This window comes from Oncorhynchus masou, chromosome 1, assembly GCF_036934945.1.
Source record: "Oncorhynchus masou masou isolate Uvic2021 chromosome 1, UVic_Omas_1.1, whole genome shotgun sequence".
In the NCBI taxonomy this organism is placed as follows: domain Eukaryota; kingdom Metazoa; phylum Chordata; class Actinopteri; order Salmoniformes; family Salmonidae; genus Oncorhynchus; species Oncorhynchus masou.
In genome coordinates this window covers 33626690-33698778 of record NC_088212.1, presented here as the reverse complement: position 1 = coordinate 33698778, position 72089 = coordinate 33626690, and the positions used below count along the sequence as shown (strand labels likewise).

At 46.1% G+C, this 72089-nt stretch overlaps 2 protein-coding genes across 2 annotated transcripts; both read left to right on the top strand.

Annotated features, from left to right (window-relative positions):
* Positions 1-30498: 30498 nt before the first annotated feature.
* LOC135551973 (protein limb expression 1 homolog) lies at positions 30499-38948 on the top strand. Its single transcript, XM_064983333.1, has 6 exons — positions 30499-30697; positions 32067-32272; positions 33649-33789; positions 37264-37359; positions 37863-37940; positions 38245-38948. The coding sequence occupies exons 1-6, from the start codon at positions 30613-30615 to the stop codon at positions 38542-38544; spliced, it is 906 nt and encodes a 301-aa protein (XP_064839405.1). The 5' UTR covers positions 30499-30612; the 3' UTR covers positions 38545-38948.
* Positions 38949-41412: 2464 nt separating this feature from the next.
* epg5 (ectopic P-granules autophagy protein 5 homolog (C. elegans)) lies at positions 41413-65159 on the top strand. The gene is given in 48 exon segments (XM_064969602.1): positions 41413-41488; positions 41887-41985; positions 42162-42260; positions 42409-43113; positions 43241-43501; positions 43627-43825; positions 43960-44096; positions 44212-44319; positions 44512-44585; positions 44770-44878; positions 44984-45098; positions 46373-46523; positions 46599-46748; positions 46896-47053; positions 47240-47391; positions 47497-47637; positions 47860-48021; positions 48104-48226; positions 48312-48574; positions 49155-49295; positions 49494-49638; positions 49788-49985; positions 50184-50291; positions 50467-50589; positions 50737-50903; positions 51387-51614; positions 51692-51815; positions 54914-55058; positions 55630-55801; positions 55895-56060; positions 57524-57666; positions 57790-57904; positions 57907-57987; positions 58521-58715; positions 58862-59075; positions 59162-59337; positions 59438-59645; positions 59771-59846; positions 60035-60138; positions 60221-60396; positions 60589-60792; positions 60901-61110; positions 61270-61414; positions 61492-61734; positions 61925-62138; positions 62221-62433; positions 64023-64137; positions 64218-65159. Coding segments are annotated over 46 exon segments (7788 nt in total). The 5' UTR covers positions 41413-41488; positions 41887-41985; positions 42162-42212; the 3' UTR covers positions 64401-65159.
* The last annotated feature ends 6930 nt before the right edge of the window (positions 65160-72089 follow it).

The window sequence follows — 72089 nt, the reverse complement described above, 5'->3', positions numbered from 1 at the left end:
TACCACATGAGGGAGAAGGATGTCTTCCCTGTAATGCACAGCATTGAGATTGCCTGCAATGACAACAAGCTCAGTCCGATGATGCTGTGACACACCGCCCCAGACCATGACGGACCCTCCACCTACAAATTGATCCCGCTCCTGAGTACAGGCCTCGGTGTAACGCTCATTCCTTCAACGATAAACTCGAATCCGACCATCACGCCTGGTGAGACACAACCGCGAGTCATCAGTGAAGAGTACTTTTTGCCAGTCCTGTCTGGTCCAGCGACGGTGGGTTTGTGCCCATAGGCGACATTGTTGCTGGTGATGTCTGGTGAGGACCTGCCTTACAACAGGCCTACAAGCCCTCAGTCCAGCCTCTCTCAGCCTATTGCTGACAGTCTGAGCACTTATGAAGGGATTGTGCGTTTGTATCTCGGGCAGTTGTTGTTGCCATCCTATACCTGTCCCGAAGGTGTGATGTTCAGATGTACCGATCCTGTGCAGGTGTTGTTACACATGGTCTGCCACTGCAAGGACAATCAGCTGTCCATCCCGTCTCCCTGTAACGCTGTCTTAGGTGTCTCACAGTACGGACATTGTAATTTATTGCCCTGGCCACATTTGCAGTCTTCTTGCCTCCTTGCAGCATGCAGAAGGCACATTCACGCAGATGAGCAGATGAGCAGGGACCCTGGGAATCTTTCTTTTGGTGTTTTTCAGAGTCAGTAGAAAGGCCTCTTTAGTGTCCTAAGTTTTCATAACTGTGACCATAGTTGCCTACCGTCTGTAAGCTGTTAGTGTATTAACGACCATTCCACAGGTGCATGTTCATTAATTGTTTATAGTTCATTGAACAAGCATGGGAAACAGTGTTTAAACCCTTTACAATGAAGATCTGTGAAGTTGGATTTTTACAAATGACCTTTGAAAGACAGGGTCCTGAAAAAGGGACATTTCTTTTTTTGCTGAGTTTATATGGGCTTTTTCTTTAATCAAACGAAACAGAAACAAGCAATTGCTACAGGGAAATAACTTAAATGTTTCTAAATACCTTTGTCACTGGATGGTCTCCCGACCCCCCCTGTCTCTGTCTCTAGTATTTATGCTGCAACAGTTTATGTGTCGGGGACCTAGGGTCAGTCTGTTATATCTGGAGTATTTATCCTGTCTTATCCGGTGTCCTGTGTGAATTTAAGTATGCTCTCTCTAATTCTCTCTCTCTTTCTTTCTCTTTATCTCTTTTTTTCTTTCTCTCTCTTGGAGGACCTGAGCCCTAGGACCATGCCTCAGGACTACCTGCCCTGATGACTCCTTGCTGTCCCCAGTCCACGTGCTGCTGCTCCAGTTTCAACTGTTCTGCCTGTGGCTATGGAACCCTGACCTGTTCACTGGACGTGCTACCTGTCCCAGACATGCTGTTTTCAACTCTCTAGACACAGCAGGAGCGGTAGAGATACTCTGAATGATCGGCTATGAAAAGCCAACTGACATTTACTCCTGAGGTGCTGACCTGTTGCACCCTCGACAACCACTGTGATTATTATTACATGACCCTGCTGGTCATCTATGAACATTTGAACATCTTGGCCATGTTCTGTTATAATCTCCACACGGCACAGCCAGAAGAGGACTGGCCACCCCTTATAGCCTGGTTCCTCTCTAGGTTCTTCTTAAGTTCTGGCCTTTCTAGGGACTTTTTCCTAGTGCTTCCGTGCTTCTACACCTGCATTGCTTGCTGTTTGGGGTTTGGGGTTTTAGGCTGTGTTTCTGTACAGCACTTTGTGACATCAGTTGATGTAAGAAGGGCTTTATAAATACATGTTATTTGACCCTTTGTTCCGTGATGGTGATATAGACTAAATGGCGGGGTTTGGCTAATATAATGAACAATAGCAAAGGGGGGGGGGGGGGGGTTGTCCTCTCACTGTTTTGCTTCTCCCAAACTTGATATTTTAATACTGCTTTGGTGATTCAAGATGTATTTCAAAGCGGTCTCACTAGCAAAACCCTTTATCAATAGCCTTGACTACTTGGCAACATTGGGCAGGACAAATGAAAACAGCCTTCATTGAGAGGAGCGGAGGCTATGCTCGGTTTTTATCAAAAGAAACTAAATGGGAAAAAATGCATTTGTTTTTATGTTTCTATATGAGGTTCACGGCCACAAAACTCCATATGCATATGGGCACTGTGTGTCACGCCTGGAAAAAAACTGAGCTTCCATTGTCAAAATCCAATCCATAACCAAATACCCTGCCAGCGCGGCCTGAAATTGGAACTTTGGCGCACGTTTTTAAGGACACACCTCTGATATTGCCACCCCTGCCACCTCAGCGCAAGGAGCTCATATAAGACAGGTAAATTGCCAATCCTGGCACAATGGGTTAAAAATAGAAGGGCGCCGGCTTTTACAGGTCGAAAATAGCAAATGAGCGTGCGTTTGACATTTGCGCTGGCTTCACGGCAGCCGAAAATAGAACCTTAGGTATGTTCAGAATTTCAGATGGGTGAAGCGTTCAGAATGTCACTCAGCCATTCATGTCTATGGCTTCTCTCTCTGCTCTTGTCCCATTCAGCCCTGACACTACGTTGTTATGGGGATTTACTTAGTCCTCCATCCATTGATCATGGTGACCAAATGCTAATGATGCTATGTTATATTGAACACCAGATTGATGAAAACTACTCCACATTTTCTGAATGCTAAATAGTCTACATAGATTTTCAGAAATGACAATGGGCCAAAACAAAGCCTCAAGTCCCCTCGTACAGTGTGTGGTACGGTATGTCACAGCGCCATCTAGGAGACAGATATGATACTGCAGCTGGAGTCCATTAGGCATTATGTTTTTTAAAGCTCTATAAATAGGCTACCTGTGAAAAGCTATGCATGACGAGCACATGCGCACACACACACAATCTTACCATCACATAGGCCAACACACATGCCTAAGCTGTCAACACATCATGTGTGCCATGACATGTATGATGCAGAGTGGTGCACACTCTCACAGACACACAGACACAAACACCTAGTCAACAAATAGACAACTGATACATGATAGATGTTACACAATAAACAACACTGCAGTGAGAGGTCTAACTTTAGCACATCAGCTGACAGGTAAAGGAAAGCAAACTAAATACTTAAAGGCCTGGCTGGGATGTTAATGCACATTAACACACACACACACACAGAGACAAGCAAAGACACACACACAGAGAGACAAACACACGCACTGACACATAGAAATACACATATGGTCAATGCATGCCTTGCTCCTCTTGGACAGCCACTTGCTGAACCGCAGAATGTTAAATAAACCGGTGGAGGAATTCTACTAAGTCAACACATCCTGGGGATGAGAGCTCTCTGTGTGTGCATCTGTCTGTCTGTCTGTCTGTCTGTCTGTCTGTCTGTCTGTCTGTCTGTCTGTCTGTCTGTCTGTCTGTCTGTCTGTCTGTCTGTCTGTCTGTCTGTCTGTCTGTCTGTCTGCCTGCCTGTCTGTCTGCCTGCCTGCCTGCCTGTCTGTCTGTCTGTCTGTCTGTCTGTCTGTCTGTGTCTGTGTGAAACTGAGAACAGAGCTGTGCTTGTAGCAGGGCAGTGAGGTAAACACACACACACACACACAAGCTCTGTTTAGATTCTACCTCCCTCGCACACTCTCTCTCCATCTCCCTGACACACACACATGGCTGCCTCTGTTTAGATCCTACCTGCCCATGGAATGCTCAGAATCCCATGGCCATGGCAACATAACACAGCCAGTAAATCTCTGTTTAACACACACAGGAGATATGCCTTCAGAATATATTCACACCCCTTGACTTTTTACACATTTTGTTATGTTACATAGTGGGATTCAAATGTATTTTATTGTTTTTTTTGTCAATGATCCACATGCAATACTCTGTAATGTCAAAGTGGAAGAAAAATGTCAAGATTTGTTTTTATTAATGAAAAATAAAACAATAATATACTGTATCTTTATTAGTTAAGTATTCAACCCCCTACTCAATACATTTTAGAATCACCTTTGGCAGTGATTACAGCTGTGAGTGTTTTTGGATAAGTCTCTAAGAGCTTTGCACACCTGGATTGTACAAAATTTGCCCATTATTTATTTTTTTATTCTTCAAGCTCTGTCAAGTTGGGTGTTGATCATTGCTAGACAGACATTTTCAAGTCTTGCCATTTAAGTCAAAACTGTAATGAGACCATTCAGGAACATTCAATGTCATCTTGGTAAGCAACCCCAGTGTACAATTTTTCTCCCAGTGTCTGTTGGAATGCAGACTGAACCAGATTTTCCTCTAGGATTTTACATGTGGTTAGCTCTATTCCATTTCTTTTTAAACTAAAAAACTCCCGAGTCCTTGCCAATGACAAGCATACCCATAACATGATGCAGCCAACATTCTTGAAAATATGAAGAGTGGTACTCAGTGATGTGTTGTGTTGGATTTGCCCCAAATATAAAGCTGAGTATTCAGGACAAAAATGTAATTTCTTTGACACATTTTTTGCAGTAGTACTTTAGTGCCTAATTGCAATTAAGAGAAAATCGTGCCACTTTGTTTTGGGCCAGCTGCAGCTTAACTAGGTATTTTCTTGCCTCACTGGAGCACATGGACAATAACAATATAATAATGACTGGACAATAATCAAGATTAGACAAAACTAGAGGATGGTGTATAATACACCCAGTCATTATAAAGATACCAGCGTTCTTCCTAACTCTGTTGCCGGAGAGGAAGGAAACCACTCAGAGATTTCACCATGAGGCCAATGGTGATTTTAAAACAGTTACAGAGTTTAATGGCTGTGATAGGAGAAAACTGAGGATGGATCAACAACATTGTAGTTGCTCCACAACACTAACTTAAATGACAGAGCGAAAAGATTTAAGCCTGTAAAAAATAAACATATTCCAAAACATGCATCCTGTTTGCAATCAGAGGGCTGATATAAATACTATGCTGCCAGTCTCTCTTGGCTAAGAGTTGAGGAGAGACTGACTGCATCACTTCTTTTTATAAGAAACATTCATGTGTTGAAAATCCCAAATTGTTCACATAGTCAACTTACACACAGCTCTGACACACACTTATCCCACCAGACATGCCACCAGGGGTCTTTTCACAGTCCCCAAATCCAGAACAAATTCAAGAAAGCGTACAGTATTATATAGAGCCCTAATTGCAGGGAACTTCCTTCCATCTCATATTGCTCAAATAAACAGCAAACCTGGTTTAAAAAAAAAAACAGATAAAGCAGCATCTCGCGGCACAACGGCTCTCCCCTATTTGACCTAGATAGCTTGTGTGTATGCATTGATATGTAGGCTACGTGTGGCATTTTTTTATTTTAATTATGTAGTTCTGTCTTTGAGATTTTCTTGTCTATTGATGTTCTGTATTATGTCATTCTGTATTATGTTTCATGTATTGTGTGGACCCCAGGAAGAGTAGCTGCTGCTTCTGCAACAGTTAATGGGGATCCTAATAAAATAACAAAAGAAATACCAAACTTCACCATGCTCAAAGGGATATTCAATCTCAGCCTTTTATGTTATTTCTACTCATCTACCAATAGGTGCCCTATTTGCAAGGCATTGGAAAACCTCCCTGGTCTTTGTGGTTGAATCTGTGCTTGAAATGTACTTCTCAACTGAGGGACCTCAAACTAGGGACAGATCATTATATGTGTGCCACAGAGATGAGGTCGTCATTCAGAAATCATGTAAACCACTATGATGACAAACAGAGTGAGTCCATGCAACTTATTATGTGACTTGTTAAGCAAATTTGTACTCCTGTTCTTATTTAGACTTCACATAACAAAGGGGTTGAATGCTGTATTGACTAAAGGCATTTCAGTTTTTAATTTATTATTGATTTGTAAACATTTCTAAAAAACATAATTCCACGTTGACATTATGGAGTATTGTGTGTAAATCAGTGACACACAATCTAAATGTAATACATTTTAAATTCAGGCTATAACTCAAGAAAATGTGGAAAAAGTGAAGGGGCGTGAATATTTTCTGAAGGCACTGTAAGTGATTTTGGAAGGGAATGTGTGTCAATGCTAGAGATCAACCGACTATGGTTTTTCAACGCCGATACCGATTATTGGAGGACCAAAAAAAGCCGATACTGATTAATCAGACGATTTTTTTTACTTTATTTGTAATAATGACAATTACATCAATACTGAATGAACACTTACTTAAACTTCATATAATACATCAATAAAATCAATTTAGCCTCAAATAACAAAACATGTTCAATTTGGTTTAAATAATGCAAAAACAAAGTGATTTGGAGAAGAAAGTATTGTGCTTTTTGTCCTTGTGTGCATTATTTATGTGCCATGTAAAAAAGCACCCTGCTAGTGTTCTGTGTGCTCTTTAAGTTCTTGTGGTATTCTGTTTTTTGTTTTTGTTTATTTTTTGATCAGAACATTTGAGAACTTTATTAAATGAAGTAGCTGTGTCTGCCTCATGGTTCTGCTGTTTAAGTTGGTTAATGACTGTTTCTCACTCCGGAGACCCTTCAAAACACAGAGCCAAAGATGAACCCAGAGGCAGCCAGTTCCCAGGTTTTCACGCTGTCCCACCACCGAGACTGTCCACTGGCCGAAGCAAGAGGCCTTATTTTGTGTTTCCCTTCATTTATTTGGTCAGAACCTCGTCTTCCACCTCCCCAACGGTTCTCAGGTGTGGCATGGATTTTTGTAGCTGCAACCCTGGTTTTGTCTAAGTTCGCATATTGTCACCCTTGTCGGAAAAAGCCTGGCCTGGGCTTGTGGGATGCCCATAGTTCCTGCTGTTACTCTGCCTTTGCTGAGGTGGGCCCAAGCAGTGTTCTTCAGCCAAACAGCTCCTGACTCTCCATCTGGCGATAAGTCTGGAATGCTCACGGTGTGCTTTCTGAAAGGCCTTTCCGACACTATCCAAGATGAACTGGCCACTCGGGAACCACCGGACAATCTCGAGTCCCTGTTGGCCTCACGCATTGACCAGCGTCTCAGAGGCAGATGTTTAGCTCCTATCAGTCCCAGCTCCGAGTCTCACTGGCTGATTGGGAACCATGCAGATTGGACGCATCTCCCAGGCTGAGAGAGACAGCCATAGGGAGCGACGCTGTCTATATTGCGGCAACCGGGCCATTTCCGTTCCACGTTTCCAGGGAACGTCCTTATTGAAACATAACCTCCTATCCGTTGTCTGCTATTCCAGTCACCCTCTCCTGGGACAACCACAAGCTTCACCTTTTGTACACTCTGGAGCCGCAGGTAATTCATGGATGGTGTCTGGGCGAAGGAGAAGCGTTTTGAACTTTAAGTGACCCCATGAGGGTTATACATTGGATGGTTTTTGTCACTCATGTCACTAGTGTTTGTCACAACACCAGGAATTGATGAATTTTCATTTGATCTCCTGTTCGAGTTCCCTCTCGTCCTGGATACCCCTGGCTTCACAGCCATAACCCTCACATCGACTGGTCTGTTTATTAGTGGGGTCCACGTGCCAAGCTACTTGTATTTTCCAGAATTCCCGAGTTCTACTCCGAGTCTTTAGAATCCATCGACCTGACCCGAGTTCCCGAGTGTTACCATGACCTCAAACTGGTGTTTAGCAAACAGAGGGCCACCATGCTACCACCCCATAGATCTTACGATTGCCCCATCGACCTTCCGGGCACTTGCCCCCCAGGGGTCGGATCTTTTCCCTATCTCCACCCAACAGCTATGGATACCTACATCAAGGACTCTCTGGAAGCAGGCCTCATGCGTCCCGGCGGGAGCAGGGTTTTTCTTTGTGGCCATGGTGGGTTAGCATCGACAGGACAAGCGGTTACCCGCTTATGGCCACACAGCTGCTCCAGGAAGCAGTTGTTTTCAAAGTTGAGGACGCATACCATCTTGTGCGGATCAGACCTTGGCAGTGGAAGACCGCTTTCAACACGCCTACTGGTCACTATGAATGTGGTGCGGCCCTTCGGCCTGACCAACGCCCCAGCGGTGTTCCAAGCGCTCATAAACGATGTGCTTAGGGATATGATTTGTGCGTTTACTTGGATGACATCCTCAGAGCTCCCTTCAAGAACACACTAAGCATGTCAGACAAGTACTCAAACGCCTCCTGGACAGCCATCTGTCGTTAAGCCGGAAAAATGGATTCCATTCATCCCAGTACAATTCCTGGGATTTGTAGGGTTCGAATCCAAATGGACCCTAGGAAGGTGGAGTTGGCCCAGAATCCAGGATGTTCAGCGTTTCCTGGGCTTCACAAACTTTTACCGCAAGTTCATCAAGAACTTCAGCAACTCCTCTCTCAGCTTTAACCAAAGGTGGCAATGCAAGGTTTTTTGGGGAAGAGAAGCTGAGACGGCCTTCCAACGACTCAAGCAGCGCATCCTATCTGCTCCCATCCTGATACTACCGACTACGGATGAACCATTTGTGGTGGAGGTAGACGGAGGTTGGTGTTGGAGCTGTCCTGTCTCAGATGGTGAAGACAAGAAGCCATCCACGCAGGACCCCTGTGGGGGATCGTGAACTCCTAGCGGTTAAGATGGCATTGAAGGAATGCACGTTTCAAGTGCTACGGTGTATAGCGATTGCTCTAGACAAGCTAGATGGTCTCTTTTCTTCAATCGATTCCAGTTTATCCTCACCTATCGGCCCGGGTCGAAGAATCTCAAACCGGATGCCCTGTCCCGAGTCTACGCTCCTGCCATTCGAGATGACACGGACATGCCTGTCCTTCCTGCTGCTAAGATTGTGGCTCCATCCTGGCAAGTGGAGGATACCACGTGCTCAAGCTAGCGAACCGGACCCTAAAGGAGGCCCTGCCATCGGTTGTTTGTCCCCCAGTGAGGACTCAGGTCCTTCTGTGGGGGGCCTCAGTCATCGGGCGTAGGTCGCACCTTGGAGCATCCAGCGGTTCTGGTGGCCTACCATAAGAGAAGACTGTCGTCAATGCCTGCCCCGTGTGCTGCCAGGGCAAATCTTCTCACCTCCGCCCTCAAGGACTCCTTCATCCTTTACCTGTTCCCCACAGACCCTGGTCCCATATCTCCTTTATTACTGGACTTCCTCCATCCCAGGCAATACTACTATCCTAGTCATAATCGACAGGTTTTGCGGCCAGGTTCGTCCCTCCTAAGTTACCTTCTGCCAAGGAAACGGCTGAGTTGGTAATTAATCATGTGTTCCGAGTCCATTCCTCAAGATGTGGTTTCTGACAGAGGTCCCCAGTTCGCCTCAAGGTTTTGGAAGGCCTTCTGCCAACTCATGGGAGCTTCTGCCAGTCTATCTTCAGGGTACCATCCGGAGTCCAACGGCCAAACTCAAGAGCTGGAAACCACCCTCCGATGTATGACTCGTGACAACCCGCATGGTCATCCTTTATTGTTTGGGCCGAATACGCGCACAACACCTTGCGCTCCTCCTCCACTGGTATGTCCCCGCACGAGTGTCAGTTTGGCTATGCTCCTCCATTGTTCCCGGACCAGGAGGCAGAAGTCAGAGTGCCTTCAGCCTTGAGGTCTCCCGCCTGTCTTAATCTGCGCTGTTCCTCACAGAGGTATCAACAACAAGCCAACAGACTTCCGTCCGGGCCTACCCTGCGCCCCGGCCAGAGAGTCTGGCTCCACAAGAGACTTACCTCTACGGGTGGAGTCTGCCTGTCCCAAAATACATCGGTCCCTTCAAGGCTGCCAGGAGAGTTAACCCAGTTTCTTATCGCCTACCTTACCCAGATCCCTTAAGATTAATCCCACATTTCATGTGTCTTTGTTAAAACCTGTTGCTTGTCCCCAGACAGCCCCTCCGCCTCGTGTCATTGGAGCCCTGTCCACCATGGAGCCGGGTGCAGCGGTCCTGGCAGTATCTGGTGGACTGGGAAGCCAGAGCTGCTGCCAAAGACATCCTGGACCCTGCATTCGTGTTCAGGGTCCTCCAGCCAGAGCTGTCAGGAGCCGTTCCTAGGGGGGATTCTGTCATGGAGCAGCCAGATGCCCCCATTGTGCTTTTTGTCCTTATGTTTTTCCCTTGCATTTGGTGTCTCGTTTCCCCTGAGTGTATTTAAACCCTTAGTTTCCCTCTGTTCTGTGCTCTTAGCAGTCTGCCCATGGAGCAGCCAGAGCTGTGAGTTTCTTTTGAGTTCTTTTGTGTCTGCATGTCTTAAGTACTGCTGTGCAGCCAGGGCTGTCCAGTGGCTGCATGGAGCAGCTAACGTTTAAGTTCCTTGATCAGAACATGAGAACATATGAAAGTTGGTGGTTCCTTTTAACATGAGTCTTCAATATTCCCAGGTTTTCACGCTGGTTATTTTGTGTTTTTCTTCATTTATTTGGTCAGGCCAGGGTGTGGCATGGGTTTTTGTATGTGGTGTGTTTTGTATTGGATTGTAGCTTAGTGGGGTGTTCTAGATAAGTCTATGGCTGTCTGAAGTAGTTCTCAATCAGAGCAGATGTTTATCGTTGTCTCTGATTGGGCATGGAGCAGCCAGAGTGCGTGGGTGATTGTCCTATTGTCCTTATGTCCTTAGTGTCCGTTGTGTATTAGTTTGCACGAGTATTAGGCTGTTTCGGTTTTCGTTATGTTTATTGTTTTTGTAGTGTTTGTATTTGGCTGTGGCTTCAGTAAACATGGATCGCACACGCCGCATTTTGGTCCAACTCTCCTTCACACCTAGAAAACCCAGAATCACCCACCACAACAGGACCAAGCGGCGTGTCAACAGGCAGGAGCAGCAGGACAAGCAACAGCGGCAGCAGGAGCAAAGTTTGCCTTGGGAGGAAATAGACAGGTGGCGGTCGACCCAGGGAGAGTGCCAGAGCCCGCCTGGGATTCGCTGGAACAGTGCGAAAAGGGTTATAGGAGAATGGAGTTGGAGAGACAAGCAAGGCGGCGCGGAAGGAAGCCCGAGAGTCAGCCCCAAAAATTTAGGGGGCTCAGGGAGAGTGTGGTAGAGCCAGTCAGCCTGAGCCAACTCTCCCTGTTTATCGTGAGGAGCCAGGAGGAGACCAGAACCAGAGCCAGTGTTGGAGGTGAGCGAAGCAGAGACTGTGAAGGAGTTAATGGGGAAATTGGAGCAGAGGGAAATGAGGGAGTTGCTGTGTTGGTGCTTTCAGAATTCGCATGGAGCGGAGCGTGTCGGGGAGATGGCACCTGGGTCAGCGTCCATACTCGTCCTGAGGTGCGTGTTAGTCGGCTGGTGAAGATGGTGCCAGCCTCCGCACCAGGCCTCCTGTGCACCTCCCTAGCCTTGCACGTCCTGTGCCAGCCCTGCTCTCAAGATCTCCAGCTTCACGGTCTAGCCCAGTGCCACCTCCACACCAGCCCTCCGGTGGCAGCGCACCAGGCTTCCTGTGCGTGTCCTCGGCCCAGTACCACCAGTGCCAGCACCACGCACCAGCCAGATGCGCCGCCTGTTCAGCGCTGCCAGAGGCCTCCTGCGCTGCTGGAGCCAGCTGTCCAGCTGCATGGAGCAGCCAGAGCCTTCCTGCATGGAGCAGCCCTGCAGAGCAGCCCGCCTGCATGGAGCAGCCAGAGCAGCTGCCAGAGCCTTCCTCCTCTCAGCACTGCAGAGTCTCTGCCTGTTCAGCGCAGCCAGAGCTGCCAGCCAGAGCCAGAGCTTCCAGATCTGCCAGAGCTGCCAGTCTGCATGGAGCAGTCTGCATGGAGCAGCCAGAGTCAGTCAGTATGGAGCAGCCAGTGCCGCCAGTCAGCATGGAGCAGCCAGAGCCGCCAGTCAGCATGGAGCAGCCAGAGCCGCCAGTCAGCATGGAGCAGCCAGAGCCGCCAGTCAGCATGGAGCAGCCAGATCCGTCAGTTGCCAGGATCTGCCAGTCAGCCAGACTCTTCCAGATCCGCCAGTCAGCCAAACTCTTCCAGATCTGCCAGTCAGCCAGACTCTTCCAGATCTGCCAGTCAGCCAGACTCTTCCAGATCTGCCAGTCAGCCAGACTCTTCCAGATCCGCCAGTCAGCCAGACTCTTCCAGATCCGCCAGTCAGCCAGGATCCGCCAGTCAGCCAGACTCTTCCAGATCTGCCAGTCAGCCAGACCCTTCCAGATCCGCCAGTCAGCCAGACCCTTCCAGATCCGCCAGTCAGCCAGACTCTTCCAGATCCGCCAGTCAGCCAGACTCTTCCAGATCCGCCAGTCAGCCAGGATCCGCCAGTCAGCCAGACTCTTCCAGATCTGCCAGTCAGCCAGACTCTTCCAGAACTGCCAGTCAGCCAGACTCTTCCAGATCCACCAGTCAGCCAGACCCTTCCAGATCCGCCAGTCAGCCAGACCCTTCCAGATCCACCAGTCAGCCAGGATCTGCCAGAACCGCCAGCCAGCCAAGATCTGCCAGATCCAACTACCTGCCTGAGCTTCCTCTCAGTGCTGAGCTTCCTCTCAGTGCTGAGCTTCCTCTCAGTGCTGAGCTACCCCTCAGTCCCGAGCTACCCCTCAGTCCCGAGCTGCCCCTCAGTCCCGAGCTGCCCCTCAGTCCCGAGCTGCCCCTCAGTCCAGTGGGGTTCTGGGTGAGGACTGCTAGGTCATGGTCGGCGGCGAGGGTGGACTATCTAAGGACGCGAGGAGGAGGGACTAAGACTTTGATAGAATGGGGTCCACGTCCCGCGCCTGAGCCGCCACCATGGACAGACGCCCACCCGGACCCTCCCCTATGGTTTTTGGTGCGCGTCCGGGAGTCCACACCTTGGGGGGGGGGGGGGGGGGGTTCTGTCATGCCCTGGTCGAAGTATTTTGTGTTTTTCTTCATTTATTTGGTCAAGCCAGGGTGTGGCATGGGTTTTTGTATGTGGTGTGTTTTGTATTGGGATTGTAGCTTAGTGGGGTGTTCTAGATAAGTATATGGCTGTCTGAAGTGGTGTTTAGGCAGTGTTTATCGTTGTCTCTGATTGGGAACCATATTTAGGCAGCCATATTCTTTGAGTGTTTCGTGGGTGATTGTCCTATTGTCCTTATGTCCTTAGTGTCCGTTGTGTATTTGTTTGCACGAGTATTAGGCTGTTTTGGTTTTCGTTACGTTTATTGTTTTTGTAGTGTTTGTATTTGGATTCGTGTTGCTTCAGTTTATTAAACATGGATCGCAATCTACACGCTGCATTTTGGCCCAACTCTCCTTCACACCTAGAAAACCGTAACACAGGTAAGAAGTTTTAGGTTGTAGTTATTATAGGAATTATAGGACTATTTCTATCTATACCATTTGTATTTCATATACCTTTGACTATTGGATGTTCTTATAGGCACTTTAGTATTGCCAGTGTAACAGTATAGCTTCTGTCCCTCTCCTTGCCCCTACCTGGGCTCGAACCAGGAACACATTGACAACAGCCACCCTAGAAGCATCGTTACCCATTGCTCCACAAAAGCTGCGGCCCTTGCAGAGCAAGGGGAACAACTACTCAGAGTCTCAGAGCGAGTGACGTTTGAAACGCTATTAGCGCACACCCCACTAAGTAGCTAGCCATTTCACATCAGTTACACCAGCTTAATCTTGGGAGTTGATAGGCTTGAAGTCATAAACAGCTCAATGCTTGAAGCACAGCGAAGAGCTGCTGGCAAACGCACGAAAGTGCTGTTTGAATGAATGCTTACGAGCCTGCTGCTGCCTACCATTGCTCAGTCAAACTGCTCTATCAAATATCAAATCATAGACTTAATTATAACATAATAACACACAGAACTACGAAACTTTGGTCATTAATATGGTTAAATCCGGAAACAATCACTTCGAAAACAAAACATTTATTCTTTCAGTGAAATACGGAACCGTTCCGTATTTTATCTAACGGATGGCATCCCTAAGTCTAAATAAATACATTGTACAACCTTCAATGTTATGTAACACGCTAGATAACTAGTAATATCATCAACCATGTGTAGTTAACTAGTGATTATGTTAAGATTGATTGTTTTTTATAAGATATGTTTAATGCTAGCTAGCAACTTACCTTGGCTTCTTGCTGTCCTCGCGTAACAGGTAGTCAGCCTGCCACGCAGGCTCCTCGTGGAGTGCAATGTAAGGCAGGTGGTTAGAGCGTTGGACTAGTAACCAGAAGGTTGCAAAAATAAATCCCAGAGCTTCCATGGTAAAAATCTGTCATTCTGCCCCTGAACAAGGCAGTTAACCCACCGTTCCTAGGCCATCATTGAAAATAAGAATGTGTTCTTTTACTGACTTGCCTAGTTAAATCAAGGTGTACAAAAATTATTATAATAAAAACAAAAACAAATAAATCCGCCACAATCGGTGTCCAAAAATACTGATTACCGATTGTTATGAAAACCTGAAATCGGCCATTCCGAATAATCGGTCGACCTCTAGTCAATGCCCAGTAAAAACTCTTTCTCAGCCCAATGTTCTGATTTTCACATTAGTGTTTCACTGTACGTATTCACCATTGAGAGATATCATAATAAACACAATTTATTAGGGCAGATCAAAAGCAGAAAAAGCTTATTCGCACCACTGCCCTAACTTCACCCTAGTTATGCTAGCTAGACTGATGTGAGATTATTGCATGTTAATATGTCTACCGTGTAATCCGTGTTGGGATAGAGTCAAAGCCTGCAGTGCAATCCCCGAATGGGTATCCAGGACATACTGATATTTACACAGAGATTGGAGAAGTCAAAATTGGTGGTTTGTGCCACAGACTCGGTTTGTGCCCATGATGAGTAGCTACAATTACTGACTTTGAGCACTAGACAGCAGTAGATAGCAATGAAAGTTGTGGCAAAAAGACTGTGGAAGTTTACCTGTTCTCTGAAGCTTTGGTTGTAGCATGAAAAACATTGTGAATGCCAACAAGCCTGGTTAACTAGCTACCAGTATAGCAAATCTATTACTATGTAAAACTGGGGTTAAAGAGATTCTCCCTGTTTATTTGTGTGATACTGACAGTAGCCTACTGAGATTGAGAACCCTAGTTATAATAGCTAGCTATTCTAGCCTACTAATGTTGCTTACCTTTGTCGAATGCCTGATAGTATTCATGGGGTACTTTACGGGTAATTGTATAACTACTAGCAGTAACTGTTACTGTAAATCAAATTTGGCGGGAGAGCTCATCGAGTAACTGAAATATCTATTATTTTTTGGTTTTCAAACAAATAACTGACCGACACCAGTTCAATTGCATTTGTTTTGGGCTTTTTCTGTGAGCTCAATGTGCACATTGCTCAGTTTCTCTAGAGATAAATCAGATCAAGACCGAACTGTGTGATGTTGTAGTGAGTTGTAGTTTCCAACAGACCAAAATGCTGCATAGTTTGTTGCAGAAAACGTGATAATTAACTATAATGACCATAATCCGTTGCGCGCCTTCTGCGTTTTCTTTACACCCGCTGTGTTAGGTTAGCGTGGGACAGACATTGAGAGCTCGAGAAGAGACAGAAGAATGCGCGATCACACATCCGCACACAGTTTCTTCCAAGGTATTTCCACCAGAAAATACATTAACTAAGTGATTGGTTGGTATTCTGCAGTCATAAAAGTATGCCTTGAAGAATTTACTTTGAAGAACTTCTAAAATAAGATTTTGTCAGACAGCATAGTCAGTGGTCTACAGCGATGAAATTATGACTTTGAATGAAATTATGTCATCAAATTAAACAAATGTAATTTACACATCAACTGAAATATTGTAGTAAAGTAATGTGAATAAATGATGGGCAGTGACTTACATCATGGGACTTTTATTAATTGTTTTATTCTGTTTTGTTACAGCATTCAATCCACATATGCATACCGCATTTAATAAACGAAACCTAAATGAACCTACCTCAAAAATCACTACTCGCTCAGCACTACTTTCTCTCTTCACAGTTTTGCAACAACCAACAACTGTGTTGCAAAAGTGTGTCGCTGGGGTGTATTCATTAAGCCAATTCTGTTACAAAACGTTTCGTCTGTTGCAAAACCTTTCACGTCACTAGTACCACAGCCACAAAGTCATAGACCCTGCATATTTCTACAATTTCTCTTCATAAAATGTGATTTTAAACCTAACACTTTACCGTAACCCTAACCATACTGCTAACCTTATGACTAACCTTAAATAATGACTAAAAAGCACATTTTTGTTATTATGAATTCATACGATATAGCCATGTTTGACTTTGTGGCTGTGGTAACGTTTACTACAAACAGAAAACGTTTTGCAACGAAAACGAAAGTTTCTAGCGGACCATTTCAGGTAGGTTCGATAGAGATGGATAGAGGACTTATCGTGGATATAACCCTTTTTATACTGAACAAAAATATGAATGCAACATACAACAATTTCAATGATTTTACTGAGTTACAGTTCATATAAGGAAATCAGTCAATTGAAATAAATTCATTAGGCCCTAATCTATGGATTTCACATGATTGGGCAGGGGTGCAGTTTTTCTCCACAAAAGGGCATTATTACAGACAGAAATTTTGCTCAGTTTCATCAGCTGTCCGGGTGGCTGGTCTCAGACGATCCCGCAGGTGAAGAAGCCGGAGGGGCTGGCATGGTTACACGTGGTCTACGGTTGTGAGGCCTGTTGGACGTACTGGCAAATTCTCTAAAACGACGTTGGAGGCAGAAAAATGGTAGAGAAATTAACATTCAATTATCTGGTAACAGCTCTGGTGGACATTCCTGCAGTCAGCATGCCAATTGCACGCTACCTCAAAACTGCACATTTTAGAGTGGCCTTTTATTGGCCCCAGCACAAGGAGCACCTATGTAATGATCATGCTGTTAAATCAGCTTCTTGATATGCCACACCTGTCAGGTGGATGGATTATCTTGGCAAAGGAGAAATGCAAACACATTTTTGCTAAACATTTGAGAGAAATACGCTTTTTGTGCGTATGGAAAATTTCTTGGATCTTTTATTTCAGCTTATGAAACATGGGACCAACACTTTACCAACACAGTGGCGTTTATATTTTTGTTCAGTGTAACATGAACATTACCCTTGAAGGCGCCGCCATTTTAAAGTAGTCAACTGGGTGGAGATTCCTATGAGTTGGGAACAATCAGCCAAGGAAGAAGAAAATGTACTACTTTAAAATAGAGATAGCCTCAATGGCGCTGCCCATGCTGTCACAGACACTGTAATGGCACAGATACAAAGCTGTGTCCTCTATCTATCTCTATGGTAGGTCCCTCCCTGTTGTGTTCCGTTTGCTCTGTTTGCTTCCGTTTGGTTCTTAAACGGTAAACGATGTCCGCTGCAAGACTTAATTAACACCCCTGCTAATATACTACAGATATTCAGTTAATAGGATGCTGGACAATGTTGACTCCAATGCTTCCCACAGTTGTGTCAAGTTGGCTGGATGTCCTTTGGGTAGTGGACCATTCTTGATACACACTGGAAACTGTTAAGTGTTAAAAACTCAGCAGCGTTGCAGTTCTTGACACACTCAAACCGGTGCACCTGGCACCTATTACCATACACCGTTCAAAGACACTTAAATCTTTTGTCTTGCCCCTTCACCCTCTGAATGGCAAACATACAAAATCCATGTCTCAATTGTCTCAAGGCTTAAGAAGGTGACATCAATAAGGGATCATAGCTTTCCCCTGGATTCACCTGGTCAGTCTATGTCTGGGAAAGAGAAGGTGTTCCTAATGTTTTGTAAACTCAGTGTCAAAACACTACAACACATTCTCACAACTTATTTGCAGGCGAGGAACTGCAATTATTCTAACATGAATAACAAGGTATAAGTGACTAGAGCATTTCAATATTATTTTTTAAAAGCAATGCGTCTTGTTTTTATGTTGCTCCTGTAAAAAAAAAAACATTTAAAAAGCTTTAACAACTAGTAGGCCCTGACGTCATCATGGGGTTAGCGCCCCCGGAGAAGACACGTTTCCTAGGTGAGCAGGATGATTGTGAGACAGAGTTACATCGATGCCACCGGGCCGGGGAGCGGGGAGAAGAGGAATATTGGGACAGAGTGAGATGTCTGCCTCACCAAGCTCTGGAGGTGAAATGAAAGTGAACGAGGGATATTTCAGAGCTCGAGACTTATGATAAAGATGAGTTTGGTCCAGTGGGAGTTAGATTCTTGGAGAAAGTGGATCCAGGCTTTTTGGCTGATCCGTATGTGGTATCAGGTTGGGTGGAAAAGACATGGGGTATTGTTAAATCGGTGAAGGTAACCCAAAGTGTTTCTTCCACCCAGAGGGAGTGGGCACTCCGTGTCACGCAACTCGGATCAAGATCTATTTCTTGCTTTGCTCCTAGTAACATTGGAATTAGTTATTTATGTGGTAGTGTTAAGTGTGGAGGTGTAGTAATTGAAGTTAAAGATTCCTGTTGTTGGTGACTCCCGTCGTTTGGTGCCACGTTTATGGTCATGTTGCAGCAGTGTGTAGGAGGGAGATTTCAAGATGCAGGAAATGTGCAGGAGGCCATTGGACAGAGGATTACGTAGTTTCGGTGGATAAAATTGTGGGTCAACTGTAGGGGTACCCATTTTGCTGGGGATCGGAAGTGTCCGGTGCGAAAGAGGCCAGTTGAGGTTTCCAGAGTCAGTAGTGCAGAAGGTGTCGTATGCTGAGGCATACTTAACCAGGCAAGTTAGTTAAGAACAAATTCTTATTTACAATGACGGCCTACCAAGAGGCAAAAGGCCTCCTGTGGGGATGGGGGCTGGGATTAAAAATATAGGACAAAACACACATCACGACAAGAGAGACACCACAAAACTACATAAAGAGAGACCTTAGACAACAACATAGCATGGCAGCAACACATGACAACACAGCATGGTTACAACGCCACATGGCAACAACATGGTAGCACCACAAGATAGCAGCAGTACAACATTGTAGCAGCACACAACATGGTAAAAACATTATTGGGCACAGACAACAGCAAAAAGGCAAGAAGGTATAGACAACAATCCTTAATGCGAAGAAGCCACAACTGTCAGTAAGAGTGTCCATGATTGAGTCTTTGAATGAGGTCCAGTTTGAGTGTTTGTTGCAGCTCGTTCCAGTCGCTAGCTGCAGCGAACTGAAAAGAGGAGCGACCCAGGGATGCGTGTGCTTTGGGGACTTTTAACAGAATGTCTAGAATGTCTAGCCATACTCCCAAGTACTTGTATGAGGTGACTACCTCAAGCTCTAAGCTAGTAATCACGCCGGTGGGGAGAGGGACATTCTTCTTACCAAACCACATTACCTTTGTTTTAGAGGTGTTAATAACAAGGTTAAGGGCAGAGAAAGCTTGTTGGACATTAAGAAAGCTTTGTTGTAGAGCGTCACATCAACACCATTATCCCAGAAACCCTAGACCCACACCAATTTGCATACCGCACCAACAGATCCACAGATGATGTCTCTGTTGCACTCCATACTGCCCTTTCACGCCTGGACATAAGGAACACCTATGTGAGAATGCTATTCATTGACTAGAACTCAGCGTTCAACAACATAGTGTCCTCAAAGCTCATCACTAAGCTAAGGACCTTTAAATCAGTTACTCTGCTGACGTGAGTAACTACAGGCCCATTAGTATACTACCTGTGGTGTCAAAGGTTGTTGAAAAGTGTGTAGCAGAACAACTGATTGCCCACCTCAACAACAGCCCCTTCACATTACACTCCATGCAGTTTGGCTTCAGAGCGAAACACTCCACAGAAACGGCCAACTGCTTTCTTCTGGAAAAAGTCCAAGATGGACAAAGGGGTGCTGTTGGGGCTGTGTTTCTGGACCTAAGGAAGGCTTTTGATACTGTTAACCATGAGATTCTCATCACAAAATTGTCAAAGTTCAACTTTTCCCCTGATGCCTTGAGATGGATGAAATCATACCTTGAAGGCAGAACTCAGTGTGTCAGAGTGAGCAATGAGCTGTCGCCCTATCGTAGCTATGATGTGGGCGTGCCCCAAGGGTCAATACTGGAGCCCCTCCTGTTCAGCCTGTACATTAATGATCTGCCTTCTGTCTGTACTGGGTCTGAAGTTCAAATGTATGCAGATGATACAGTGATATATGTGCATGCAAAGAGCAAACAACAAGCTGCACAAGAACTCACTACTGTAATGGTCCAGGTTACAAAGTGGCTCAGTGACTCGTGTTTGCATCTCAATGTGAAAAAAACTGTTTGCATGTTCTTCACAAAGAGGGCAACAGATGCTACTGAGCCAGATGTCTATGTGTCAGGTGAGAAGCTCCAGGTGGTATCCAATTTTAAGTACCTTGGCATCATACTTGATTCCAACCTCTCTTTTAAAAAGCATGTGAAAAAGGTAATTCAAATAACTAAATTCAACCTAGCTAATTTCCGATTTATACGAAATTGTTTGACTACAGAGGTAGCAAAACTGTACTTCAACTCTATGATACTCCCCCACTTAACATACTGCTTGACTAGTTGGGCCCAAGCTTGCTGTACAACATTAAAACCTATTCAGTCTGTCTACAAACAGGCTCTCAAAGTGCTTGATAGGAAGCCCAATAGCCATCATCATTGTCACATCCTTAGAAAGCATGAGCTCTTGAGTTGGGAAAATCTTGTGCAATACACCAACGCATGTCTTGTATTCAAGATCCTTAATGGCCTGGCTCCCCCTCCACTCAATATTTTTGTTAAACAGAAAACCCAGACATATGGCAGCAGATCCACAAGGTCTGCCATGAGAGGTGACTGTATAGTTCCCCTAAGGAAAAGCACCTTTAGTAAATCTGCATTCTCTGTGAGAGCTTCCCATGTCTGGAATACACTGCCATCAGACACACATAACTGCACCACATATCACACTTTCACAAAATGCTTGAAGACATGGCTAAAGGTCAATCAGATTTGTGAACATGGTCCCTAGCTGTGTGTTGCCACTTTCCATGTTGTCTGTTGTCTGTAGCTTGTGAGGTGTGGAAACATTTTGTTGCTTTTATGAATTTTGTCTTGCTGCTTTTTGCTCTATGTTGCTCTGTCTGTATGCTACATCTTGCTTGTCCTATGTTGCTATGTCTTGCTTGTTCTATGTTGCTATTGTCTATATTGTAATTGTTTTTAATAACCTGCCCAGGGACTGCGGTTGAAAATTAGCCGGCTGGCTAAAACCGGCACTTTTACTGAAACGTTGATTAATGTGCACTGTCCCTGTAAAAATAAAAATAAACTCAACTCAACTCAACCCTGGGACTAAATACCTCCCTCTGCAACTGGATCCTGGATTTCCTGACGGGCCGCCCTCAGGTGGCAAGGGTAGGTAACAACACATCCGCCCGGCTGATCCTCAACACGGGGGCCCCTCAGGGGTACGTGCTCAGTCCCCTCCTGTACTCCCTGTTCGCTCATGACTGCACGGCCAGGCACGACTCCAACACCAACATTAAGTTTACTGATGACACAACAGTGGTAGCCTGATCACCGACAACAATGAGACAGCCTATAGGAAGAAGGGTTGGAGACCTGACCGTGTGCTGCAAGGACAACAACCTCTCCCTCAACGTGATCTAGACAAAGGAGATGATTGTGGACTACAGGAAAAGGAGGGCCGAGTATGCCCCAATTCTCTGTAGTGGAGCAGGTTGAGAGCTTCAAGTTCCTTGGCGTCCACATCACCAACAAACTAACATGGACCAAGCACACCAAGACAATCATGAACACCGCATGACAAAACCTATTCCCCCTTAGGAGACTGAAAAGATTTGGCATGGGTCCTCAGATCCTCAAAAGGTTTTATAGCTGCACCATCGAGAGCATCCTGACAGGTTGCATCACTGCCTGGTATGGCAACTGCTCGGCCTCCGAACACAAGGCACTACAGAGGGTAGTGCGTACGGCTCAGTACATCACAGGGGCCAAGCTTCCTGACATCCAGGACAACTATTCCAGATGTTGTCAGAGGAAGGCCCTAAAAATTTCCAAAGACTCCAGCCACAGGCTGTTCTCTCTGCTACCACACGGCAAGCAATAATGAAGCACCAAGTCTAGGTCCAAGAGGCTTCTGAACAGCTTCTACCCCCAAGTCACAAGACTCCTGAACATCTAATTAAATGGCTACCCAGACTCTTTGCATTGCCACCCCCATTCTACGCTGCTGCTACTCTTATTATCTATGTATAGTCACTTTAGTAACTCTACCAACATGTACATATTAACTCAATTACCTCACCACCGGTGCCCCCTCACATTGACTCTGTACCGGTACCTCCTGTATATAGCCCCGCTATTGTTATTTACTGCTGTTCTTTAATTATTTGTTATTCTTATCTCTTACTTTTTTTGTGGGGGAGGGGGGGTTCTTAAAACTGCATTGTTGGTTAAGGGCTTGTAATTAAGCATTTCATTGTTAGGTCTACACCTGTTGTATTCGGCGCATGTGACAAATACAATTTGATTTGTGCGAACACTGGGGCCTCACTGTGGTGACAGTCTGCGCTGGCTTTCTGGCGTCGGAACCAGTCGTCCACTGCAGGAGCCTCGGTCTTGCCAAGGAGCCAGAACCAGCTGATACCCCAGTACGCACTGGAAGGGGTAGAGGTTAGTGGAGGAGTGGCGGAGTGAGTTCTGGGCCATCTCTGCCCAGGGCACGAATGCCGCCCACTCCCCCGGCCAGTCCTGGCAATAAAACCTCAGAAACCTACCCATATCCTGGTTAACTCTCTCTACCTGCCAGTTACTCTCGGGGTGAAAACCAGAGGTAAGGCTGCTCAAGACCCCCAGACGTTCCATGAACACCCTCCAGACCCTCGAAGTGAACTGGGGACAGACACTATGTCAGACACTATGTCCCCGGGCACCCCGTAGTGCCAGAAGACGTGCGTAAACAAGGCTTCCACAGTCTGTAGGGCCGTAGGGAGACCGGGCAGAGGGAGGAGACGGCAGGACTTGGTCCATAAAATGGTCCACAACGACCAGGATCGTGGTGTTACCCTGTGAAGGAGGAAGATCAGTAAGGAAATCCACCGGCAGGTGCGACCACGGCCGTTGTGGAACGGGTAAGGGGTGTAGCTTACCTCTGGGCAGGTGCCTAGGAGCCTTACACTGGGTGCACACCGAGCAGGAGGAAACATAAACCCTCACGTCCTTAGCTAAAGTGGGCCACCAGTGCTTCCCACTAAGACAGCGCACCGTCCGACCGATGCCTGGATGACCAGAGGAGAGTGACATGTGGGCCCAATAGATCAGTCGGTCATGGACGGCAGACGGAACGTAGAGACGCCCAGCGGGACACTGGAGGGGAGTGGGCTCTGCACGTAGTGCCTGCTCAATGTCCGTGTCCAGCTCCCACACTACTGGCGCCACCAGGCAGGAGGCCGGGAGTATGGGGGTGGGATCCATGGGCCGCTCCTCTGTGTCATACAGAGCTTCATACAGAAGGCACAGGTGCAGAGCTTTGGTGGCTCCTATCCCACCCTCGGATGTGACCACCTCCACTATGAAAGCCAAAGAGGGATCCGGTTGGGGCAGCACGGGAGCCGAGGTAAACAGAGCCCTCAGGTGACCAAAAGCCCTGTCCGCCTCAGCCGACCACTGCAAACGTACCCCCTTCAGCAGGGGTCCCCCCTTCAGCAGTGAGGTAATGGGAGCCGTTACCTGACCAAAACCCCGGATAAACTTCTGGTAATAATTCGCACACCCTAGAAACCACTGCACCTCCTTTACCGTGGTGGGAGTCGGCCATTTACGCACTGCTAAAATGCGGTCACTCTCCATCTCCACCCCTGAGGTGGAAATGCGGTACCCTAGGAAGGAGACGGACTGTTGGAAGAACAGGCATTTCTCAGCCTTGACGTACAGGTCATGCTCCAACAGACGACCAAGCACCCTGCGCACCAGGGACACATGCTCTGTGCCTGTAGCGGAGTATATCAGGATGTCATCCATATACACCACTACACCCTGTCCTGTCTCGTCTACAAAGGCTTGGAAGACATCAACTCTTACGGCATGACGAGGTACTCATAATACCCTGAGGTAGTACTAAAAGCCCTCGTCTCCCTCCCGGATACGCACCAGGTTGTAAGCACTCCTGAGATCTAGTTTGGTGAAGAAGCACTCCCCGTGCATTGACAATCCTGTGGCTATGAGAGGTAGCGGGTAACTGTTCCTCACAGTGATCTGATTTAGACCTCGATAGTCAATACCAGCAGAAACCCCTAAACATCTCCCCGAGCACTCTTGCGACCACACCGTGAGAGCCCTCTGTTGCCACGAAAACAGTGGGGCCATGACAGGCTAACCAGGGTAGGCCTAGCACCTTGGGAAATGCAGTCAATAAGAAAAAGACTGATTCTCTCCTTGTGATCCCCCTGCATTACCATGCCCAGGGGAACGGTGGCCTCCCTAATCAACGCTAATGGTCGACTGTCTAAGGTGTGAAAGGGGAAGGGCACAGCCACTTCGCATTCCTAGGAAGCTATGCAGTATTTAGTTTTTTTACGAGTTATTTTTTACATTGGTACCCCAGGTAATCTTAGGTTTCATTACATACAGTCGGGAGGAACTACTGAATATAAGAGCAACATCAACTCACCATCATTACGACCAGGATTATGACTTTCCCGAAGCGGATCCTGTGTTTTGCCTTCCACACCGGACAATGGATCTGATCCCAGCCGGCGACCCAAAACAACAACGCCGTAAAAGGGGCAAACGAAGCGGCCTTCTGGTCAGGCTCCAGAGACGGGCACATCACGCACCACTCCCTAGCATACTACCCGCCAATGTCCAGTCTCTTGACAACAAGGTTGATGAAATCCGAGCAAGGGTAGCATTCCAGAGAGACATCAGAGACTGTAACGTTCTTTGCTTCATAGAAACATGGCTCACTCGAGAGACTCTATCGGATTCGGTGCAGCCAGCTGGTTTCTTCACGCATCGCGCCAACAGAAACAACCATCTTTCTGGTAAGAATCATAAGAGTATGCCTTATGATTAACGAGACGTGGTGTGATCATAACAACATACAGGAACTCAAGTCCTTCTGTTCACGTGACTTAATTCCTCACAATCAAATGTCGACCGCATTATCTACCAAGGGAATTCTCTTCGATTATAATCACAGCCGTATATATTCCCCCCCAAGCAGACACATCGATGGCCCTTAACAAACTTTATTTAACTCTATGTAAACTGGAAACAACATATCCTGAGGCTGAATTCATTGTAGCTGGGCATTGTAACAAGGCTAATCTGAAAACAAGACCTCCTAAATTGTATCAGCATATCGATTGCACAACCAGGGCTGGTAAAACCCTGGATCATTGTTATTCTAACTTCCGGGGCGCATATAAGGCCCCGCCCTCCTTTCGGAAAAGCTGCCCACAACTCCATTTTGTTGCTTCCAGCCTACAGACAGAGACTAAAACAAGAAGCTCCCGTGCTCAGGTCTGTTCAACGCTGGTCCGACCAATCTGATTCCACACTTCAAGACTGCTTCGATCACGTGGATTGGGATATGTTCCGCATTGCGTCCAACAACAACATTGACGAATACGCTGATTCGGTGAGCGAGTTCATTAGAAAGTGCATCGGCAATGTTATACCCACAGCAATGACTAAAACATTCCCAAACCAGAAGCCGTGGATTGATGGCAGCATTCGCACGAAACTGAAAGCGTGAACCACTGCTTTTAACCAGGGCAAGGTGACCCGGAAACATGACAGAATACAAACAGTGTAGCTATTCCCTCCGCAAGGCAATCAAACAAGCTAAGCATCAGTATAGAGACAAAGTAGAGTCGCAGCTCAGACACAAGAGGTATGTTGCAGGGTCTACAGTCAATCGCGGATTACAAAAAGAAAACCAGCCCCGTCTCGGACCAGGGTGTCTTGCTCCCAGACAGACTAACTAACATTTTTTGCTCGCTTTTAGGACAATACAGTGCCACTGACACGGCCCGCTACCAAAGCCTGCAGACTCTCCTTCACTGCCGCCGACGTGAGTAAAACATTTAAATGTGTTAACCCTCGCAAGGCTGCCGGCCCAGACGGTATCCTCAGCCGCGTCCTCAGAGCATGCGCAGACCAGCTGGCTGGTGTGTTTACGGACATATTCAATCAATCCTTATCCCAGTCTGCTGTTCCCACATGCTTCAAGAGGGCCACCATTGTTCCTGTTCCCAAGAAAACTAAGGTAAGTGAGCTAAACGACTACCGCCCCGTAGCACTCACTTCCGTCATCATCAAGTGCTTTGAGAGACTAGTCAAGGACCATATCACCTCCACCCTACCTGACCCCCTAGACCCACTCCAAATTGCTTACCGCCCCAATAGGTCCACAGACGATACAATCGCAACCACACTGCACACTGCCCTGACCCATCTGGACTAGTGGAATACCACTCGCATTAACATCTGCTAACCACGTGTATGTGACAAATAAAATTTGATTTGATTTGATTTGAATGGGGATCCCTAAACTATGGGCGAACGATCTGTCTATAAAATTCCTAGCCGCGCCTGAATCGACGAGTGCCTTGTGCTGGGAATGCGGGGAAAATTCAGGAAAAGTGACAAACAAAAACATGTGTGCAACAGAGGGCTCTGCATGAGAATGGTACCGGCTCACCTGGGGTGACACCAGAGTGCCCTGCCTGCTGCCTCGATCACCTGAGGAACCAACCCGGCACCGACCGGCAGTGTGACCTCTGCGGCCACAGATGGTGCACGAGATGGAACCTCCTCTGGTCTCCCAGCGCACAGCCCCTCCCAGCTCCATGGGCATTGGAGCGGTGGTGCTGGGGGATGGAACCGACAGACCCCACTTTGGATGTCCGCGGGTAGCCAGCAGGTTATCCAACCGAATGGACAGGTCCACCAGCTGGTCGAAGGTGAGGGTGGTGTCCCTGTAGGCCAACTCCCGACGGACGTCCTCGCTCAAACTGCAGCGATAGTGGTCGATCAGGGCCCTGTTTCTCCATCCCGCACCGGCGGCCAGGATTCGAAAGTCCATGGCGAACTCCTAGACGCTCCTCGTCCCCTGCCTCAGATGGTAGACGTTCTAAGACTGCCCGGAAACGGCGGGTGAAAGCCTCCGAATGGTCCGCGTCTCCTTCTCCCCACACAGCGTTGGCCCACTCCAGGGCTTTCCCTGAGAGGCACGAGACGAGGGCGGATACCGTCTCACGGCCCGAAGGAGCCGGGTGGACAGTTGCCAGTTAGGGATCTAGCTGCAATAGGAAACCCTGGCAGCGTGCAGCTGTCCCGTCGTACTCCTTGGGAAGGGAGAGACGAATCCCACTGGGGCCGGGTGAAGGGGGGACGAGTAGTGGAGGCCCTGGTTGTGCTGGTGGAGGCGCTGGAGGAACTCCCTGTCTCTTCTAGCGGTCCATGTTTTGGACGACGCGGTCCATGGCGGTGCCGAGATGGTGGATCATCGCCACTTGCTCCTGGACGCGCCCCTAGACACCTATACCAGGGGCACCTACTCCTACTGACTCCATATGGTAGTGTGGAATTCTGTAAGGGGTGCGTAACTGGTGGCAGGGAAGTCAGACGCAGGAGAGCAGAACTAGGTAATAGCCCGAGCAGTTTAACCTCTCTGGGATATGTGGGACGGTAGCGTTTTCGCCTGCCATATGAGTTCTGTTATACTCACAGACATCATTCAAACAGTTTTAGAAACTTCAGAGTGTTTCCTATCCAATAATACTAGTAATATGCATATATTAGCATCTGGGACAGAGTAGCAGGCAGTTTACTCTGGGCACCTTATTCATCCAAGCTACTCAATACTGCCCCACTGTCACCAAGAAGTTAATTGCAAAACCGACGGCATAAAGAAATAACAAACATGGGTACAAAACCCGACGCGCACCAATAAACATGTGCACAAGCACTTACAACAAACAATTCCACACAAAGACATGGGGGGACCAGAGGGTTAAATACACAACAATTAATGAGGGAAATGAAGACCAGGTGTGAAGGAAAACAAGACAAAACAAATGGAGAATGAAAAGTGGATCGGCGATGGCTAGAAGACCGGTGACGCCGACCACCGAACGCCACCCGAACAAGGAGAGGAACAGATTTCGGTGGAAGCCGTGACAATTATTGTCACCCATCAGACTATTCTCAATTTAATCTTGTATCTAATGCAGTGTGAATACTTGCAATATAGACAACTTTAATATGAATGACAATGAGTCCAGGTGTGTGTTCAAAGTATATAGCTACAGTTCTAAGTATTTTTTTTAATGGGAGTTTAGAATTGTTGCACATATTGCCTATATCTTCCAAACAAATACTGATTTGCAAACAGACAAAAGACTGGTAAAAGTAATGGATTACATTGATATAGCGCTTTTCCAAGTAGTCAAAGTGCTTTACCTTGTAAAGAGATTACTTGTGTCACTCACTAGCGGAAGTTTCAAATCAAATTTAAAAAAAATCAAATCAAATATATTTGTCACATACACATGGTTAGCAGATGTTAATGCGAGTGTAGCGAAATGCTTGTGCTTCTCGTTCTGACAATGCAGTAATGACCAACATGTAATCTAACCTAACAATTCCAAAACTACTACCTTATACACACAAGTGTAAAGGGATAAAGAATCTGTACATGAAGATATATGAATGAGTGATGGTACAGAACGGTTAGGCAAGATGCAGTAGATGGTATTGAGTACAGTATATACATATGAGATGAGTAATATCGTTTTCAGAATGGTGTGTGTGTGTGTGTTAATGATTGTCCTCTAATGCTGGGACCCCCCTGGTGTACGTTTTGGTTTTTGCCATAGTACTACACAGTTGATTCAAATAATCAAATAAGTTGATAAGTTATTTAGTTGAGTCAGTTATGTAGTGCTAGGGCAAAAAACAAAAGATGGGTCCCAGGACCGGGTTTGGGAAACTCTGCCCTAATGGTTCTCGGGTTTGGGAAACACTGCCCTAATGGTTCTCGGGTTTGGGAAACACTGCCCTAATGGTTCTCGGGTTTGGGAAACACTGCCCTAATGGTTCTCGGGTTTGGGAAACACTGCCCTAATTGTTCTCGGGTTTGGGAAACACTGCCCTAATGGTTCTCGGGTTTGGGAAACACTGCCCTAATGGTTCTCGGGTTTGGGAAACACTGCCCTAATGGTTCTCGGGTTTGGGAAACACTGCCCTAATGGTTCTCGGTTTGGGAAAAACACTGCCCTAATGGTTCTCGGGTTTGGGAAACACTGCCCTAATGGTTCTCGGGTTTGGGAAACACTGCCCTAATTGTTCTCGGGTTTGGGAAACACTGCCCTAATGGTTCTCGGGTTTGGGAAACACTGCCCTAATGGTTCTCGGTGTAACGGCTTTCTTTATGTGAAAGAGAGTCGGACCAAAATGCGGCGTGGCTATTGAGATTCATGTTTAATGAAACAAAGGAAACACGAATCAATACAAAAACAATAAACGTACCGCGAAAACCGAAACAGCCTAAACTGGTGCAAACTAACACAAGACAGGGACAGGAACAATCACCCAACGACACACTCAAAGAATATGGCTGCCTAAATATGGTTCCCAATCAGAGACAACGATAAACACCTGCCTCTGATTGAGAACCACTTCAGACAGCCATAGACTAAGCTAGAAAACCCCACTAAGCCACAATCCCAATACCTATGAAAAACCCCAAGACAAAACACACCACATACCAAAACCCATGTCACACCCTGGCCTGACCAAATAAATAAAGAAAACACAAAATACTAAGACCAGGGCGTGACACGTGTTTGGGAAACACTGCACCAACCTGACAATGAGGAATGGAAGTCTTGAGGACAGAATCCCCTCCACTCTGTGATAGTGAGTATATTAATCTGTAATATATTTGGAGGGAGTGAGTGTCTGAGTGAATGCAGAGCTGAACAATGGCCATTCATACACACAGCCTGAAAGGAGCTCAGGCCCTGGATCCACAATAATAGCCAAGAGAAGTCAACAGCATGGCTCCATCCCACCCACCCCCACTCACACGGTCACACACACACACAGCATTCCTCTGAGGATGTGGGTTAGTTGGTGTTTGGCTGGTGGGTTAGGGATTAGGATGGGGGTTATTAACGTTGGTTGGTCTTATGGCACCTTTTACTATGAGAAGCTTGAGTACATTTCATGGACAGAGGGACCCAGTTAGGGGTGGGACTGTTCTGTCCACTAGGATTCCTGCTGCCAACGGCCCTGGTATGTTTAGGGTGTGACCCAGATCCTGTGTGGCTGTAAGAGAGGAGAGAGGGGCTCCACAGTGACCCTCTATTGAGCCCTGTAAAGTATGTCTGACCACTCTGGGATTAGGCAGCTGCAGAGGAGAGGTGAGAGGGCTGGGGGGTGGCACATACCAACAGCAGGCCTCAGTGTATATGTGTGTGAGAGGGCCCCCTAGCTAATTAGCAGGGCTCGTGACAAAAGGTAGAGCGCTCCAGAGGAGTACCCCTGGGGAGGCCTCCATACGAGAGAGGGGAAGAAAGAGGAGCGGGGAGGAGGAGAGAAAAAGGGGGAGTTGAGTTAAGGGGAAGTGCAGTCTTTATCCTCTCATTTAAAAAAGTATTGAGTGGAGTTGCGTTTGGAGTAGTTTCCCACTGCTTGCTGCGCTCTCCATGGAACATGGTTTGAACTAGACTGAGCGTGTGTGCAGGAAGACTGAGATTGAAGAGGATGAGCCAAGTTTGGGGTTCTCCATACGATAATACGATGTCACACCTTCTGTCCCCAAGTGACTTCGGTACCAGCCTCAAGGACTGTGAGTAGCTATCCATACACAGAGACACACACATGGAGACACACAAATGCACATCATTCTCAGACATCTGGGCTTGAGCATCTAACTGGGATGTCACCTGCAGTTGAATCAATGTGAGGGCCATACTCAGACCATGCTTTTGGTATTGCATATGGCTGTTTTATATAGGCATGTATTGCATATGGCTGTTTTATATAGGCATGTATTGCATATGGCTGTTTTATATAGGCATGTATTGCATATGGCTGTTTTATATAGGCATGTATTGCATATGGCTGTTTTATATAGGCATGTATTGCATTTAGTTACACACTGACATAGGGCCTGGGAAATCTTCAGTGAATTGCTTTTTATCAATAAGCAGAGTTGAAAACGCTGATTCATTAGATGCTTGTTTTCCCAGATAGAACATTCAGGTGCCTCTGTTTACTGCATCAGTCATAAATGCACACAGTAAAAAAACATTACATTGGTTCTGATGCAAATACTTTTGATTTGATTTGATGTAAGCAGTGTTGCGTGGAGATGTTCCACTGTGTCGATCTACAGTAAGCATAATCACCTTCAAATGCATTTGATTTTAATGAAACTTTTTCACTCAAAGGTAAGCTTGCTCTCGTTCATCAGGCTGCAGGGCTAGCCTGCCATGACCTGAAGCCATCTCAGCCATCTCTGTAGGGAGGTTTAGAGTTGAGTGGTTGGGTGGTGTCCCCTTTTCCTAAATCAGCCTGGGAATGTTCAGTTACAGAAACAGGTTATTTCCACAAACATACACACACACACATGCACACACTCTCTCTCTCTCTCTCTCTCACACACACACACACACACACACACACACACACACACACACACACACACACACACACACACACACACACACACACACACACACACACACACACACACACACACACACACACACACACACACACACACACAGTGAAGGAATAGGTGAATAACTGTGGCCAACACTATAGACGGACAGTAGATATCAGAAGTTAAACAACGTTTTAATGGGCTGTCTCTGCATTAATTAAGATAAATATATCTACAGTCCATTCCAACAGTGTCCGCCTCATACCCTTATTAAGTCAGAGAGAGGGTCTGTAGAGTAGCTTTTTGGTGCTGAGTATATTGAAACTCTAAATCACCCTGGCCTCTCATTCCTCATTGTGTTTCCACCACAGGCACAGGACATCTCTGAAACTGTATGGCTTGTTCTAAAGCCCTGTATGCAGACTTTCATTATTGTGTGTGTGTGTGTGTGTGTGTGTGTGTGTGTGTGTGTGTGTGTGTGTGTGTGTGTGTGTGTGTGTGTGTGTGTGTGTGTGTGTGTGTGTGTGTGTGTGTGTGTGTGTGTCCTCAGTGAACATTGTGGCCATGTTGCATAACTTTTGGGAGCAGAAGCAGGTGGAACAGGTCAAGGGGTCCGACAGCCAATCAGGGGACTCGGTGAAAGGCTCTGCCAGCCAATCAGAGTGCTTGTTGTTGTATGAGTCTGCCCCTTCCCCAAGACCCCCTTACATCTACTACGTCACTCTGCCTGGAGGAAGCTGCTTTGGAAACTATAAGGTGACTGCCATCATAACCATCACAACCACAGCTACCTAACCCACCACTACTCACAAAATATGTATTTATTTAACTAGGCAAGTCAGTTAAGAACAAATTCTTATTTACAATGACAGCCTACTGGGGAACAGTGGGTTAACAGGGGTAGAACAACAGATTTTTTACCTTGTCAGCTTGGGGACTCGATCCAGCAACCTTTTGGTTACTGGCCCAATGCTCTAACCACTAGGTTACCTGCCACCCCTCACCTCATTACCAAATTCCACTGTGGTGGAAAGCTAGGGTTGTTGCGGACAAGGTTATTGGTGGGGTAGGGTAGGTAGTTAGGGTTGGTGGTAAGGGTTGAGGAGAGGAGGGGGTAAGAGTTGGGGGCCAGGTGGTTATTTTCCATATCCCAATGACAGGAGCCCACCGTGGAGTAGAGACAGAGTTTCCATAGCGCAGCCAAAGACCACCACTGAACAGCTTTAACGGTGCTCTGTCATTAGTGTGAGTGAGAAAAATACCTGTCTGGACAGGAGTGCTGCTCAGCCTTGCTGTGGGTCTGAATGGTGTGTGGAGGGCCTCATTACTGCACAGCCCCTAAAGAGAGGTCCTTCATCTATACCCGTCAGACCCTGGGCAGTACACACACACAGCCTCTCAACCTGCTTTGATGATTTTATTCAGCTGGAATCCCGTGATACTTTTCAAAGGGCTCATTGTGGCTCACACAGCCTCCCAGAGGTCGAGGCCCCAAATGCCTTGTGATTGGTTCAGAGCTGCCTGTGATGTTATATTCTGACTCCACATTTGATTGCTAATCCCATGATTTGCTTTTATAAACTCTCACATGTTGAAGAAAGTCATGAAACAAACCCAAGCAGAGGCCTTTCCTAGATGACCTTTAGTTCTGTTCCAGTCAATCATATTCATGCAAAAAGTCATCTCTCGTAGGCAGACTACATAAACATAAATGGGACCGTAAATCTGTCCTGATACAACGGGATGCGTGAGATAACGAGCAGCATTAGTTCCGGTGCTTTGGACTAATCATGATTTCACAAGTGTTAGTATTTTTTTATTTTTCGGAAGGGGTGGGGGGACATTTGGCCCATAGATTTGTCCCATATTTTGTAAAGAGAGAGGGTGGAGCTCTTCATTCCGTTTTCGATCCTCGTTCTACTTCTTCTCTGAACACATATGGACCCAGAACAATCCAGCATTTGACCAATTACACAGGACTTTGGTTCTGGGTTAACCGAGATTATGCAAACAGTGATCATCTCAAACCAACAACACTGCAAATATAATTTACATAGTGGGACTTATGTCTCCCTCTTTTCTCTCCACTTCCTCTCTCTGCCAACCTCCCACCTCTTTCTGAATCTCTGTAGGAGTGTGAGACCCAGGCGGAAGCTCGTAGGGATGCGGCACGTGTCGCTCTGATGAACTCTCTAGTGAACGAGCTGCCGTCTAGACGAATCACTCCTCTGTTCATCACACACAGCCTGCAGGAGGCTGCTTCAGCCAGCACCGTGAGTCTAGCACAGGACTAACTCTGGCACAGGACTAACTCTGGCACAGGACTTACTCTGGCACAGGACTAACTCTGGCACAGGACTAACTCTGGCACAGGACTAACTCTGGCACAGGACTTACTCTGGCACAGGACTAACTCTGGCACAGGACTAACTCTGGCACAGGACTAACTCTGGCACAGGACTAACTCTGGCACAGGACTTACTCTAGCACAGGACTAACTCTAGCACAAAACTTACTCTAACACAGGACTATCTCTGGCACAGGACTTACTCTAGCACAGGACTAACTCTAGCACAGGACTAACTCTAACACAGGACTGAGTCTGGCACAGGACTATCTCTGGCACAGGACTAACTCTAGCATAAGACTAACTCTAACACAGGACTGAGTCTGGCACAGGACTAACTCTGACACAGGACTAACTCTGGCACAGGACTAACTCTGGCACAGGACTAACTCTGGCACAGGACTTACTCTGGCACAGGACTAACTCTGGCACAGGACTTACTCTGGCACAAGACTTACTCTAGCAAAGGACTAACTCTGACACAGGACTAACTCTGGCACAGGACTAACTCTAGCATAAGACTTACTCTAACACAGGACTAACTCTGCCACAGGACTTACTCTGGCACAGGACTAACTCTGGCACAAGACTTACTCTAGCAAAGGACTAACTCTGACACAGGACTTACTCTGGCACAGGACTAACTCTGGCACAGGACTTACTCTAGCACAGGACTAACTCTAGCACAAAACTTACTCTAACACAGGACTAACTCTGGCACAGGACTTACTCTAGCACAGGACTAACTCTAGCACAAAACTTACTCTAGCAAAGGACTAACTCTGACACAGGACTAACTCTGGCACAGGACTAACTCTAGCATAAGACTTACTCTAACACAGGACTAACTCTGCCACAGGACTTACTCTGGCACAGGACTAACTCTGGCACAGGACTAACTCTGGCATAGGACTAACTCTGGCACAGGACTTACTCTGGCACAAGACTAACTCTGGCACATGACTACCTCTGGCACAGGACTAACTCTGGCACAGGACTTACTCCGGCACAGGACTAACTCTGACACAGGACTTACTCTAGCACGGGACTAACTCTAGCATAAGACTAACTCTAACACAGGACTGAGTCTGGCACAGGACTAACTCTGACACAGGACTAACTCTGGCACAGGACTTACTCCGGCACAGGACTAACTCTGACACAGGACTTACTCTAGCACGGGACTAACTCTAGCATAAGACTAACTCTAACACAGGACTGAGTCTGGCACAGGACTAACTCTGACACAGGACTAACTCTGGCACAGGACTAACTCTGGCACAGGACTAACTCTGGCACAGGACTTACTCTGGCACAGGACTAACTCTGGCACAGGACTAACTCTGGCACAGGACTAACTCTGGCACAAGACTAACTCTGGCACAGGACTAACTCTAGCATAAGACTTACTCTAACACAGGACTAACTCTGCCACGGGACTTACTCTGGCACAGGACTAAGTCTGGCATAGGACTAACTCTAGCACAGGACTAACTCTGGCACAAGACTTACTCTAGCAAAGGACTAACTCTGACACAGGACTAACTCTGGCACAAGACTAACTCTGGCACAGGACTAACTCTAGCATAAGACTAACTCTAACACAGGACTGAGTCTGGCACAGGACTAACTCTGGCACAGGACTAACTCTGGCACAGGACTAACTCTGGCACAGGACTTACTCTGGCACAGGACTAACTCTGGCACAGGACTAACTCTGGCAAAGGACTAACTCTGACACAGGACTAACTCTGGCACAGGACTAACTCTAGCATAAGACTTACTCTAACACAGGACTAACTCTGCCACGGGACTTACTCTGGCACAGGACTAAGTCTGGCATAGGACTAACTCTAGCACAGGACTAACTCTGGCACAAGACTTACTCTAGCAAAGGACTAACTCTGACACAGGACTAACTCTGGCATAGGACTAACTCTGGCACAGGACTTACTCTGGCACAGGACTAACTCTGGCACATGACTACCTCTGGCACAGGACTAACTCTGGCACAGGACTTACTCTGGCACAGGACTAACTCTAGCACAAAACTTACTCTAACACAGGACTATCTCTGGCACAGGACTTACTCTAGCACAGGACTAACTCTAGCATAAGACTAACTCTAACACAGGACTAACTCTGGCACAGGACTAACTCTGGCACAGGACTTACTCTGGCACAGGACTAACTCTGGCACAGGACTAACTCTGGCACAGGACTAACTCTGCCACAGGACTTACTCTGGCACAGGACTAACTCTGGCACAGGACTAACTCTGGCACAAGACTTACTCTAGCAAAGGACTAACTCTGACACAGGACTTACTCTGGCACAGGACTAACTCTGGCATAGGACTAACTCTAGCATAAGACTTAATTTAACACATGACTAACTCTGCCACAGGACTATTCTAGCGCAGGACTTACTCTGGCACAGGACTAACTCTGCCACAGGACTATTCTGGCACAGGACTAACTCTGGCACAGGACTATTCTGGCACAGGACTTACTCTGGCACAGGACTATTCTGGCACAGGACTAACTCTGGCACAGGACTACTCTGGCACAGGACTTACTCTGGCACAGGACTATTCTGGCACAGGACTAACTCTGGCACAGGACTATTCCGGCACAGGACTTACTCTGGCACAGGACTATTCTGGCACAGGACTTACTCTGGCACAGGACTATTCTGGCACAGGACTATTCTGGCACAGGACTTACTCTGGCACAGGACTAACTCTGGCACAGGACTTACTCTGGCACAGGACTTACTCTGGCACAGGACTTACTCTGGCACAGGACTTACTCTGGCACAGGACTAACTCTGGCACAGAACTATTCCGGCACAGGACTTACTCTGGCACAGGACTATTCTGGCACAGGACTTACTCTGGCACAGGACTATTCTGGCACAGGACTATTCTGGCACAGGACTTACTCTGGCACAGGACTATTCTGGCACAGGACTAACTCTGGCACAGGACTTACTCTGGCACAGGACTTACTCTGGCACAGGACTATTCTGGCACAGGACTAACTCTGGCACAGGACTATTCTGGCACAGGACTATTCTGGCACAGGACTATTCTGGCACAGGACTTATTCTGGCACAGGACTATTCTGGCACAGGACTTACTCTGGCACAGGACTATTCTGGCACAGGACTTACTCTGGCACAGGACTATTCTGGCACAGGACTATTCTGGCACAGGACTATTCTGGCACAGGACTTACTCTAGCACAGGTCTAACTCTAATTCACCATGACTAAGCATCAGCATGGCAGCATGGATATGATAGGATATCCTGAGTTATTGGTCATGAAAAGCTCTCTTCTATTGGCTGATATCATACGTGTCAGTGTTCAAGTGTTGTGTTACTGTACGTTCCATCCAGGTCTCTGTGGAGGATGCCTGTGATCCTAGCACCAGTTTGGGAGCCTATTGTCTCCTGCTCCAGTCATACACTGGCAGAACCATGTTGGAGTTCCAGGTAAGGACAGGATTATCATAGGAATTTGTTATAGGTTAATTACTGTATGTTATAATATATGTTTATTAATATATGTTATTCTCTCTTGCACTGCAAACATGACCTCATACGGACTCTTTTTTACTTTTTGCTGAAACTATTCTTTGACCTCCACCACCTGTTCTAAGCACTGGCACTAGTTCCGTCTGTTTCTAAACGTTACCCTTATCATTTTATAACGTTGTCTATGGATACATGGCAGCCGTCCAGCCAGACCATATGCTCTCAATCACAACTTCAGCAGACAGGCTTGGAACATAAAGGTCTAACGTAACTTTTCAAACAATCACACACAGTTTGGTTAGGGATTAGAAAAATATTCGGATCATCTATCATCCCTGTCCTGCGTAATTACACAATTCATACTTGTCAAGTTTCATTGATCTCTCTCTCTCTCTCTCTCTCTCTCTCTCTCTCTCTCTCTCTCTCTCTCTCTCTCTCTCTCTCTCTCTGTGTGTGTGTAGGAGGGGATGACAGTGTTTCAGTTGTTACACTGGAACGGGACGTTGAAGATTCTAAGGGAAAGACAGTGTTCCCGCCAGGCAAGTCACTCATCTGGATATTCAATTTTATAATTGATCCTATAATCTTCTACTCCAAGGGTGGCCAATCTTTGATTTGAATCGGGTGTATTACTGCTTGGCTGTAACAAAAGTCTGCACCCACACTGGCCCTCTGCAGACAAGGTGGATACACCCCTGCTATTCTCACATCAGAAAGGGAAAGGGGGATACCTAGTTAGCTGTACAACTGAATGCCTTCAACTGAAATGTGTCTTCTGCATTTAACCCAAGGGTGCTACATCAAGCGCACTTCCTGATTGGTTATTACTCTTTGCCCCCACAGAATGTGATTGGTTATTACTTGCAGCGGGGACTGGATGCCAGCATGCGCAGCAGCATGGCTCTGGATTGGCTGGGCAGGGAGAGGCAGACGCCAAGGCAGCTGAGGATGGAGCTACGAGCAGCACAGAGGGAACTGGACGTGGCTAGGCGTCATGGCAATGAACTCCGCTTCTACAAGGAGAAAACAGAGATACTTAGCCTGGCACTGAGTCAAGAATTCATACACCAACCACACACAGATATACACGGACCACACACAGATTCACAAGAATCGCCTGAACCACACACACACCACCAATGAGTCGCACATACACACACAAACTACATGAACCACCTGAACCACACATAAACTATGAACCATCATCTATCCAGACACAGCATCTGATCCACACATGAAACCCTGAACCACCATACTTACACCCAGCTGAATTAGATGAGAACAACAGATGCAGTGTTCATGTACTAGTTGGAACTAGAAAACTCATCCCAACTAGCATGTAAACAGTGGCAAGAGAAAAGAGGTGCTTCATCAAGAGAGACTGAGCAGGTGACTAGGTCAAAGGTCACCATTGACACTGCCAGGCTACCTTCTGTCAAATTCAAGACACAGCTGAGACAGCTGACTTCTGTGTCTTCAATGAGTTTTAAAAGGGAATGTGAAATATTTGTGTACATTTTAAATAAATACTTTGTCTGTCTGCTATATAATTATATAAAATATTTCCAAATAGTTTTCATTGGGAAGGCAGATAAAGAGTTTTTTATAAAAAGAAAAGCAATCACTTGTACGTGTGAAAACACCAAATCCAACTCATTACACCACGTGCTTAATTACATCACTTTTGTTTTGAGCGGACTTGACCTTGGGCTTTGAACAGTGCACCAGGGTGGCTACCTGCACTGAACAATGCACAGTGGTTCGCTATACCAGGGCTATTCATGTTACAGTTAGAGCAGCAATACTGTTTCCTCCAGCATGTTGTTTCAAGACCAAATCGAAAGTAATATAACATTTGGGAACACACAAGTTATGTTCTTGATAATCACAGATAGATTTAACTACACTATATATGCAAAAGTATGTGGACACCCATTCAAATTGTGCTGTTATTGTGAAGTGGAAACTTCTAGGATCAACAACACTGGGAAGTGGAAGGCCACACAAGCTCACAGATAGGACCACGAGTGCTGAAGCGCGTAGCATGTAAAAAATAGTCTGTCTTTGGTTGCAACACTCACTACCGAGTTCCAGAGTGCCTCTGGAAGCAACTTCAACACAATAACTGTTCCTCGGGAGCTTCATGAATGAAATGGGTTTCCATGGACAAGAAGCTGTACACAAGTCCAGATGACCATGTGCAATGTCAAGCATCGGCTGGAGTGGTGTAAAGCTCGCTGCCATTGGAGCAGTGGAAACATGTTCCCTGGAGTGATGAATCACGCTTCACCACCTGGCAGTCCGATGGATGAATCTGGGTTTGGCGGATGCACAGCATACAATGACATTCTAGACGATTCTGTGCTTCCAATTTTGTGAAAACAGTTTGGAAAGGCCCTTTCCTGTTTCAGCATGACAATGCCCCATGCACAAAGCAAGTTCCATACAGGAATGGTTTGTGTGATCGGGTATGGAAGAACTTGAATGGCCTGCACAGAACCCTGACCTCTACTTCATCGAACACCTTTGGGATGAATTGGAACACCTACTGCGAGCCAGGCCTAATTGTCAAACTCAGTGCCTGACCTCACTAATGCTCTTGTGGCTGAATGGAAGCAAATCCCTGCAACAATGTTCCAATATCAAATGGAAAACCTTCCCAGAAGAGTGGAGGCTGTTATAGCAGCAAAGGGGGGACCAACTCCATATTAATACCCATTAATTTAGAATGAGATGTTCGAGGAGCAGGTGTCCACATACTTTTGGTCATGCAGTGTAATTTGAGTATTTTTCTCCAATAAAAAATTAATTTTATAAACATGTACTTTTGTAAACATAACGTTTGCAACACAAATAGATAGGGTCAGTGCTAGCCGGAAATCCTTGGGACTTCCATACCCTTAACGTAACCATTTTAAATACAAACTTCATAGGGTTAGGGACGTCCTAAGGATCCCGAATAACACGGACTACATCGATAGGGTAACTAACATGAATGTAGGCAGGTGTGCCCTCGGGTGGCAGAGGTAGAGAGACCAACTCAGCGGAAAATCTGTCTCCCTCCAGCAGGTGGCGTTTTTTCGCCCACCAAACAAAGAGTTTTTTAAGGAAGTCAATGAGAGTAGATTGAATAGAAGTTTCGTGCTGCATACGTTGTTACGCGTCTACTGATATAAGTAGGACTAGTGACATCCTTTGAGAAAAAACACTTTATATCGGAGTTGTCTCAAGATGGCTATCCGTATCTGATGCATGAGGCTAGCAGCATAGCGTCTCTCTCCATTGAATACAGACGTTTGACGTCAACAACCCTCATCGAATATATATTTTTTAAATATTACAACAATCGACGCATCCACCAATTCAAAGAAAGGATACGCGGGAGCTAGACAGCCCGCAGTGCGGCTTTGTGGACAACGACTCCCATTTGTTAGGGCAGAGAGACATGTATTATAATTTAATACAAAGAATTTGAAACTATAAAAGATGAAGAACAAATCAAATATTTATTGGGTGAAAAGCCAAAATGTTCAGTTTTGGCAGCCAAATATGTGTCCTCCTGCCACAACCTGAGGGACAGCCAGTGAAAAGTGCAACGTAATGTCGATAATATTTCCAATCTTGTTTTGTTTTGTCTTTCATACCATGTCATGTGTCTTCTCAGTCATGTTGACACTGGTCTACTACCATTGATTCAACGTATTGTTGTTCTGATTAATATTGTTGTTGTAGTTCTTGTCCATGTCCACTACTACTGTTATTATTGCTGTTGGTCCCACCATTTATTTATATACATATATATATATTTTTTTATATATATGTATACTTTGACAATGTAAGTAATAATTATCTTGCCATGTCAATAAAGTCAATTGAATTGAATTATAGTATAGTATATATATATATAGTATATTAATAGTATATCCATAATCTTTGATTTAGGCACTTTTTGTTGTACGTAAAGATGTGCTGGAGTCATGTGACGAAATATTATCGCGATAACTGTTTCTTCCTGGAGCAAAACAAATAACAGCTGATGTGTTGCCAAATGTCACTTCGCTGGCGTTGATCACATTGTTTTACAAAGGTAGGTAGCATTTTACATTTTGTAGGGGTTTAGCCTACAGTTTACAGCTGATCATTATAGCTAACGTTAGCTACACCAAAAAAACTGGTGCTAGCTAGTTATATTATGTCATTGTTTTCGCACTCCTCGAGAGCGCTACGTGTAAGCTAGCTTGCTAGTAACGTTAACGACAATATGCTTTCACCAGTTTGTTTAAGATAGCTAGATGGCAGAGCTTATTTATAATCAACTGACAGTGATATGTAAAGTGGGGTACACTGTGCTAGCCATGATGACCGACGACTGTCATTACACCCTCTCTAGCCATTGTTTTGCTAGTGCTGTGCGAGGAGAGGGTGGATGTGTTTCGTTTTCACGACACTAGCTAACTCTAAATAGCTAACCCTTACCCTATACAGCTCGAGACTGGTCTGAAACCACGCCTATTTGCTAACAAGAACCGCCTTCATGTAAAGATAACACAGACATCTAGGTCCTTGTTTATCATCAGTAGTCACGTGAGTAAGTGAGTGGTGTTGTTTTGCTGACGCATGAATGACTGGATTATCATTTGGCCCTGTGTTGGAAGCCAGGACCAAGCTGGCTAATGTGAGATTAGAAAATAATCATGTACCAAAGACTGTGAGCTGACTGTTGTGCTCCCATTTAACAGACACACTGTTTCTCCCCTTAGAAGCCTTAGGGTGAATGTGGTGAGAGGAACAAGGTGTGAAGGATATGACAGATGGAGGCTGTGAGACAAAAGAAGTCCAAAACCAGTAGCAGGTCTCAGGTATGTACAGTACACTCCTGTATGTCCCTGAGGGCAGACTACTGTCTATTTATCAAATGATGGTGAAAGCATATGATAGTATTTATTACCCTGTCATTATTCATGAGTAATAACCAGTCAGACTACTGTTGTGTGTTACCCCCAACAGGACAGAAAACAGAGGCAGAGTGGACGAGTGAAGAGTCCCACAGCTCTCTCTGCTGGTTGTGATGAGAAACCTGGTGCTGCTGCCCCGCCCAGCTCTGAGTTCACAGACATCCCCCTCAGTCTGCCCAACGAGGGGACAGAGCAACAACAGGGCCTGGCAGAGGCATCAGAGACTTTATCAGAGACATCACAACCATCAACACAGATATTACCACAGACATCAGAGGAACCATTACCAGCATCACAAACACTATCATCATCCACATTATCACAGACATCATCATCATCAACCTCACCCCAGACACTAGAAAAGCCCTCTGAGACAGAGCCAGAGAAGAGGAATGAGGGGAGAGGAGAGGCCCAAGGGGCTGAGCTCAGAGCTGAACCACCGAGCACTGAGGTGGGGAGAGAGACCCAAAACAAAACCCACATCCAGACTCAGGCCTGCATATCTTCGATGCTTGAGACACCCTTGGCCCCCAGCGCTCCTGCCCTCTACCCCTCACTACCCACACTGGAGGAGGGCTTCCTGATGCAGCTGCATAAGGAGGCTCTGCGGGCCTGTGGGACAAGGGGCCCTGCTGTTCTGCCTCTAGGGGAGCAGGAGTGTCCTCTCAGTCTGGAGCCTGTTGTGGAACTAGCTCCATCTGAGGGCTGCAGGACCAGACTGTACCCTGAACTACCCCAGCCCAGCCCAGAACTACAGGTAACCACACACTTACTATGACCCATTGTGGGCTCGAACCACTTTATATTACAAAGCTATCTATGTTACAAAAGAATGGTGAATAATATTTATTTATAGTGTTGACTGTCTTGTGTTTTTCCTTAAGGCATTCTCGTTGGAGCAGCTGAGTGTGTGGGAGCCAGGTGGGGGGATGTGTGTGTGGGTGGAGGGGGTGGAGGTGTGTGCAGCCCGGTTCGCAGTGTTGGCCCGGCAGGAAGGCCACGAGCTGACAGAACTCCTGCAGAATTACTGGCGCTGCCGCAGACAGCTGACACACGCACACACACAGCTCCACACACACACCTCCGACTGTAACACCACACAGAACCGACTCTGGAGCTTCAGAGATGAGCAGCTCACACTTCAGGTATGTGGTTCCAATAGATTATGTTAGTATACGACTTAGCACATAACACAGAAGCTACAAAGTTATACAATACACTTCTGTTCTTCATCTCTTTCTCTTTAAACCCTTTCTTTCTCTCTCTCCAGGGTGTGTGTGGGGACCAGTCTAAGGTGTATGGCTACCACCGCTTCCAGCAGGCTGACTTCAGTGAGGCTGTGTTGGTGGAGCTGCGGAAGCTGTTTGAGGCCCGCTCTGAACTCCTGCACCAGAAGGTGGCGCTGCACGCATACACAGCTCTGCTGTCACGTCTTCAGGTGGAGTCATACTTACACTGCCTGCTCCACGGTGAGAACACACTCTCACACACACTGTACATACATATACACACAGGTTGGATTTAATTTCATATTCTCCATATTGTACACATGTTTAGTGTGTTTCTTTGTTTAATTAGTTAAGTGTATGTGTGTGTATTGTAGATATGTGTGGTACCCAGAGTCAGCCCAGCTCCCTCCTCCCTCTGAAGGAGAGCATCAGTGTTCTCTTCAGCTTCACACGGAGAGTCCTGGACGACACGCAGTTCCAGACAGATATCCACCTCTGGCTGCAGAGACTGGTACACACACAGACACACACAGTAAACCTCAACACTAGCCCTGGTGCAGCAGAACCTGTTGTCCCACCTGTTGTGCAGTTTAGTCATGCTATGCTGTGGTGTGTGTTGTGTATAGGTGGCAGTGTTACTGCGTGTGGGGGGATCAGGAGAGCACCTCTACCTGTTGAACCATCTGTTGTGCTGTTCTGCAGGGGTGGGCAAGTGGGCTGCAGCCTTCTTACAGGTGAGACACACCCTCTATCTAGTTTGTTTATTGTTTTGATTTCCTCAAAGGTAGGCCTGGTTTATGAATGAAGGCTCACTCCACTATTTCTGTATGCTTTTTGTCAGGTTATCATATTCGGCTAACAATGGCATCATTGCCAGGTAAAGTTAGCAGTCTTAACTATAACATGCTTGGGGGTGTGTGTTTCAGATCCAGGTCCTGGGAAACCCCACAGGAGTACAGCAGTTCATGCAGGCTCTGGCCATCCTCATGTCTCCAGTCAGGTAAAGAACCCTAACTTCTCACTCTGGCCCCTGACCCCTAACCCTACATGTCACCACCCTCATGTCTCCAGTCAAGTAGTCTTGACCTTTCATCTCTAATCCTTACCTATTTATGTCATTTTTGCACACTTCAATTTAGCTCCCTATGGGTTTTTCTCTCTGATTGTTGACCCTTCATCTTTAGACACCGGGCTGAGTTCATGAGCCACATGAAGCCCTGTGAGAGTCAGAGTGCTGCAGCCTCCGGCCCTGAGTCTGGCAACTGGACCCTAGTGGATGAAGGTGGAGAGGAGGTAACCGTGTGTGTGTGCATGCATGTGTTGGTGTGTGTGGAATTTGACCCTAGGAGCGTTGGTAGAAGAATTGTAAGGTTGCTGATGTGCATGAGTGTTTTTCAGGATGAGGACCCAGAGAGCAGCTGGTTGTTACTGTGTGAGGAGGACCTGATCTCTCTGCTGTCCCAGTTCCCCTTCCAACAGCTCTTCACACACCTGCTGGAGATGAGCAAGAAGGGTGTGTGTGTGTGTGTGTGTGTGTGTGTGTGTGTGTGTGTGTGTGTGTGTGTGTGTGTGTGTGTGTGTGTGTGTGTGTGTGTGTGTGTGTGTGTGTGTGTGTGTGTGTGTGTGTGTGTGTGTGTGTGTGTGTGTGTGTGTGTGTGTGTGTGTGTGTGTACTTGTTTTCCTACATTATTTTTTATATATTTTTTTATTTCACCTTTATTTAACCAGGTATGCTAGTTGAGAACAAGTTCTCATTTACAATTGCGACCTGGCCAAGATAAAGCAAAGCAGTTCGACACATACAACGACACAGAGTTACACATGGAGTAAAACAAACATACAGTCAATAATACAGTATAAACAAGTCTATATACGATGTGAGCAAATGAGGTGAGATAAGGGAGGTAAAGGCAAAAAAAGGCCATGGTGGCAAAGTAAATACAATATAGCAAGTAAAACACTGGAATGGTAGATTTGCAATGGAAGAATGTGCAAAGTAGTAATAAAAATAACGGGTTACAAAGGAGCAAAAAAATGAATTAATTAAATACAGTAGGGAAAGAGGTAGTTGTTTGGGCTAAATTATAGGTGGGCTATGTACAGGTGCAGTAATCTGTGAGCTGCTCTGACAGCTGGTGCTTAAAGCTAGTGAGGGAGATAAGTGTTTCCAGTTTCAGAGATTTTTGTAGTTCGTTCCAGTCATTCGCAGCAGAGAACTGGAAGGAGAAGCGGCCAAAGAAAGAATTGGTTTTGGGGGTGACTAGAGAGATATACCTGCTGGAGCGTGTGCTACAGGTGGGAGATGCTATGGTGACCAGCGAGCTGAGATAAGGGGGGACTTTACCTAGCAGGGTCAGGATCCCAATGTCCTAACATTTCAACCGAATGTCCCGAAAAGGTATGAAAACAATAACTTTTTTGAAAAGTCAGGACCTGAATTTGTTCAAGTGCTATTTTAAGCTTAAGGGTTAGGGTTTTGGGGTTAGGGTTAGGTTAAGGGGTTGGGTTTTTGGGTTAGGTTAAGGGGTTGGGTTTTTGGGTTAGGTTAAGGGGTTGGTTTAGGATTAGGGAAAATAAGATTTTTAATGGTCAAACATTTTTACACTCCAAAAAGTCCTGACATTTCACAAAAGTAAAGCTGTGTGTGTATGCGTGCGCGCGTGTGTTGTCATGTATTTAACTGACGTGGTAATTCTGTTATTCTGGTGCCTGCTTTTTGGCTTCAGATGTGCGTGTGTGTAGCTGTGTGACTGTCCTACCATTTTACAACGGATGTTCTTTATCTAGGTGTCTATGAGCCCAAGTCCTGCTCCAGTCAGAAGATGATGCGTGTGTTTGCGTTCGCCTCGTCACTGATCGAGCTGCTAGCTGTGGGTCTGAACACCTACGACAGCGCTCGCTACCGCCAGCTAGTCAAACGCATCGGACACACCATACGGTAAGACACCCACACGCAGTACATTTTAGATGGAGGTGTGTTTTGTAAAGGTGTGTAACCGCTCCCTCCCTGCAGGATGACGGTGTGTTACGTCAGTGATCACTGGGCCCAGTATGTGAGTGTCGCTGGTCCAGCCCGGCCCAGTACCATCTCTCTGGAGAAACTACAGCTAGAGTACGACCATCTGTTCCTCAGAGCTGTACTACACGTCCTCAGAAACAAGAGGTGCGAGGGGGAAGAAATGTCATGTTTTTGGCTGTCTATTCTTATAAGGCAGTAAGAATATTGATTGGGGAGTGCGTGCATACTTGTGTGTGTGTGTGAAAGAGAGAGTGTAAAGTGTTTGTGCATTATCTGACTGTGTTCTCCTAGGTTGGGTATCTGGCTGTTCATGTCAGAGATGCCCTACGGAACTCTGTCCAGTTCCATGCTGTGGAGAGTTCTGTACGTGATGCAGTGTGCAGAGACCGCTGCACCGGACGCACTCAACTCTACAGACAACACATACACCTGCCTACAGGCCCTCAGAGGTACACACACACACACAGACATAATGGTGATGGGAATGACTTGTGTTCGTCAAGTACTTTTTCCAAAAACACAATGTACTAAAAAAACAACAACACAGAATAGAGCTCAATATTATACGTTCACATGCATACACAGTGTGTCAGCACAGGAACCATACGCTAATGATGTACTCACGTGTATTGCAGAGCCGAGTCACCAGGAGAGGTTTGAGAAATGGCTGTGTGAGGTCAACAGTTCTGATGGAATCTCTCTCCTCACGGCGCTAGCTCACATGGCCATGCCCACCCACCACTCTGACCCCACCTTCATTACCACTATAGCTCTCCTCGTCTTCCAGGTAACACGCACATCATTTTTCACACGGAATGAATAGAGGTCGCAGCAAAGCCGGGCTGCCAGTTTCTACTGCAAGTCGCCCTTTTATTTCCATCCCTGCCTCCAGGTGTCCTATGTCAGTGTGTCTACGAGGGAAACCTACTCGAAGGTGGGGCGGGAGCTGCTGGCCGCCATAGCAACCGTTCATCCTTACATCATCTCAGTCCTGCTGGACAGACTCAGAGAGACCATCGAGACAGTCGGCATGGTAAGTGTGTGTGCGTGCGTGTGTGCGTGCGTGCGTGTGTGCGTGCGTGTGTGTGTGCGTGCGTGTGTGCGTGCGTGTGTGTGTGTGTGTGTGTGTGTGCGCGCACGTGGCGTCTGTCAACACCTGGGGCTGCTGTGGAAAGGATGGGGATGAAGACTTCAAGTGTAAAAGAGATGGTTCGGTTAAGTAAACCTGCATGTTGATTAGCTTTGTGTATGTTAGGTGGCACTGTACCTCAGTAAGGAGCTGCCCCTGTTCCTGTGGCGTCCTAGCCCGGAGGAAGTGTGTGTGATTGGGGGCTGGCTGCTCCAACACCCCCTCTCTGCTGTGGAGAACAGCCTGGCCTGTGTTCTACTGGAAGGACTGGACTGGGGCTACACACAGGTACTACACACACACACACCTAACCCTACATTGAGTTTGAGTGTGCACAGTGTGTAATGTTGAGTGTGTGTGTGTCTTGTAGGATGGGACTCTGGCCCTGCCCTCCTCTCTCCACAGTGAAGTTGCTCTGCTGGTGGCAGAAGCCTATCAGAAATACCTCACAGACAAGCCATACAATGGACTCATCTCAGAGGGAATCAAACAGGTAACGCAGATACACACATTAGTGCACATCATACACCCGTCTCATCTCTGAGGTTAACACACATCTCTCTGTCTCTGTCGATCAGGTGTCCTACCTGGCTAGTGTTCTCCGTCTGGGTCTGTCACCTGAGGCTTCCTTCAGCCAGTGGGCCTGGCAACTGTTGCTAAGGCTGAAGCTCCATGGCAACACCCAGTACCCTCAAGCAGCCTGGTCCACCCCCGGCTCTGCCCCCAACCCCTCTCCGGAGCTCACGCACGCCCCAAACATGCACCCTGTTCTAAGGGCCGTAAAGGCGGGCCTTCCCATTGGCTGCTACCTGGCCATTGCCATGACAACTGTAGGACACAGGTATGACCATCTGCTCTCTCTCACATCAGAATCCCTTTATTCGCCAAGTACATTTCCACATACGCGGAATTAGACTAAATGAACAGGTGCTGCCAGCAATAGACAAATGCGCAAACAGAATATAGACAGAGAAATTTACACAAAGTCGACAAACAGAATATACTATATAAATACAGTAATCATAAAACCCTAGAGTATAGGCTGAGCTACAGTGAGGATATAACGTTACAATTTACAGTGGGGATATATCTATATATGCAGATTGAGGGGTGCTGCTGTGTGGTGTGTGTGTGTGTGTGTGTGTGTGTGTGTGTGTGTGTGTGTGTGTGTGTGTATACCGTCGTAAATACCGTGAAGAAGTGTACATGGTACAAAAGCAGTATAGTGCAGTTACTAGTATTACAGGTCAGTGAAGCCAGCTGCAGTGTCCGGCACAGAGTGCAAAGTCACTATCCCTATGAGCCCTCTGGCCGGTTGGTGAGGACCACAGCACAGTTACATACAGACACACTGCACATGTGTTTAAAGTCTCTCTCTGTACTATTGTGTGTAACATCTATTACCGTCTGTCTGATCCCAGTCTGGAGGTGTTTTGCACAGAAGGAGTGGATCTGTTGAAGAACCTGATTCAGTCTCAACATCTGAGAGCTGCTGTCCATCTCCTGGACAACATCCTCCCTCCTACCTACCCTCTCAGCTTCTACCTGCTGAAGAACACACAGTAAGAGATACACACTATGTCCTAGATCCTACTTCCTCTGAACTGGACAACATCCTCCCTCTTTTCTGCCCGCGCAGCTTCTACAGTTAACTTTCAGTATCTTTTACCCCTGCCTAAACTAAACCTTAAAATCACAACTGGAGGGCTGTGGTATTGCTGTGTTTGGACTACGATTTATGTATCCTCTCTCTGTGCCAGGTTTGTGGGCTGTGTCCAGTTGTTCCTGCAGTGTGACGGTGTGTGTCCTCAGGGTGTAACGCAGCAGGTCACCCACAGGGTGGCGCCCCTCTTCACTGGAGGCACCTATGGGGACATGGTACGCCTGCTCAACAGTGTCATACAGGTATGTACACACACCTAATACATCAGAACTGGTGTGAAACATGGGGTTAACCAGATCAGTAGTTTGGCCAGCTGTAGAAGTGGATGTTCCTGCCTCTGAACAGTCCATGAATCTCTTCACGATGAGTGTGTGTGCTTTTTCTCTTTCAGACTCACGTGGTGGAGAGTTCGAGGCCAGGTCGTGTGGGTCCGGCAGCGGTTCTAGAGTTCTGGGTGGGAATTCTAACCCAGCAGAACCTGTGGTACCGAGACAGGACCGTTCTATTCCTGATGGATCAGATCTGTCGTTCCGCCTTCACACACCACCAGGAGGAGTGTGTACAGAGATTACTGTACCAGCAGCACAAGGTACACACACACACACACACACACACACACACACACACAGAGAGAGACTGGAGATTGTAGAGTCCCAAATATTTCAGCTGTTATGCTTATTTTGATCAGTGTGTGTTCTTTTTCTGTGAAGAAAGAGTATACACACACACACACACACACACACACACAGTAGATCAGTCTGTGATGCTCTCTCTCACCCCTCTGTAGATTGCTTTAGGTTATCATGGAGACCGGGGTCTGCTCTCTTCCCTGGTTGGTTGGATTGCTGGAAATGCCACACCCTCATTCATTGAGGGCCAATCGCTGAGCGGGGAGGTGAGAACTTTAAACTCAGTCCTATCTAACTTGTCGTATCCGTGCTGTCATTCTGTGTGAAACAGAAGGAAACATTTTTTCTGCATTTACCCAAAAATTCTGCTAAAAACCACACCTAAACAAAACGTCTGTGTAGGTGTGGCTTGTATGTGAAATGATAACTGTATGTGTTTAGGTGTGGTTTGCGTGGCTGGTGTTGAACATGGAGGGGATGTTTGAGGAGGATTCTCAGCTGGGACGCTGTGTGGAGCATGAACTACTGTCTGATCCAAACCTCTCACCTGACCAGGCTCTGAAGGTACACACACACACACACACACACATACTCCAACCTCTCACCTGACCAGCAGAACAATAAAACTATGAGAGATTCATAAGCCTTAATCTGAGATGCATAGTGTTTGTGTTTCACTATCTTTATGTTTCTTGTGTCTGTGTGAGACAGAAGGCCCAGCAGAGGTTGAAGCTCCCAGTGGCTCCATCTCTGCAGCGGCTGCAGGTGTACAGGTGGGCGTGTCAGGCGTTGTCCACACCCCCTGACCACCCGCTACTCCCCCTCGTATGGCAGAGGTTCCTGCAGCTCTACCTGAGACAGCCAGGACCTGAGTATGGGTACGACACACACACACCATAACCTCTAGGCCAGGGGTTCTATGACTTCAGTGCTGCGTGGCTGGATGAACCCAGTCTCTGGCCCTGGGAATGAACATTTTAGAGTCCTGCCTCTTGACATCAGTGAGAGAATGTTGCAGTTTACAAGATAATTTCCTGCAATTCTACACATTTGTCAATGTGGCAGAGAGAGAACCTGGGAGTTTTACAGCTTTTGGGGAAATACTTGGTGGAGTACTGTGGATACCGATATCCCTGTGAGCCTCCCAGGCCCATGTTGCACAGGGTTAAGAATATAAATTGTAGATTAATAATATTTCATTGTACTACACCCTCTAAACTTATTCCACGGTTCTTTTGGCCCAAATGAGTTTAATCTGTTTATTTAGAGATTTGACCGCGGATCCCACTTGGAGAACCCTGCTCTAGGCTGGTATAAATTCAGTAATGTTCTCAGTGTCCCCCTGTTTCTGGTGTCTGCAGTCTGGATGCAGGGGGCTGTATTGGTCGTCGGTTCTTCCAGGGCTCGACTCAGGCTGTGTTACTGAGAGATCTGAGACAGAGACTACAGGAGGTGTCTGACTTCCACCACGCCGCCAGCCAGGCCTTGAGGGTGCCCCCCACACACACACCCAGCCAGGGAGAGGACTGCCCCAACTCCCCTCCACATCTCTTCCTCACATCCCCACAGATACACACAGAGCTGGTCAGGTACGTACAGCTACTAGCCCCTCCCCTTAACTTTGTGACTGGCTGTTTCCCAGGCTGATCTGATTGGTTGTTTACAGGCTGTTTGGTGTGTTTGCCGTGTGGTTGGACGATGAGACTCTTCAGAAGAAGGAAGTGTATCTGCCCTCTCTCCCACCACAGTATGACCCCCAAAGACTGGCCAAGGTCATGCACAAGCAACAGGTGTGTGTGTCGTGTGTTTTTCCTTGCCACTGTTGCCTCTGCTTTGCCTTTGATGTATTGGTTGATAGATGTGTCATATTGTATTGGTTGAAAGATGTGTCATATTGGTTGATAGATGTGTCATATTGGTTGATAGATGTATCATATTGTACTGGTTGATAGATGTATCATATTGTATTGGATGCTAGATGTATCATATTGTATTGGTTGCTAGATGAATCATATTGTACTGGTGGCTAGATGTATCATATTGTATTGGTGGCTAGATATATTGGTTGCTAGATGTATCATATTGTATTTGTGGATAGATGTATTGGTTGCTAGATGTATCATATTGTATTGGTGGCTAGATGTATCTTATTGTATTGGTGGCTAGATGTATCTTATTGTATTGGTGGCTAGATGTATCATATTGTATTGGTGGCTAGATGTATCATATTGTATTGGTGGCTAGATGTATCACATTGTATTGGTGGCTAGATGTATCATATTGTATTTGTGGCTAGATGTATCATATTGTATTGCTTGCTAGATGTATCATATTGTATTGGTGGCTAGATGTATCATATTGTATTGGTGGCTAGATGTATCATATTGTATTGGTGGCTAGATGTATCATATTGTATTGGTGGCTAGATGTATCATATTGTATTGGTGGCTAGATGTATCATATTATTGTGGCTAGATGTATTGGTGGCTAGATGTATCATATTGTATTGCTTGCTAGATGTATCATATAGTATTGCTTGCTAGATGTATCATTGTATTGCTTGCTTGATGTATCATATTGTATTGGTGACTAGATGTATCATTGTATTGCTTGCTAGATGTATCATATTGTATTGGTGGCTAGATGTATCATATTGTATTGCTTGCTAGATTTATCATATTGTATTGGTGGCTAGATGTATCATATTGTATTGGTGGCCAGATGTATCATATTGTATTGCTTGTATCTAGATGTATCATTGTATTGCTTGCTAGATGTATCATATTGTATTGGTGATCTAGATGTATCATTGTATTGTATTTGTGGCTAGATGTATCATATTGTATTTGTGGCTAGATGTATCATATTGTATTTTGCTATATGTATTGTATTTGTGGCTAGATGTATCATATTGTATTGGTGTATCATATTTTAGATGTATCATATTGTATTGGTGGCTAGATGTATCATATTGTATTTGTGGCTATATGTATGGCTAGATGTATCATATTTTATTGGTGGCTAGATGTATCCATATTTATTGGTGGCTAGATGATGTATCATATTGTATTGGTGGCTAGATGTATCATATTGTATTGGTGGCTAGATGTATCATATTGTATTTGTGGCTAGATGTATCATATTGTATTTGTGGCTATATGTATCATATTGTATTTGTGGCTATATGTATCATATTGTATTGGTGGCTAGATGTATCATATTGTATTTGTGGCTAGATGTATCATATTGTATTGGTGGCTAGATGTATCATATTGTATTGGTGGCTAGATGTATCATATTGTATTGATGTATCATATTGTATTGGCTAGATGTATCATATTGTATTGGTGGCTAGATGTATCATATTGTATTGGTGGCTAGATGTATCATATTTTATTGGTGGCTAGATGTATCATATTGTATTGGTTGCTAGATGTATCATATTGTATTGGTGGCTAGATGTATCATATTTTATTGGTGGCTAGATGTATCATATTGTATTGGTTGCTAGATGTATCATATTGTATTGGTGGCTAGATGTATCATATTGTATTGGTGGCTAGATGTATCATATTTTATTGCTTGCTAGATGTATCATATTGTATTGGTTGCTAGATGTATCATTGTATTGGTGGCTAGATGTATCATATTGTATTGGTGGCTAGATGTATCATATTTTATTGCTTGCTAGATGTATCATATTGTATTGCTTGCTAGATGTATCATTGTATTGGTGGCTAGATGTATCATATTGTATTGCTTGCTAGATGTATCATTGTATTGGTTGCTAGATGTATCATTGTATTGGTGGCTAGATGTATCATATTGTATTGCTTGCTAGATGTATCATTGTATTGGTTGCTAGATGTATCATATTGTATTGGTGGCTAGATGTATCATATTTTATTGCTTGCTAGATGTATCATATTGTATTGGTGGCTAGATGTATCATATTGTATTGGTGGCTAGATGTATCATATTTTATTGCTTGATAGATGTATCATATTGTATTGGTTGCTAGATGTATCATATTGTATTGGTGGCTAGATGTATCATATTTTATTGCTTGCTAGATGTATCATTGTATTGGTTGCTAGATGTATCATTGTATTGGTGGCTAGATGTATCATATTGTATTGCTTGCTAGATGTATCATTGTATTGGTTGCTAGATGTATCATATTGTATTGGTGGCTAGATGTATCATGTGTTGCTTGATTATTGCTTGCTAGATGTATCATTGTATTGCTTGCTAGATGTATCATATTGTATTGGTGGCTAGATGTATCATATTTTATTGCTTGATAGATGTATCATATTGTATTGGTTGCTAGATGTATCATATTGTATTGGTGGCTAGATGTATCATATTGTATTGGTGGCTAGATGTATCATATTTTATTGCTTGCTAGATGTATCATATTGTATTGGTTGCTAGATGTATCATATTGTATTGGTGGCTAGATGTATCATATTGTATTGCTTGCTAGATGTATCATTGTATTGGTTGCTAGATGTATCATATTGTATTGGTGGCTAGATGTATTGGTTGCTAGATGTATCATATTGTATTTGTGGCTTGATGTATTGCTTGCTAGATGTATTATATTGTATTGGTGGCTAGATGTATTGCTTGTTAGATGTATCATATTGTATTGGTGGCTAGATGTATTGGTTGCTAGATGTATCATATTGTATTGGTGGCTAGATGTATTGCTTGCTAGATGTATCATATTGTATTGGTGGCTAGATGTATCATATTGTATTGGTGGCTAGATGTATCATATTGTATTGGTGGCCAGATGTATTGCTTGCCAGATGTATCATATTGTATTGGTGGCTAGGTGTATTGCTTGCTAGATGTACCATATTGTATTGGTTGAGTGTAGGAGCTGTGGGTGGAGTATGTGGACCAGGAGCGTGTCCAGTATGATGAGAGGGAGGTGCTGGATCTCTGGGACAAAGTGAAGAATGAACCCACCTTCATACAGAGCAACAACCCTGCCTTCACTGACTACACCAACCCCAGCGCAGGTACACGCACATGAACACAGCCTCAGCACATAGCAGTTGTGACTGAATTAATGATGTTTTATTCTTGTGTCAACCCGCCTGGTTGGCAGCCCATTCCTCATGGGTTGACACATTACAATAATTCAGTGATAATTCTTCCGGTGTTCTGTGCATGATGCAGCGGATAAAGAGTGGAAAAAGAAACCCATATATAATAGTAAATAAGGTTAACCAAACAATAATTATTTATCCCTAGAGCAGTAAAAATAACACAAATAAACACAGTTAAATACAGAACAAATACACAGAAGGCGTTGAAGTCTCACACAGAGAAGATTCATGTGTGAGACAAGCCTACATACAATCTATATACATAGGTGCCATTCACTCTGTGGGAGCAAAATATTTGTATTATTTTATTATAGGTGAACCTTTTTTCTTTTATTCCAGGCTTTATAAAAAAAAATCTGTAAATGGAAATATATAATTGACAAAACATTTCAGTTTTTCCTCGTGGCTCAGCCACATATTTCCAGGGTATATCTGGTGGCCTTGTTATTGTCATTGTTGTAACCTTTTCGTGTGTGTGTAGCGAGGAAGCGTATCCAGTCTAACCTGCAAAAGCACGCTATCCCTCGGCCGCTCCCCGAGCTGCAATCACAGAGAGCTCCGGTACCAGAGGTCCCCTCTGCCTGCCTCGCTGACCCTGCTGCTGCCTCCACTCTCCTACAGCAGGACCTCTGCTGTCTGCAGGAGCAGGCCAGGTACACACACACACACACCAACCGTCACGCCATGGATGTATACCTGTATGTGATGTTTTGGGACATGGTTCACAGTGTGCCTGGTGTGTTTAGGTTTGCAGTGTCTCGGGAGGCCCAGCAGGTGGCATTGGAGTCAGAGCTGCTGGAGAGTCTTCCTCTACTCTACAGGAACAGGCCAGAGCAGGTTACCATGGCACTTGAGTGCAGAGGGCAGAGGGGGGGCCAGCCCTGCCAGGGAGCGGCACACATCACTGTCACGGTAGGACAATGAGTCAATTCTGTTTTGATTTAATTTTCAGAATGGGCTGATTCTGCTTGAAAATTCCACTAAGAAAGGGTGACGCCATGATTAACGGACTGTTCAAATATTCAAATCAAATGGTATTTGTCACATGTGCAGAATACAAAAGGTGTAGTAGACCTTACAGTGAAATGTTTACTTACAAGCCCTTAACCAACAATGGAGTTTTAAGAAAATACAAAAAAAATAAGAGATAAGAATAACAAATAATTAAAGAGCAGCAGTAAATAACAATAGCGGGGCTATATACAGTGTGTACCGGTACAGAGTCAATGTGAGGGGTCACCAGTGTTGCGGTAGTATGTACATGTAGGTAGAGTTATTAAAGTGGCTATGCATAGATAATAACAGAGAGTTGCAGCAGCGTAGAAGAGGGGGGAGCAATGCAAATAGTCTGGGTATCCATTTGATTAGCTGTTCAGGAGTCTTATGGCTTGGGGGTAGAAACTGTTTAGAAGCCTCTTGGACCTAGACTCGGCGCTCCGGTACTGCTTACAGTGCGGTAGCAGAGAGAACAGTATATGACTAGGGTGGCTCGAGTCTTTGGCAATTTTTAGGGCCTTCCTCTGACACAGCCTGGTATTGAGGTTCTGGATGGCAGGAAGCTTGGCCCCGGTGATGTACTGGGCCGTACGCATAACCCTCTGTAGTGCCTTGTGGTTGGAGGCCGAGCAGTTGCCATACCAGGCCTGGATGCAACCCGTCAGGATGCACTCGATGGTGCAGCTGTAAAACTTTTTAAGGATCTGAGAACACATGCCAAATCTTTTCAGTCTCCTGAGGGCTAATAGGTTTTGTCATGCTCTCTTCACGACTCTCTTGATATGCTTGGACCATGTTAGTTTGTTGGTGATGTAGACACCAAGGAACTTGAAGCTCTCAATTTGCTCCACTACAGCTCCGTCAATGAGAATGGGGGTGTGCTCGGTCCTCCTTTTCCTGTAGTCCACAATCATGTCCTTTGTCTTGATCACGTTGAGGTAGAGGTTTTGTCCTGGCACCACACAGCCAGGTCTCTGACCACCTCCCTATAGGCTGTCTCATCATTGTCGGTGATCAGGCCCACCACTGTTGTGTCATCAGCAAACTTAATGATGGTGTTGGAGTCGTGCCTGGCCGTGCGGTCTTGAGTGAACAGGGAGTACAGGAGAGCACGCGCCCCTGAGGGGCCCCCGTGTTAAGGATCAGCGTGGCGGATGTGTTGTTGCCTACCCTTACCACCGGGGGTCGGCCCGTCAGGAAGTCCAGGATCCAGTTGCTTAGGGAGGTGTTTAGTCCTAGGATCCTTAGCTTAGTGATGAGCTTTGAGGGCCTATGGCTTTGAACGCTGAGCTGTAGTCAATTAATAGCATTCTCACATAGGTGTTCCTTTTGTAAACATGCATCCTATTCCCCTCATTCCCGTCTCTGTGTGTGTGCAGTGCGAGTGTGTACAGAAGCAGGAAGCAGTGGAGACTCAGATCGTGTCTCTGAGAAGCGACATTAAGCAGCTGCAGAGGGAAGCCAAGACTCCTCCCCCTCAGAGCCTTGCCCAGGCTGCAGTACACACTGAGAAGTTCATTACGTCAGTACACACACACACACACACACACACACACACACCATACCTGTATCATATTATTTCTCAATAGAATTGTTGTTAGTCATATGTGCCATAAAGTTAAAAAATGTGTGTGTGTGTGTGTAGTGCTCTGGTGAATTTGTACAAGGCCAAGCCGACGGCAGCAGTGCAGAGTGTAGGAGTGGCTGCCTTCTACAAGGTGGTCTCTTTCGTCTGTGAGGACACACGAGATACTGGGACGTACTACACACACCACCCATTTCATACCACGTGACTGTGTGTAAATGCCAGTACCTCTCTTCCTGCGTCGAGATACTGGGACAGTGTTACAGTTTGTGTGTGTTGGTGTTAACAGTTTGTGTGTGTTGGTGTTAACACACACACAAACAAACAAACAAACTCATTTCATACACATAGGACGTGACTGTGTGTAAATGTTAATCCAGTTTGTGTGTGTAGGTGTTAATCCAGTTTGTGTGTGTTGGTGTTAATCCAGTTTGTGTGTGTAGGTGTTAATCCAGTTTGTGTGTGTAGGTGTTAATCCAGTTTGTGTGTGTAGGTGTTAATCCAGTTTGTGTGTGTTGGTGTTAATCCAGTTTGTGTTTGTGTTAATCCATGTTGTGTGTGTAGGTGTTCATCCAGTTTGTGTGTGTCGGTGTTAATCCAGTTTGTGTGTGTTGGTGTTCATCCAGTTTGTGTGTGTAGGTGTTAATCCAGTTTGTGTGTGTTGGTGTTAATCCAGTTTGTGTGTGTTGGTGTTAATCCAGTTTGTGTGTGTAGGTGTTAATCCAGTTTGTGTGTGTAGGTGTTAATCCAGTTTGTGTGTGTAGGTGTTCATCCAGTTTGTGTGTGTGTAGGTTTTTATCCAGGGCAACCAGGCAGAGTGCGGGCGTGTCCTCAGCACTATCCTGGAGCAGAGACGTCTGTGTCCCCTCCTCTCCCCCTTCTTCACCCCAAATGCAGCACCCAATCAGCTTGTCTCTCTCTACAAGGAAGTGGTGACATCACTGCACCCTGACAGCGCTGACGTCATCTTCATGCTGCTCACTAAGGTCAGCCTCCACCTTCAGAAACGTACACAACAGCTACACACACCACCCACAGAACACACACTTCCACCTCGACACATCACACAGAGAACTGGAGGCCTGTGGCATTCCTGTGTTAAGATGACCAGATTCTCTCTCTCCCTGTGTAGTTTGACCTGAGTACATGGTTGAGTAAGGCCGAGCCAGTGTTCTCGGAGCGTAGCAGACTGGTAGAGCTGGTCCACACTGCTCTGTGTTCCTGTGGCCGTGACCCCGAGGCTGACCTCCTCACACCCTTTCACCTCTTCACACGACACTGGACCCTGTTGCTCAGACACCACTTTCCTGACCACTACAGCGACTGCCTGCGCCTGCTCATGACCAGTAAGACTGTTTTGTTTGTTATCTCTTATTACGGACTTCAACGTGTGTGCGGACGTCGAACGTGTGCTTGTGTGTGTCATTGTCAGGTTCGACAGAGCAGTTGCTGAGCCCAGAGTGTTGGAGGGTGACTCTGTGTGTGCTTGGCATCTCTCCTCTCCCCTGCAACACCAAACCCACAGCAGAGCCTTCCGGTACCGCAGATACCCCCAAACCCACATCCATCTCCCCCAGCCAAGCCCCCATCACCCTCTCTCCTCAGCAGGTGAGTGCTGAAAGTCCTACCTACATCTTCATATTCAATACTGTTCATTTCCAGTCCAGTTTATTTAACCCTGCCTTGTCTCTTGATTGGCCCTCCTCAGGTGGAGGAGACGGTTGATTGGCTGTGTGAGTATTTTCAGCGTTGTCGTCTCAGTAAGCCGGACCTCCGCAGCTTTGGCCTTTACTCCGCCTGGGCACCATACGTTAGTGAGGTCACCACGTTCTGGGGATATCTGATTGGTTACCTCATCGACCTGCAGCTCAGCGCCTGCGCCAGGGAGCCACTGGGGGGAGCCGGAGTACTGAAAGGTACCAGACACAGTTTAGGCTGTTTTTCATTAAGACATTCCCCCCCCCCCCCCCCCCCCCACAGTCACTGTTGACATAACTCCTCCTCCCCACCTCTCATCTCTTCCTCTTTCTGTCTCTCTCAGCCCTACAGGATCTACACGGTAAGATGGTACGGCTGTTTAAGCCCTGGATCCTTGTTCTGGAGACAGACGATGTCAGGTAAACACACCTCTCTATCCCTCCGTCTATTTCTCTCTCCTTTCCATCTTTCTATCTCACTCTCCCCTTTCTTACTTTGCCTTGTATAACGCTAACAAAACTACAGGCCTGTGGCATTGCGCTGTTTGGACTACAATATTTTCTCGCTCTCTCCTATCTTCTCTTACTCTCCTTTCTGTCTCTCTCAGTAATCCGAGGTGTTATCCCTGGTTGGAGTCAGACGCCAACGCTGCAGGCTGTCTTGTGGATCTCTACACCCAGCTGACCCAAACACTGCACCACAAGTTCAGAGGTTTGCGTGTGATGTTAGATGTAATGAAAGTCATTCATGTGTTTGAGCCTACATTTAAGGTGTGTGTGTGTGTTCGTTCCAGACCGCCTCCTCCCCGGGCAGCGTGGAGCTCTGTGGCTGTGTCTGATGCAGTACTGTGACAGCTGCAGCTCTCCTCGTACACCAGAGTACCTCCTCTACCTTTACCACACACACCTCGGCAGCCTGCCCTGGACACACCTGCACCCCGATACACACCTCATGGAACAGCTGTTCAATGTAAGACTCTGACCCCAGACTCCTTAATCCCTAACCTCAACCCACAACTCATTGGATTCCTAAAACAAACTGACTCCTCGTACACTTTGAGTGTCACAATCAATAGGACTTGTTTGCGGGTAGTGCTGTGCGATGTAGCATTAGGGAGGTGTAGAGGGATTCTTTACCCAAGGTTAATCTGTTCCTCTGCAGGTGGAGAGAGGAAGTCCTAAGAGCTGCTTCCTGTTCCTAGGGGCAGTCCTCTGTAAGGTCAACTGGGTCAGCGTTCTGAGTGACAGCCTGCAAACTCCGGCCAGCTCTAACACTAACATACACACAGACTCACACAAGATGCTGGTCTATCTACTTTACATGCTGGTGTTCCTCACTAAAGAAGAGCAGCTTCTCAGCCAACCGGTGAGGGAGAATTAGGACACTGGATAGCTGTATTTGTGTTTGTACACAATTGATGGAATTGTCAGGGGTCTGTCCCTGGTTTAGCATATTTTCCCCTCTGTCCTCCAGGACTCCCCTCTCCTTAGTCTGTTGGTCCAGTCTGTCCACCTGCCATGGCACCAGGTGGACCATTCCTCCTACCAAGGGATCATGGGATATGTAGGCACCCACTACCCTCACGCTCTGCTGCTCAGCGCAGACTCCGCCGCTCAGACGCTGCTCCTATCACTACGCAGTGCTGCTGGGCTGCGGCCACGCCCCCATGGGATGCCATACTGGGTGAGAAAGAGGGAACACAACAGAATGTCACCCTCCCCCTCTTTCTCTAGTTTTCTCATTAACCGACAGTCAATCTCTCCTCACTCTGATATAGACATACTGTCTCTCTCATTACCACAGACAAAATGAATGCATTAATCTCCCTCTCTCTCTGTGTAGGAGGAGACGTTGAAGGCCGGTGTGTGTGTGCGCTGGTGTGTCCAGTGTCTGGTCTCTCTGGAGCAGAGTGGTAGCATCAGTCTGGCTAACCTGGAGATGCAGTTAGAGGCATTACTGGAGAGCATCATCACCTTCAACCCACCTGGTAAGAACTCTTCATAGTCATCTTCATCATCACCTTCATCAATAACCTCTGTCTCTCTCTGTCTCTTGTGTCTGTAGAGGTGGGCTTGGAGCAGAGACACATGGCGTTCTGTAGTCTGTTCTGTGATTCGTTGGCTCTGCTGAACGGAGTGGGCGTGTCTACAGGCGAGGCCTTGGCAGCTCGTGTCATTGGCTGGCTGGACAGGAAGGGGCAGGGTTTCCCAGTGCTGCCGCTCCTGACAGCCTGCTCCCGTTGCCTAGCGTCCGTACGCCACATGACCCGCATCACCGAGGCTTGCATCACCGCCTACTTCACCCATGGTAACCACGGAGACAGTAACCATGGGGAGGGGTTTACCAAGAAAGGTCTTAGGGGAGGGTCTATGTCAGGGTTTGTCAGCAGGGGTTACTGGTGACGGACAGATGTATTTTATTTCATACATGAGGTCAAAACCTCACTCTATCGCTTGCTCTCCCCTCCCTCCATCTATCTTCATTTTTCTCGCTCTAGCGGAAGAGGAGGGTGTTGGGTGGGGTCCTGTGTTGGCATCCCTGCAGGTGCCTGAGCTGACCGTGGACGACTTCCTGTCTGAGAGCCAATCAGGAGGCAGCTTCCTGACACTCTATGCTTACATCCTGCAGCGCCTCAACATGGAACACACAGTGGCCAATGAGAAGAGGACGCTCGCTCTGCTCAACACATGGAACAGTCAGGTCTTCCCCAGGTCTGACCCCCCCCCCACCCCTGTGTGTGTGTGTGTCTCTCTCTGTGTGTGTGTTGGTAATATAGTTTTTTTTTTCTCCCAGTGGTCCCTATGATGAGGCTAAGTTGTTCCTCTGGTGGCACAAGGCCCTGTGTGTGTATGTGGAGCATCTGCAGCAGGGGCTAGGGGAGGTTCCAGCCGTGGTAGCGGGGCTGCTGCGGCTGCAGACACGGCTCTCTCAGATGGGAGAGGAGAGACTCGGCTCAGGACTGCTGGGGGCTATAGGATTGGGCCGCCGATCACCCCTATCCAACAGGTACTCACAGACATACTGGACATGTACAGTACCTTCGGGAAGTATTCAGAGCCTTTGACTTTTAACACATTTTGTTATATTACAGCCTTATTCTAAAATGGATTAAATTAAATAAAAAATCATCAGCAATCTACACACAATACCCCATAATGACAAAGTGAAAACAATATTTTAGAAAATCAGAAATACCTTATTTACATAAGTATTCAGACCCTTTGCTATGAGACTGAAAATTTAACTCGGGTACATCCTGTTTCCATTGATCATCCTTGAGATGTTCCTACAACTTGATTGGAGTCCACCTGTGGATTTGGAAAGGCATACACCTGTCTATATAAATGTCCCATAGTTGACGGTGGATGTCAGAGCAAAACCCAAGCCATGAGGTTGAAGGAAGATCCGAGACAGGATTGTGTGGAGGCACAGATCTGGGGGAGGGTACTAGAAAACACTGGCCTCCATCGTTCTTAAATGGAAGAAGTTTGGCGTTCTGTAGTCTGCTATGGTATAGCTGTCCGCCCGGCCAAACTGAGCAATCGTGGGTGAATGGCCTTGGTCAGGGAGGTGACCAATAATCCGATGGTCACTCTGACTGAGCTCTAGAGTTCCTCTGTGGAGAGGAGAACCTTCCAAAAGGACAACCATCTCTGGAGAACTCCACCAATCAGGCCTTTCTGGTATAGTGGCCAGACGGAAGCCATTCCTGAGTAAAGGCACATGAAAGCCCACTTGGAGTTCGCCAAAAGTCACCTAAAGACTTTCAGACCATGAGAAACAAGATTCTCTTTGACCTGAATGCCAAGCGTCACGTCTGGAGGAAACCTGGCACCATCCTTACGGTGAAGCATGGTGGTGGCAGAATCATGATGTGGGTATGTTTTTCAGCGACAGGGACTGGAAAACTAGTCAGGTTCGAGGCAAAGATGAACGGAGCAAAGTACAGAGAGAGCCTTGATGTAAACCTGCTCCAGAGCGCTCAGGACCTTCGACTGGGGCGAAGTTTAATCTTCCAACAGGACAAGGACCCTAAGCACAAAGCCAAGACAACGCAGGAGTGGCTTCGAGACAAGTCTCTGAATGTTCTTGAGTGGCCCAGCCAGAGCCCGGACTTGAACCTGATCGAGCATCTCTGGAGAGACCTTTAAAATGGCTGTGCGGCAGCATTCCCCATCCAACTTGACAGAGCTGTAGAGGATCTGCAGAGAAGAATGGGAGAAACTCCCCAAATACATGTGTGCCAAGCTTATAGCGTTATACCCAAGAAGACTAAAGGCTGTAATTGATGCCAAAGGTGCTTCAACAAAGTACCGAGTAAAGGGCCTGAATACTTATGTAAATGTGATTATTTTTTATTTTTTTTTTTTTTTTTGAACATTTGTGAAAACCTATTTTTACATTGTCATTGTAGGGTATTGTGTGTAGATTGGATTTTTTATTTATTTTTTCCCTCAATCAACTTTAGAATAAGACTGTAACCTAACAAAATGTGGAAAAAGTCAGGGGTCTGAAACAGTGCCTTCAGAAAGTTATCTTCACCTTCGGTGTTTACTGTGTGATTCTTTTGATAACTCCGATGTGTGCATGTTTAGGTTCAGGGTGGTGGTGCGCAGTCTGTCTGCGTTTCTCTCAGTCCAGATTCCCTCAGAGGACCAGGTCCGCCTCCAGCCCAGCACCGACCAGCAGCTGACTGCTAAAGCACAACAGGTACACACACATACATACACACGCACACACACACACACACACAGAGTTGCTCAGCTTGTGTGTTTCGTGTGTGTTTCTAGGCTCTGGTTGTGTTGGAGTCCATGCCCAGCAGTAAACAGTATGCTGGCCTAAAGGACTCAATAGGAAAAGCTGTCCAGTTCATCCAATACCCAGGACACTGTCTTAGAGATGGACCTTGCCTCCTTTCTCTGCTGGCCAACCTCCTCTACCCAGACCAAGGATACCTCAACATCATTCGATAGCAGCGCCAGTTAGCATCGGCTAGCACTGTGACACAGTATGCTAAACAGGAAAAGTTAGAAACAGCAGTCTATCCTGTGGTGAAAGTAGGGAACTACATGGGGAATATAGTGTCATTTGAGATGTGCACCGATATGCTAGTAGCCTACTAGCCATCGAATGCTGGAGCCGGACTGATAGCCATAATGGACTGGATCTCAACAAAGAACACGATTTGACTGCTAGTGATTGTGACACAACTATAAGTTTATTAGAGTGTGATACTTAGGCATAGATTCAATCAGATCAAGCGTTATCTGGCAATAGCCGGCGACCGCATGGCTGATGTTTTGGCCGTGTATGATGTGTAACTACTTTGGAGCTGTCAAACCGGTGAGTGGCTGCACTTGATCATCGTCACGAAGCCACACCCGTCCCACTCGCATTAGTTCAGAATGAAAAGGTCTAGGCTATATAGAAATAATTGCGCTCAAATTGAAAATCATTAAGCAAAATAATAAGGATTTCTATCTTACATCTCACATTCCAGTGTTTGATCTTGTAAAAAGACTGCATGGGATTTCTCTTACTGGTAATGTCCGCTTTAGGTATAATGCCAGGAGCCACTTGTGGATTTGACAACAATAAAGCAGTTCCATCTCAGACACTGTCAAAACGACCGGATTTTGGCTAAATTGCATCTGATTAAATAGATCCCTTACTGTCTCTGTACGGCTTCCACATCTCTCTCTCTCTCTCTCTCTTTCTCTCTTTCTCTCTTTCTCTCTTTCTTTCTTTCTTTCTTTCTTTCTTTCTTTCTTTCTTTCTTTTTCTTTTTCTTTTCCCCCCAACACAGATCTATTTGCTGGGATTTAGCTTTTTCTTTCTTAAAGGGTGTTGCCTTTTATTTTTAATTACTTCAGCAGTTCCTCCACAGTTTGCCTATGGCTGATGTTGCAAGTGTTGGATGACAATTATGAAGCAGAGTTAGTATGAGAAACAAACTCACAGACATTACCATAAACCAGTGGCACTGATTTCACTTATTCTCTGTGATCAACATTTAATGATGGAGATTATAACTCGTGGTGTTTAACTTATTTAGAGCTCTTTTAAGTTCATCCCCAGTTGTGCATGTGGAGGAAGATTTTACATACCAGTATTAAATTGCCCATATTGAATGCCAGGGGATCAACCCAACAGTTACATGGCCTGCTATGACTGAGGGTAGAATGGTTGAATTGGCTAAAAGTGCTTTTATTGTTTGTGCCAAATACACTCAACTTATCAATTAGCCTTAGGAAAAACCATCTTATCTTCTATGCTTTGGAGAAGCACACTTGGTTATTAGTCATTTATTCAGGACGTCTCCCAAATGGCACCCTATTCACTTTATAGTGCACTAGTTTCGACCAGGACCGACCAGGGACTCTGGTCAAAACTATTGCACTATATAGATAATTGGGCGCCATTTGAGATGCAGCCATATCTTCCGGAGTACTATGGTATGACGCAGCAGCAGGAACAACAGCAGTGATATGATTGTACAGTATGTAACCTGCCTTACTGCCAGCCTGACTATGGGCTGCCAGGGGCTTGCTCAGGGGGGAGCAATGTTACAGGACGATCAGATAGAAATGTAAGGTGTAAAACAGACATGACTCCTTGCTCTGTAGTCGAGTATGGGGAAGTGTGCCAGGTCCCCCCCCCCCCCCCGAGTGTACCCCTCGCTGGCTGTGTGTATATAATCAGCCTCGTCCACAGACATGCCTAGCAGAGGATCATAATATACAGATGGGTAATGTTGGGGTTGGGGGGGGGTAATAATTTAGGAATTCACTCTGGGAACAGTGTTTACACACATTCTCCCCCAATTCCACGCGTGGTGATATGGTGTTTAGAATAAATGATTTTTCTGAAATTAAAATGTGTTTAAGTCTCATAAATCATGTGTTAATGTCTGGCACCTCGTCTGTCTGTCTGTGAAAGGAGCATGCTGCACTTCAGATGCCGGCTGTCTCCATGGAAATGGGATAGATAGATCTTAGAGGAGAGAGAATGGTGTGTACAGTACTGAGTCCATCAGATGGAGGAGAGAACTTACACACACACACAGTCTGTCACTCCAGACTCCATTGGGTCTGTATATGAGTGAGCGAGTCAGTCAGGTTTACACCTTCACAATAAAAAATGTTTTGAAGAAAATGTAACCTCTTTTGTCATACTGAGAACACGGCCTCTTTTTTTTACAGATGAGCCCTGAATTACAGAAATTACACGAAATACACACCGCAATATAAACACAAAATGCAAGCAGAAAGAGAAACCAGGTTAAAAAAAACACATTCATCAGTAATGATGTTTTCTGAAGTGCCCTAGAGGCACCAGAACATCACATTTAAGAACATTTTGAAGATCCACAAATGTGCAACAAATAAATGCTGATTCTCCTAACTCAGCAGAGACCAAAGGAATTTCCAGTGAATCATCCCTGAGACCGGGTGTGGTAACTCGTATGTCTAAAGTTTAGTAAAGATGTTAGGTACAGTGGAACTTAAAAGACAACATGGCATTGTCAACCTACGTGACATCAAAGAGGGCCAACCAACTTCCTGGCAGAGAATGCAGTGATGAGTACAAAAATGGTCACCCGTAATAAAGCGCAGTACACTATGATAAACTGCATCTAACAGCTTTAATGAAGTGGCAGCTGTGTTCATATAGATGATGTCGCCATAGTCTAGGACCGATGGGAACGCCGACTGAATAATCTGCTGTCAACTATTTAGCGCAAGGTAGGACCTATTTCTATAGAAGTCCGTTTTTATTCTCAGCTATTGAACTAAATCATCTATGTTTTTTTTTTATACTTCATACATTTTCAAATTTGAGAACGTGGAGAGAGAGAGATTGACATCAATGCGACATCCCCAGAACTGATCCTTCCCACCACTCCACCAAGGCATCATACAAAACAATTAAACAAGAACAATGACTGAAACCAGAAATAAAACATTACAATATGCAACAGTTTAAATAAAATACATAAAAGAGAAAATAAAATGAACAAAAGAAAATTGGATTCCATTGTTATTGTGACACCTACAGTATCTGCACATTGTAACCATTGACATGACATAACTACCTGTACTGAAACAAAATAAACAATAGCCATTCTCCATTAGCAGCTCAAACACCATCTGGCCCATGAATGCCTCCCAAAACCCCCTCAGAAATTGGCATTACCAAAGCATATGCCCCACAGTTGCTGGACTCTGATGGCTGATGAATATAACAGGTGGACACCTTACAGTGAAATGCTTACTTACAGGCCCTTAACCAACAATGCAGTTAAGAAAAAATAAGTGTTAAGTAAAAATAAAAAAAATAACACACAATTAAGGAGCAGCAGTAAAATAACAGTAGAGAGGCTAGAAGCTGTTAAGAAGCCTCGTGGATATGGACTTGGTGCTCTGGTACAGCTTGCCGTGCGGTAGCAGAGAGAACAGTCTGTGAATAGGGTGGCTCGAGTCTTTGACAATATTTAGGGCCTTCCACTGACACCGCCTGGAATAGAGGTCCTGGATGGCAGGAAGCTTGGCCTCAATGATGTACTGGGCAATACGCACAACACTCTGTAGTGCCTTGCCGTCGGTTGCCATACCAGGCAGTGATGCAAACAGTCAGGATGCTCTCATTGGTGCAGCTGTAGAACTTTTTGAGGATCTGAGGACCCATGACAAATCTTTTCAGTCTCTTGAGGGGGAATAGGCTTTGTTGTGCCCTCTTCACGACTGCCTTGGTGTGCTTGTTGGTGATGTGGATACCAAGGAACTTGAAGCTCTCAACCTGCTCCACTACAGCCCTGTCGATGAGAATAGGGTCGGCCTCGATCCTCCTTTTCCTGTAGTCTACAATCATCTCCTTTGTCTTGATCACGTTGAGGGAGAGGTTGTTATCGTGGCACCACACAGCCAGGTCTCTGACCTCCTCTCTATAGGCTGTCTCATCGTTTTCGGTGATCAGGCCTAACACTGTCGTGTCGTCTGCAAACTTAATGATGGTGTTGGAGCACGCACGACTGAGGGGCCACCCGTGTTGAGGATCAGCGTGGCATATGTGTTGTTACCTACACTTACCACCTGGGGGCGGCCCGTCAGGAAGTCCAGGACCCAGTTGTAGAGGGAGGTGTTTAGTCCCATGGTCCTTAGCTTAGTGATGAGCTTTGAGGGCACTGTGGTGTTGAACGCTGAGCTGTAGTCAATGAATAGCATTCTCACATAGGTGTTCCTTTTGTCCAGGTGGGAAAGGGCAGTGTGGAGTGCAATAGAGATTGCATCATCTGTGGATCTGTTAGGGTTGAATGGAAATTGGAGTGGGTTTCTGGGATAATAGTGTTGATGTGAGCCATGACCAGCCTTTCAAAACACTTCATGGCTACAGATGTGAGTGCTACGGGTTGGTAGTCATTTAGGCAGGTTACCTTTGTGTTCTTTGGCACAGGGACTATGGTGGTCTGCTTGAAACATGCTGGTATTACAGACTCAGTCTGTAGGTTGAAAATGTCAGTGAAGACACTTGCCCGTTGATCAGCGCATGCTTGGAGTACACATCCTGGTAATCCGTCTGGCCCTCGGCCTTGTGAATGTTGACCTGTTTTAAGGTCTTACACACATCGGCTACGGAGAGCATGATCACACAGTCGTCCGGAACAGCTGATACTCTCATGCATGTTTCAGTGTTGCTAGCCTCGAAGCGTGCATAAAAGGAATTTATCTCATCTGGTAGGCTCATGTCACTGGGCAGCTCGCAGCTGTGCTTCCCTTTGTAGTTTGTAATAGTTTGCAAGCCCTGCCACATCCGATAAGCGTCGGAGCCGGTGCAGTACGATTCAATCTTAGTCCTGTATTGACATTTTGCCTTTTTGATGGTTTGTCGGAGGGTATAGTGTGATTTCTTATAAGCATCCAGGTTAGAGTCCCGCTCCTTGAAAGTGGCAGCTCTCCTCATTAGCTCAGTGTGGATGTTGCCTGTAATCCATGGCTTCTGGTTGAGGTATGTACGTACGGTCGCTGTGGGGAAGATATCATATATGCACTTATTGATGAAGCCAGTGGCTGATGTGGTGTACTCCTCAATGTCATCGGAAAAATCCCAGAACATATTCCAGTCTGTGCTAGCAAAACAGTCCTGTAGCTTAGCATCTGCGTCATCTGACCACTTTTATATTGACTGAGTCACTGGTGCTTCCTGCTTTAATTTTTGCTTGTAAGAAGGAATTAGGAGGATAGAATTATGGTCAGATCTGCCAAATGGAGGGTGGCGAGTGGCGCAGCGGTCTAAGGCACTGCATCTCAGTGCTAAAGGCGTCACTACAAACACCCTGGTTCGATTCCAGGCTGTATCACAACCGGCCGTGATTGGGAGTCCCATAGGGCGGTGCACAATTGGCCCAGTGTTGTCCTGGTTTGGTCAGTAAATAAGAATTTGTTCTTAACTGACTTGCCTAGTTAAATAAAGGTTATATTTAAAAAGTTTATTAAACCACAGTTTCTCTCAAATAAAAATCCTACCGAGATAAAATAATGATTAAAAGCATCACTTATCCCATTCTTCTCAGTTATGATTTCAGAGGGTTTGGGTTAAATGCGGAAGACACATTTCAGTTGAATGCATTCAGTTGTACAACTGACTAGGTATCCCCCTTTCCCTTAGGCAAGGAAGAAGAGGAATTTGTACGCTTCAGCGCATTTACTGTTCTCCAAAATTTATAAGGATCACCAGCAGAGTTAGAGATGAAAAAAATTTGCTTTTTTTGCTCTCTTTATCCAGATAGTACACCTGTTTTTTAATTGTCTGAAAGATTGCCAGTCCACTACAGAGTCAGTTGTTCTTGCTTTGGCCCAGGCTTGATTTCTCATTTGAGTGAGGTCAGATGAAAACCAAGGGTTAGATCTATCTTTGACTCTGAATTGTTTAAAAGGGGTGTGTTTTATCTGCCAGAGGAATAAACATGTATGATGCATTTTCTAGAGCCAACTCAGGGTCAGGAACACTGGAGATGGTGGCTATATCAGAGTAGAACATGTCATGTAACAACCTTTGAGGAGATCTTAATTAAATGACGATTAGTATTTTTAGTATTTTTGTTGTTTCATATCTCTAATACATACTGTTCTATGGGACAATGATCACTGAGATCATATGCAAATACTCCACGAGCCAAATATTTCTGGGGATTATTAGTCAGAATTAAATCAATTAATGAGTTAACAGGATTTTTTAAATGTAGCCATGTGGGTTATGAGATCAATTGAGTCACGTTCAAATGCATATACTCTTAAATTGATTTGAGGGATAGCCAATCCAGAGTCAAATCCCCTAAAATGACCAACTCCGAGGACAGAAAAAGTATTAAACACTCAGATATAGCACAAATAGCATCCGCCATGACAGCAAGGGGGCGGTAAATCCCAGCAACAAATACATATGTATTCTGGTTTATGGACAGATCTACAGTACAACAAGGAGCTCACATTTCTTGGGAACAGAAATATTTAAAGATTGGGACTCTATGAAATGTAATTTTACATAGTGTATGGCCACTCCTCTCCCTTTCTGTAATATGTCACATCTAAATAGATTAGTAATTTTGTCTTTGTCAGCGATAGAACCATTTAACCATGTTTCAGAGAGAGCCAGAATTTCAGGACATGAGTCCTGTCCCCAAATGGCAATTGTATCCATATTTGTATTCATGTTTCGCGCATTAGCCCAAGCACCCTGAGAGATTTAAAGTCAGGGGGGGTATTCAGCTCATAAGAGCTAACAGGTATAGGGTCATCTGCAGTTATTTGTTGAGTGAGCTGAGACTTTGCCAAGGTCCCTGGCCAACCACGTGAGAGCAGAGCTACATGGGAGGGAGGTTGTGGGGAGAATTGAAGAGGGTGGTGTGGAGGGCAGTGTGGCCGGCGATGCTCTGAACTCTGCGTGGGGCCTCTTTGACTGCGTATGACTTGGTCATAGCTCAGTGTGTCTGCATGCAGTTCCTGGGAGAGAAGTGGTAGATGGTGGTGTGGGGGGCAGTGTTGCTGGCTGTTCTCCAGTCTCTGTGAGGCACCACTGGATGCATGTCTAGTGGAGCATCTGATTTGTCTCAGGGAGTTTGTGGCTGTTCTGTTGCTCCTGTGGGGTGATGTGGACTGGCCACCCAGAGCAACATCCTTTAAGGTCCTGGAGAAGGTGGGGACTGCCTCTTTGTACAGGTGTACATTGTCGTAAAGACAGTCCAAGCTGAGGGTGGGATGGTGGGCCAGGTGTACGTTAGGCCATAGCACACAGTCCCCCGAGAGAGGCTGGCATTTACCTTCGATGGTGACAAGGTGGAAATCACAGGAGGCTGCTGAGGGGAGGAGGGCTCATAATAATGGCCAGGAAGAAATGAAATGGCATCAAACCATGTGTTTGTATTTGATACCATTCCACCCATTCCGCCCCAGCCATTACCATAAGCCCATCCTCCCCAATTAAGGTGCCACCAACCTCCTGTGGTAGAAATCTCTCCTCTGGAGCAAGGTAGATATTACAATATTCGCGATGGGGAAGATGGTGGAGGACCTGTCAATCACTCCTCTTAGTGATGTGGCCACTCTCTCCTGTTGGGCACGCAGGTCATTGGTCCCTGTGTGAATGATGGGGAGACAAGCTGGGCC

What these genes read in the sequence shown, in the direction of transcription:
- LOC135551973 (XM_064983333.1), top strand. Translation starts at nt 30,613, where the DNA reads ATGAGCCAAGTTTGGGGTTCTCCATACGATAATACGATGTCACACCTT. An exon ending in GAACCATGTTGGAGTTCCAG is followed by an intron (nt 37,360 to 37,862) that starts GTAAGGACAGGA and finishes GTGTGTGTGTAG; the next exon opens with GAGGGGATGACAGTGTTTCA. An exon ending in AAAGACAGTGTTCCCGCCAG is followed by an intron (nt 37,941 to 38,244) that starts GCAAGTCACTCA and finishes TTGCCCCCACAG; the next exon opens with AATGTGATTGGTTATTACTT.